This window comes from Mytilus trossulus, chromosome 6 (genome assembly GCF_036588685.1).
Source record: "Mytilus trossulus isolate FHL-02 chromosome 6, PNRI_Mtr1.1.1.hap1, whole genome shotgun sequence".
Lineage (NCBI taxonomy): Eukaryota > Metazoa > Mollusca > Bivalvia > Mytilida > Mytilidae > Mytilus > Mytilus trossulus.
In genome coordinates this window covers 74,815,494-74,887,582 of record NC_086378.1, presented here as the reverse complement: position 1 = coordinate 74,887,582, position 72,089 = coordinate 74,815,494, and the positions used below count along the sequence as shown (strand labels likewise).

At 32.3% G+C, this 72,089-nt stretch overlaps 1 protein-coding gene across 1 annotated transcript; it reads right to left on the bottom strand.

Annotated features, from left to right (window-relative positions):
* Positions 1–50,562: 50,562 nt before the first annotated feature.
* LOC134723008 (zinc finger protein OZF-like) lies at positions 50,563–61,025 on the bottom strand. Its single transcript, XM_063586638.1, has 2 exons — positions 60,955–61,025; positions 50,563–52,229 (listed from the first exon to the last, which is right to left on the bottom strand). The coding sequence occupies exon 2, from the start codon at positions 52,196–52,198 to the stop codon at positions 50,606–50,608; it is 1,593 nt and encodes a 530-aa protein (XP_063442708.1). The 5' UTR covers positions 52,199–52,229; positions 60,955–61,025; the 3' UTR covers positions 50,563–50,605.
* Between the last annotated feature and the right edge of the window lie 11,064 nt (positions 61,026–72,089).

Here is a 72,089-nt window from a genome sequence, read left to right as displayed (position 1 = left end):
TACAAGTACATATATATAAAATGATAAATAAACACAATTTAAAACAACAAAAAATATATATATTTCTTTGTGTCAATGGCTCAATAGAATCAAAATAGAGACCGTAAAAAAAAAAAGTATAACTCAAAATATGAAAATTAAAAATTATTCATCAAATATAATTTTAAAATATAGATAAATTTCAATTTAAAAAATAAAAAAATAAAAAATAAAATCAACAGAAGAGCTTCAATTTCAAGGAAATAAAAATGCAATAAAAAATAAGTCAGTATGAGAAATGACTAAAAATAAAAGAGTAAAGGAAATAAAAATGCAATAAAAAGTAGGGTTGATACATTAAAATATATACTGAGATCAAATAAAAGTCTAAGTACTGTCCGATTATTAATCATGTGGATAAGCCTGTCTAAAAAGATAAGTTTTAATGTTTTTCTTAAATTCATTCACTGTTTCCGTGTTTCGCAGTTCTTTCGGTAAGTCATTCCATAAAACGGCGGCAGCTCTATCAAACCGTCTCTCTCCATTTGTTTTTGTTCTTACTGTTGGTTTGACTAATAGCATATTGTTTTCAGACCGAAGAGTTCTTGTTGGCTTGTAAATGTTTACTAGTTCTTGAAGGTATACGGGTGCCTCTTTTTATAGAGCTTTAAAGGTTATGATCTTAAATATTATGATATATATAGCTGAACTGTACGATCTACAAAGTCAACATGACCAAAATGGTCAATTGACCCCTCGATTGTTCTTCTCCTTTGAAACTACTGAGGAAAATTTAACCAAACTTGGCCACAATCAGCATTATGGTATCTAGTTTTAGAAAGGTGTTTTGTGACCCTGCCATCCAACCAACATGGCAGACATGGCTAAAAATATAACAAAAGGGGGAAATGCAGTTTTTGACCTATAGTTCTGAAACTAAAGCAAAAGAAAGCGGTTGCATTATTTCATGCATCAATTATAAATAAAAATATCAGGAAAGCGACCCAGGCTCCTTGGAGCCTCTAGTTGTGTTTCCTTGTTACATGTTTGTTGTTATAGAGATTATAACACAATGTTGACTATTGTACCTCTATTTTTGACATTTTTACCTATTATGTTTGTTTGAATTTGTTCACATATTGTTACAAGTCAATATAGTGGAATTTTATACGACTGTCATGCAAAGGAGAGGTTCAGAGAATATGTACATTATGTAATGAGGGAATAGGGACGAGTTTCATATATTGTTCATCTGTAAAAATGCTGATGCAACTGCTCTTAAATCATCGTTTATACCAAATTATTATGTTATGAATTCAAGCAAGAACAAATTTACTGGCTTGCTGTCTATATGTAACGTACAAGTTCAAAGGAAATTATCAATTTTCGTGAAGAAAATTATGAAATACTTTAACTAATTATACCAATTGTCCTTTGTAATATACTATGTATTTATGTTTCATCTGTCCTGTCTCGCTATGTATTATCTCATGTTTGTATATATTGTCCTCTTGTACATCTGTATGAGTCTGAGGTTATGAATAAAATCTTGAAAATCTTGAATCTTGAAACTATATATATAAAACCAAAAAAGGAAATGCTTTCACCAGCCCAGTAGTCAGCACTTGAGCTGACATAAATTATCATTGATATGGTTAAATTTATAAATTTACTGTTCACAAAATTTTGAATTTTTGAAATACTAAGGCTTTTCTACCTCAGGCATAGATATCCTTAGCTGTATTTGACAAAACTTTTAGGAATTTTAGATTAGTCCTCAATGCTCTTCAACTTTGTACTTTATTTGGCCTTTTTAACTTTTTTGGATTCGAGCGTCACTGATGAGTCTTTTGTAGACGAAACGCGCGTCTGGCGTATATACAAAATTTAGTCCTGGTATCTGTGATGAGTTTATCTACTAAGTCAGGAATATGGCAGTTGTTATCCATTCATTTGATGAGTTTGTGCTTTTGATTTTTCCAATTGACTAAAGACTTTCCGTTTTCTTCGGAGTTTGGTATTTTCTTATTTTACTTTTTATTATAATATTGTTCAATTATATCCGTGTCGGAATAATGGGGTGTCGGACTATTGGGTTGTCGGACCAATGGGGTGTCGGACAAATGGGGTGTCGGACCAATGGGGTGTCGGACTAATGGGGTGTCGGACCAATGGGGTGTCGGAATAACGGGGCTGCCCCTTGGTTTAGTGGTTGTCGTTTGTTCAGTGGTAGTCGTTGGTTCAGTGGTTGTCGTCATTTCAGGGGTTGAAGTTAGTTAAGTGATTACGTTGGTTCTGTGGTTGTCGTTGTTTCAGTGGTTGTTGTTAGGACATTGATTGTTTTTAGGACATGGGTTGTCGTTATTTCAGGGGTTGTCGTTAGATCAGTGGTTGTCGTTAGTTCAGTGGTTGTCGTTGGTTCAGTGGTTGTCGTTTGGTTCAGTGGTTGTCGTTGGTTCAGTTGTTGCCGTCATTTCAGGGGTTGTCGTTAGTTCAGTGGTTGTCGTTAGTTCAGTGGTTGTCGTAAGGTCCGTGATTGCCGTTTGTTCAGGGATTTTCATTATTTCAGTGATTGTCGTTGGTTCAGTGGTTGTCGTTATTTCAGGGGTTGTCGTCAGTTCAGTGGTAGTTGTTGGGTCATTGGTTGTCGTTTGTTCAGTGGTTGTCGTTAGGTCCGTGATTGCCGTTGGTCCAGTGATTGTCATTAGTTCAGTGGTTGCCGTTGGTTCAGTGGTTGTTGTGAGTTAAGTGGCTGTTGTTGGTTCATTTGTTGTCGTTTGTTTATTAGTTGTTGCTGGTTCATGTCTATCATATGTACTTTTCGTTATTTGTTTTGTTAAAAATTTGGCCATTAGTTTTTGTCGAGCCTGCAACTTTTGTTGCAGAAAGCTCGACATAGGGATAGTGATCTGGCGGCGGCTACGGCGGCGGTGGTGTTAGCTCACTTCTTAAAAGGTTTATATTTTAGAAGTTGAAAGACCTGGATGCTTCATACTTTGTATATAGATGCCTCATGTTACGAAGTTTCCGTCAGTCACATGTCCAATGTCCTTGACCTCATTTTCATGGTTCTGTGACCACTTGAAAAAAAAGTTCAGAATTTTTGTAATGTTGAATTCTCTCTTATTATAAGTAAAAGGATAATTATATTTGGTATGTGGGTACCTTGCAAGGTCCTCATGCCCGTCAGACAGTTTTCATTTGACCTCACCTCATCTCATGGATCAGTGAACAAGGTTAAGTTTTGGTGGTCAAGTCCATATCTCAGATACTTTAAGAAATATGGCTGGGATATTTGGTGTATGGAAGGACTGTATGGTGTACATGTCCAACTGGCAGGTGTCACCTGACCTTGACCTCATTTTCATGGTTCAGTGGTTATAGTTAAGTTTTTGTGTTTTGGTCTGTTTTTCTCATACTTTATGCAATAGGTCTACTATATTTGTTGTATAGAATAATTGTAAGGTGTACATATCTAGCGGAAAGATGTCATCTGACCTTGACCTCATTTTCATGGTTCAGTGGTAAATTTTTTTTTTTTTTAAGTTTTGGTCTTTTTATCTTATATTATATGCCAAAGGTCAACTATATTTGGTGTACTGACATATATTATGATCTTAATGTCAATCCCGCAGGTTTTATTTCACCATGACCTTAATTTCACGGTTCATTGCAGTGTTAAGTTTTTGTGTTTTGGTCTATTTTTCTTAAACTTTAAGTAATAGGTCAACTATATGTGTTGTATGGAAGCATTGTTAGCTGTACATGTCTGCCTGGCATGGTTCATCTGACCTTGACCTCATTTGCATGGTTCATTGGTCTTTGTTTAGCTATATTGGTTAATGTTAAGTTTATGTGACAGTTAACGTTGTAATAAAGCTTTATATTTAGGACTATCAACATAATATCAATGATTAGTAAAGAAGGCGAGACATTTCAGTGTGTGCACTCTTGTCTAAATTTGTTTTATATTATTTTTTTTATGTCGGAGCCTTTTATAACCGTCTAAACGGTTTGGTTTTTCTAATTGTCAATAATCGTACACTTGCCTTTTATTGCTTTAACACATTTTATTGAAGTTTGCTGGATATTTATCTCATGTTCAATCATACCAAATCTACTTTTTTATATTATATCGAAAGCAAGGCATACACTTGCATATCTAATAAAGGACGTAATAATTGCATTCTACTTGAGGTACATCCGTTTTTCAAAGAATGTTTCTTTTACACATATCAGACACATACTTCTTGATTCGTTTAATCACAACTACAACCTTACGAGTAAAGAAGTTGCTTTATCATAACACTAAATCTTTAAAAATTGCTTTTATTATCATAGTTCATATAACAAAGCCAAAATCAAATTTCTACAATTTAAATTTTCAGAAAACTTAGTCTCAAAGAAAATAGACACATCATGGTTAACATGCGATCCATGCTCCACAAAAAATGACTCATCAGAGGCTATTCAATTTTGCTCAGAATGTCAACATAAGCTTTGTCGGCAGTGTATGTTGAACCACAAGTTGAATGCAGAGTTTTCCAAGCATCATTTGACTGACATAGCGACATTATCTTTTGAGAACTTTTGTGTTAAACACGAAGGCAGAATTCTCGACTACTTTTGTGTTGTACATGACTGCTTATGTTGTCTATCTTGCAAGATCGAGTACCATAATTCGTGTCAAAAAATGCTTTCTTTGAAAGATGCATCAAAAGATGTTAAACATTCAATTATGTTTCAAGACGTGTATAATTCTATATTTAACATTACAACGACATTAGATAAAGCAATCACAAGTCAAGATGTAAATAAGGAAAATCTTGATCATGACGAAGCAGCAATTTTAGTTCAGCTTGCAAGTAACAAAGCTAAACTAATTAAACGATTAGACGAACTTGAAGGACTGATTATACTTCAAACTAGTTTGTTAAAGAATGCACAAAATGCTAGAATTGATTCAAATAAAAGCAGTTTATTGCAAATCAAAACATCAATTACAAAGATATCAAGGAAAATAGATCAAGTATGCAAGTATGGTTCACAATATCAGTTGTTTTTCCTGATTAATAAGTATCAACTAGAAATTATTGACATAGAGATTAAGTTTCGGAACATGCTGCCAAATATTATGACAAGAAGCATGAAACTCCAATCGAGAGAGCATATTGAAAATACCATAACATTGGGATCAACCAGACTTAGCATCCTGCAATACAAGGCAAATTATAAGCAACCAAATATTCAACAAGTTCAAGTTCTAAAAGTATCATCAGTTTCTCGAAAGCAAACGAAGGTTTCTGAAATGCCAACAAGGTTTACATTATACCGTAATATAGAAATCAAACAATTAAAAGGTACACTGATCAGATCAATGTGTATTACAAAAAATAACCTTCTACTATTATGTAATACTATGGGTACAAATCTATTGGTGTACAATGAGCAAGGCGATTACTTACAGGATTGTAAATTGTCTGGCACCTCATACGATATAGCTGTTATACCTGGTAAAGACAAAGCTGTCGTTACGTTACCTAAAAGGAGATCAATACAATTTATCGACATTAAAACAATGAAAGCTGGTTCTACACATTCTGTACCTGGGGATTGTTGGAATATTGCTATTGCCAACGATAAGATATATGTCGGTGGTTATCTTACCTTGCACATACTTGACAAACAAGGGAACAGTATAAATCAAGTGAATGTTCCGAATGTTGGTTATATAACAGATCTACACCCAGGTCCTGATGAAAGTGTTTACTATATAGATATAATGTGTAATGCTATATGTTGTGTTACGATTGAAGGAGAACAACGATTTAGATACACTGCATCCGATCTGCAAAAACTAAATACAGTAGCTACCGACAAGAAAGGTAATGTATACGTAGCGTGTGAAAGTTCAAATACTATCCAACGAATTACACCAAAAGGAAAATTCCTTGATAGCATCCTGAACGCAGAAAATGATATAAACAGACCTACAGACATTTCCTTCAGTAATGATTATCGAAAGCTATTTGTGTTGAACCACGTCGAAGATAACACACATGTACTCGTTTTTTCGTGTTCATAAAAAGAATTCTAAAAAATATTCTAAAAAAGGATTCAGAGAATGACATATATCAATTAAAAAACAGAAAATATATTTACTTTATCATTTTTACTTTATATATCTAGTTGTTTGACATCATTTTCAAACTGTAATATAACTTGAATATCACTTTGATATACACTGTCTCTTTTTATGAGCATGCAAGGCAACCACCTTTAAAAGTATATCTTAGGATTTTATCCAACAACAAACATGGCTGCTGCTTTCAATAAAACCTAGGATTATTTGCATTTTGTAGCTTATATCAGTAAAAGCAAATCGAACATATTTTAAGTTTGCAAGCATGTCAATGTCTGTCTCAATTAAGCAAAACATTTTATAAACTCTGACTTCCCATTAATGTGTTATTGCTCCCACAATGATATTTTGTTTTATTCTTTGCAGTTTATAGGTATATGGAAAACTATTATAGATAATAAGAAATTTAATAAAAATTCCAAGAACAAGCAGATCTTTTAAATTGAGTCAAATGAACGAGTTTTCAATTGTCACCTTATTAGATATACCTTGTGGTTGCTATTGGCCATGAATTACTAATTTTTCTATTTGCGCTGTTTTTACAAACACAGTATAATAAAAAAAAAAAAACAGTATAAAGCAAACCTGCACCTGTCCTAAGTCAGGAATCTACGTTTTTTGATTGAGTTAACCCTGCCAATTGATATTTTATCGTGTGTTTTTTCTAAGTTGTAATGTTATGCTATTGTTTCAGAAAAAAGGAGAAGGTTTGGTATCATTAAAACGTTTAATCCCGCTGCAAATTCTGGACCAGTTGATAGGTCTAAATTTCTTTGCTACATGTATAAGTGTGATAAACCCGGCCACATGGCTAGAAATTGTAACGCTCATAGAAATAGGAGAAATAACAACCAATGATCGCCAGGACCTTCGGTTAGGCGAACGAACAATTGTAGTGGTATACGGAAACGTAATTCTTTGTACCTCGGCTCAAATATACTTTACAATGAGGCAGGGCTCTATGTAGAGTGATTTATAAATGGAATCACTGCGAAGTTTCTTATTGATTCCGGAGCTACAGTTTGTTTGGTGAAGGAATGTAGTACTATTTTTGGGAAATTTAAGTCTCATGATAGGCCAAGTCTAATGGAGAGTCTTTAAAAATCATAGGTAAGGCACTGTTTTCTGTTAAGCTTGCTAGTTTTCACATTGTCATTGAAGGTGTTATAGCGGGTTTGTCAGTGGAAGGTATTCGTGAACTAGATTTTCTGCAGTTGTAAAGTTGATTTAGGCAATAGAGTAATGGAAAGTGATAATCAACAGATACCTATGCAACTAAAGGGTTAGGCGTTTATCAGGTGGAAGTGAAAGATGAAGTAAGCATAGCATAAAGGTCTGAGGAACTAATCCAGGGTGAAGTACTGAACTATGATTCAGCTGTTCAAGTGACTTACATTATTGAACACAGTGAAGAACTTCTTGATAGAGGGAAGGCTTTTGTAAGGAAGTTTGTTGTAACGTCTGACAAGACAGTTCCTGTTAGGCTGTTGAATATAAGTGATATTGTCCATGTACTAAATGATGGTACTGTAATGTGGTATGAAATCTCATCGGAGCTAAAGTGGTTAGTCAGGTAGACAATGGAAAGGATTATACACTTAGTAAAAATTGGAAAAGTTATTAGATAGGTTTAGTGAGAATCTTAGGCATTGACAAAGGAACAAGGTCAAAGAGTTATCATTAGAACTTAAGCATCTTTTGCCGCTTCGGATTCGGATCGTAGACAAACAAATATTGTAAAACACAAGCTTAAGATTGACACTGGTGCTGCAAGACCAATAAAGCAACCACACGGCGCACCCGAATAGGTCTTAGGGAAGAGGTAGATCAACATATTACGATATGTTGGAAAGAAAATTATTGAGCCTTCGGTAGGACCATGGTTCTCCGGTATAGTTTTGGTTAGAACGAAAGATGGCACCACTAGGTTTTCCATTATAGACACTTAAACGCATGTACTATCAAAGATGCGTATCCTTTTCTCCGAATTAATGATTCGCTCGAGCAGTTGTCAGGAAACGAGTTGTTTTCTACTTTGGATTTATGTTCTGGATATTGGCAGGTAGAAGTAGAGCCATCAGATCGCCCTTAAACAGCTTTTGCCATTTGTCTGGCAAACGTCCCTGCCACCTTTGAGCGGCTAATGAAGAATGTAATGGCAGGGATCCAAGTGCACATTTGTCTCATATATCTAGATGAAATCATAGTTATGTCTAAGACTATTGACTAAAAGATACATAATTTACGCTAGATTTTTACAAAGTTACAAGGTGCAGGGCTAAAACTCAAACCGAAAAAGGACCATTTGTTTGCTAAAAAGGCAACTTTTCTCAGACATGTTGTTTCAGAATCGGGTGTTGACCCCAACCCCGACAAAATTAAGTACTAGTATATAAAAGAATGACCAGTTTCCCAGAAAGTGACAGAGCTCAGATCCTGCTTGGGTTTGTGAGGTTATTATCGCCGGTACATACTACATTTTTCAGATACGGCTAAGAGCTTACACCGAATGACCGTAAAGGGTCGCGAATTCCTGTAGACATATGATATTTAGGAGGCTTTTGAAAAACTGAAAGGCAAATTAGTCAGTGCCCCAGTCCTCAGTCATCCTGACTTCTCCCAAACATTTCTTCTGTATAAGATGCAATTAACAGAGCGATAGGTAGTGTTTTATCACAGGTTATTCACGGTGAGGAACTGATAGCCGTGGTCCATTTTGTTAAACATTTTCGGTATTTCTTATACGGTAGGCGGTTTATTGAAAGGACAGATCACAGCTCAATACAATAGCGCATTAAATTCCAAAACCCAGAGGGTCAATTATCCTGTTGGCTGGAAGTTATAAGATCTTATGAAAAGGTTATTAAGCATAGACCATGAACTCAACATCGCAATGCCTATGCTTTGAGTCGTATCTCTTGTAAGCAGTGTGGCTTTGTCGAGAACTTGGAAGCAGTTGTCCCAGTAATTACGGTAAAGTGTTTTTTGGGGGGCAGGGATGATGATCTGGAGCTAGATATATGACAATTGCAATACACAGACAAGGAATTGCACTGTCATAGGAGGGTTTACTACTGGCTCAAAATAAACCTGGCAAGCACATGTATGTTGTAAAGTTCCTTTAATCGCCTTTGGTCGCAGAGGAAGGTTCAAGATGGTATATTGTTTAGAGAATACCGGGATTTTTTTTTTAAATAATACCAATGAATTAAAGACGTTAAAATCTTGAGTTTGCTCATGATAATAGGACAGCTTCTCATTTTTGAAATAAAACAACTAAGACTTGGATTAAGGTAACATTTCATTGGCTAGGTGTTAGAAGCGATAGTTGGGGTTACATTGCTGGTTGTTCAATATGTAACAAGAGAAATAAACCAATTCATAAGAGAAAGGCCCAAATGCAAGCTAAAGAGTCAGGTTACCCCATGGAGAGAATTGCTATGAATATCCTTGGGGAACCCCCATAAAGTGACAAAGGCAATACATATTGTAACGCTGCCTCCCTGGTGCTAGAGTCGGCCACCAGAGAACACAGGGTCACAAAGAAAAAGGGATTTAAAGGATCTATAAAGTGTGAGGTTCGACGTTCACTATTAACCGTCGGACCAAAGCACGTTACAAAATGGGAAAACGTATACTTGTATTTATATATAATTCTCAGTTATGAAATAAAATATCTGAATAAAATAAAGTTTCATATTTTATTAATATCAAATAAAGGCAACAGTAGTATACCGCTGTTCAAAACTCATAAATCCATGGACAAAAAACAAAATCGGGGTAACAAACCAAAACCGAGCGAAACGCATTAAATATAAGAGGAGAACAACGACACAACACCGAAACGCAACACACACAGAAACAGACCAATCATCAGACAAAACACCACGAGAATAACAAATATAACATGAAAACCAAATACATGAATTTGGGATAGACAAGTACCGTGCCACGCCGGATAGAATGGGTCTTGCAGGATCCGTCACTGGTCTGGTCAGGTTCCCGGTTAAGGTTGTTCTTACAAAGACACACACAACTAGTACATGTATATACTTCAACAGTCAAGTAAGAAGGTTGTCACTTATTTTGTATCTTTCTATTATCTCAATTAAAGGATAAAAAAAAACCTTCTACATTATAGAACTAAGAAGACAACAGCTTAGTATAACACCTTAAATTGCATATTAATCATGCCAAAACCGCCAACAGAACTCTTAATGTGCACCTTCAATGCCACTGTCACCGTCCCCGATAACCGTATTTAGCACCGTCACCGTCACCCGTATTTAGCACCGCCACCGGTAAGCTGGTTCTCGGCTGACTACTACATTTTGTTCATAGACAGCCGGTGTGAGCCGATCTATTGTAGAATCTGATTAGTCGACCAATCAAATTACGTGTATTACACAGCACTTCATATTGTACACATGAAGTTTTATTTAATGCAACAATCCAAGAATTATTATCGCAAATGGAAGACATTAATCTTTTTTCCTTCTAAAAATCCAATGGAACCTTTTTTTCACATGTTAAAATGTTTTGTCGAAACCACAGCCTTCAGTTCAAAAGTGTCCATTTTGTATGACGTCACGTTGATTTGCCAAAATTGTTCATGAAGTTTAGCAGGACTTTATTTTCATGTCAAATTTATACCCTTTTTCGATTTTTTTTCTTTATGTAATGCCATAGAGTAGGGATGTATTTGACGCATTAATTAATGCTTTTCTATGCAAAAGGAAACAATTTGTTCTGTTTGTTTATGTGTTCTGGTATTGTACGTTGCTACGTAACAAAGTATCGTCCAATATCGTTGAAATCTCCAGGACAAAATTTTGCCCTAAAAATCGGGTCATACCGGTTGTTTGAGTGAAGCGAATACAAGCGGATTCCAGTTTACGTCACCGGCACCCGTATATAGCACCGTCACCGGCACCGACAATCTTAAATTAAAACAAAGGTAACGTTCAATACTTGTCTGCATTTCTCAGACATATTCCAGCTTTTATTAAAGTTTGTCACTACCCATTCTTTGTCAACCCAACACTCCGTCGTTTCATTATTATTATTATTGATGTTTTGGGAGGCGACTTTCCTGCTATGGAACTTGCGCCCTAATTTCACTTATCGTTACTGTTTTTGAAGAATAAAAAAAAAACTTAGTGTTTCGTGTTTTGTTCACTACACGTGAGTTCTTAAGTTGTGAGTTTTTTCTTTTTTGTTCTTTTTTTTTCCAAGTCTTTAATGTATTGTGATTTTACTTTTGTAAAATTCTGTAGATTTTTAAAATATTTATTTTGTCGTTCAAACTTTTGTTTCGTTGCATGGCTAATTACATAGATTGCTTTGATTTGTATGGTAGTAGTAGCTAATTAATATACATGAGTGTATAAAATGAATCTTAATGTCCATCGCTGATGATAGAGATTAGATAATGCTTCCCGATAGCCCGGTGTCAATTATTTAATGAAAAATTGCCAAATATATGTATGCGTCAGGTAAAAAAAAGACTGTCGCATACTTATGTCACCTACATTGGGATTAATAAAAGAATTATTATGTTAAATCCCCTAGATACCAATTAAAGAGACCAGTTTGAGTCATGGTCCCCTTGTTCAGTGAGGATTGTCGTGGTCTGTGTATTGACCCCGACTGCCCTCACTGACCATGAGACCACCGAATAATCAATCTGGTAATTAAATTTTGAACTGTAACCCACTATTGACACCGTGACTACGGGAACTACTACTACCATACTGTTTGGACCCAGAGATTGGCGTCCTGTGGCCAATGAGGCATAGTGAGTGCAACTTTGCAGTATAATGTATAATGAAAGATACATGTGCGACCAGCAGTATTATTTTCATTTGTTATGCAGCATTTTAATTTTAAAATCTAAAATAAGTTTAACAAACATTTTATCCATTAACAAATTTTCTTTGTTGTTTTTTTTTTTTTTTGTGGGGACAGATCTCAATGAGTTCTCCCTAATATAGGTAGACCCCAATTATTTTATGTAAAAGATAAAATCCATTTCCTGTACAAGTATTATAAAAGTAATACTTTTAGAGTAGCATTCTATTCGTGCTCTTTACGTATGTATCAATTGGTAAAAAATTATATCCTGTTAGGATATTTTTTAATTGAAAGTTCTGTATTTGTAACTTTCTTAAACTGTCAAATAAAATAGATCGTTCTGCGTTATATAATTTGCAGTGTAATAAGAAATGTTCTACTGTTTCTTCAACACGACACTCCTCACACAATTTAGTGTCAGATATGCCTATTTTATAAAGATGTTTGTTCAATGGTATATAACCCGTTCTTAATTTAAAAATTAGTCTTTCTCTGTATCTGGACATTTTTGGTATTTTTATGTCAAAATTAATTTTTGGACTTATTTGATACAATGCTCTATCTTTCTCTTTATCCCATTCTTCTTGCCACATTTTTTTCATTAAATTTTTACACAATGTTTTAAAATCATCTTTGAACAACGGTACAAAGATATAAATATTTTGAAAACTTAATGCCTGTTTAACATGAAAATCAGCCAACTCATTGCCTTGTATTCCTACATGACTCGGTATCCATTCAAAAATTATATTTGTACCTGAATGATACAATGATCTTAGTAAAAAATGAATGTCAAGTAAGACTTGGTTTCTTATCTTGTTTAAAGGTATTTTCAGTGCTTGAAGCGCTGATAGAGAATCTACAAAAATCACAACGTTAAAAGGTAGAAAGTCTTGTAACCATGATATACATAAATAAATTGCTGTCAATTCACACATAAAAATAGAAAGGTGATTGTTCAACTTAAATCCTTTATTGATTTTTAACTCTGGAATGACAAAGGCACAACCAGCATTGCTATTTGGATCTTTTGACCCGTCAGTGAATACTTTTAAATGGTGTTTATATTGAGTATCTATCATGATATTGGCTTCACTTTTAATTAAATGTGGTAAATCCTTTTTAGAAATGTAATCTTTTAAATACGTGTTTATTATAGGTACTGAAAAATGCCATGGGGGGATTGGACTTTCTCTATATATAACTACATTATTTTCTGAAAAATTATTTCCTTTTAGAGTATCTTTTGCAATTAATGTAAATGGTTTACGTTTAACAGTTTTACTATAAAATTCAAAAGTAGCAGTATCGTGAATTGATTTTTTGGCTGGATGGTTGTTTTCGAAAGTAGAAATATTTAAATATGATTTTGTTATTAACGCTTTTCTTCTGATTTCGTAAGGAGGGTCTCCCATTTCCACCTGAAGTGCTTTTAATGATGCTGACTTCATGGAACCTGTACATAGACGTAACGATTGTGTTTGTACCTTATCTAAAATTTTCTTAATAGATGCAGAGGCTGTATTGTAAACCTCACAACCATAGTCAATTTTTGATCTTATTAAAGCAATATAAATTTTTCTTAGAGTATAACTTGTTGCTCCCCATTTCGTTCCCGTTAAAAGTTTCATACAGTTTAAAATTTTTGTACATCTTGTATTAATATACTGAACATGACTATTCCAAGTAAGATATCTATCAAAAATAATTCCAAGAAATTTAACTTCTTTAACAACTTCTAAAATGTGATTTCCTATTTTTAATATAATATTATTACAATTTGATTTCCTAGAAAAAATAACTGTGACTGTTTTTGAAGGTGAAAGTAAAAAACCCCAATTTGAGCACCATTTGCTTATACTATTCAAGTCTTCTTGAATTTTTTTCTGTAAAAATTTTAATGATGGTCCAGATTTCCAAATTGCCCCATCATCTGCAAATTGTGACATTTCACAATTTTTTAAACAGTCTGACATGTCATTAACCATAATATTAAAAAGTGTTGGACTTATACAACTTCCCTGGGGGGTACCATTTTCTAAAACAAAAATATCTGAAAAAGTGTTGTTTATCTTAACCTGCAATACTCTATCTGAGAGAAAATTATTAACATAAGCAAGCATGTTGCCTTTAAGACCCATTTTTTTCATTTTTTTTAATAAACCATGTTTCCATAGCATATCGAAAGCTTTTTGGAAATCAATAAATATTCCAACTAATATGTGTTTTTTAGCAAAAGATTTCTGTATTGCATTTTCTAGGCGTATACATTGCTGTATCGTACTTTTATTTTTTCTATAACCGTTTTGATTCGGGTTAAATATATTATAGTTTTCCAGAAACCATGTTAATCTATTGTTAACCATTTTTTCCATAATCTTATTAAAATTAGAAGTTAATGCAATAGGTCTATATGATAATGGATCACTGGGATCTTTACCATGTTTAAAACTAGGAATAATTGTTGAATGTTTCCATTCCTTTGGAAGTTCTTGTAACATCCAAATTTTATTAATAAATAGTAAAAATATGCTTAGGGTTTTATTAGATAAATGTCGAAACATACTATAAGTTGTTCTATCTTTTCCCGGCGAGCTATCATTAGTATCAGCTATTGCATCTTTAAATTCTTGCAATGTAAATTTTTCATTAAAACAATCTGTATTAATTTTGTAATATTCAATAAAATCATTTATCTCTTCTTTTTCTGTTTTAGTCTTAAATTCTTTGAAGTCGTTATTGTAATTTGATGTACTACTGACTTTGCAGTAATTTTCTGCAAATACGTTTGCTTTTTCTTTCGTATCTGTAATAAATCTATTAAAATATTTCAGAATAGGAATGTTTGTCCTAGTACTTATCTTCCCTAACATCTTTTTTACATTATGCCATAGATCTGAAATATTATTATTACAATTGAGACTAGTACAGTAATTTGACCAATGGTTGTCCTGTGTATCTTTTAATACTTTTTTACAAAATCTTTCTTTATCTTTATAAATTTTAAAATCATTGCCATTTCCAGTATGTCTTGCTCTATTTCTAGCTTTGTTTCTAGCTTTTATAGCTGAAGTACATTCCTTTGTCCACCAAGGAACACAAGGTTTGTTTGTTTTATGAAATTTCTTAATAGGAATATGGGTACATGCTATATTAATCAATTCAGTGGTTAAAGTATTGTTAGTTTGCTGTATATCATCTGTAATTAAATTCTCTGTAAATTTAATGTCACATTCTTTCGTGAAGCTTTTCCAATTTGCCCTCTTAAAATTCCATTTAGGGGAGAAATCACTGTTGTAATCACCAATATATATATTAGAATCAATGTACACACAAAAATGATCACTTCCAAAGGTGGAATGTTGATCTACCAACCAATTAATTTTTTGTCCAATATTAGGACTACAAAAAGTCAGATCTAAACATGATGTTTCTAAATTAATCGGATTCAGTCTAGTTCCTGATCCTTCGTTTAAAAGACATATATTATTATCTTGAATACACTTAAAAAGTTCTCTACCTTTAGTATCGATTCTTTTCCCCCATAATGTATGGTGAGCATTAAAGTCACCACATAATATGTATTCTGTTGTAATTTGACTAAGAAGAGTATCATAGTCTTCATATTTAGTGTCTAATTTAGGGTCATATAAATTAAGTATCAGTAATTTCTTACTATTATATATAATATAAATTGCAGAAGTTTCAAATGTACTCTGAAAATCAACTGTACTATAGTTAATATATTGTTTAACATAAATGGCTGTTCCACCTCTGTTAACACCTCGACTTGAGAATGTTGCGAGTGTGTAACCTGGTATTTCAGGGTAATCTTTTTCCAGATTACAAAAAGTTTCTTGAAAACATAAAATATTTGGCGTATCTTTAATATTGTTTAAGTGCCATATAAACTCCGGTATGTGTGACCGAATTCCCTGACAGTTCCAATGTGCCAAACTAAGTTGTAAAGCCGTCGTTTCTGTTGTTGTTTTGGTATTTATACTTTCGACTGACCAATGACAGAGCTTGTTACATATTGTGTACCAATCGGCAACCATGGATCATTTTAGGGAAACTCCCGTAATGTTGATATTGTTTGTAAACATGGATTGATCTTCATCAATAAAGATGGGTGTTGACTTTAAATTTATAAGTAGAGCATAAGAGCAGTTTTATTTGCGTTTATAGTATAATAAGGTAATTACCGCAAAAATACAGAATCAGTACGTGAACTAAAACATACTCAAATCTGTCGTATCATGACAACAACAGCCAAAATTACAAATGACAAGTCTTACACTACCTGCAACATTAGACATTTCCCTAATATCTATCGTTTATCCTCAATAAAATCAAGAAACTATAAAGACATAGGTTTACTATATAAAGGGGGGAATGTCGTCATTACAATATATCTTAGTTTTAAGTGACTATTATACTAAGTGGACATAGAGTCATCTCATGCCCAACATGGAGGCAACTAAAGTTGCAAACATTATTATGACTAAGGTTATTGGGGTATCAGCTATTATCCATTTCGATCAAGGTAGTAAATTCGAGAGCCACTTGTCTGTGCAAGTTTCTTCAGGACCCGGACGACTTCTTATCACCCGAAATCTAACTGGATGGTTGAACGCTTCAATAAAACATTTTACTACCATTATCATGAGGTGTTTAAATGAATATCACTCTCCAATTTGGACATATAACTACCATATGTCATGATGGCTCAACATGAGACCACTGGTTACACCCCAATAGATTAGTATTGGGAAGGGAAGTGTCTAAGTTACCATCCCAAGTTATAGCAATACCTCAGAATCAGTAGGCATGGGATTTCCAAGAACACATGGAAGAGGCACATCAAAGTATTCAGAGACATGTATCTTGCCAGATGATACTGCGATGGTACTGGATCTAGATGATCATAAGGATTTCGATAATGATAAGCCAATGAGATTTATAAAACCTCCATCGTGAATGAAAGACTACGAACCAGAACTATTTTGGAAAAATAAGTTTCCAGTGACAGTTAAACGTGATAAAGCCTTCGGTATTTAAATTGTATATACTAGTAGTAAGGGTAGGGTATTAGGTTAAGTAGTTTTGTTAGGAATCCATTTCCCACTGATAGAAGTATGAGCAGGAGTTGAATTAAATCTGACCGATGGTAGATGTATTTTCTTCGAGTTGATACCGAGCAAACAATATAACGTCATAATTACGTCGTGACAATGTAATTTATTCGTCGCATTGACGTCAGGTTAATATGAGGCAGGAATTACCTGTGAATGGGGACGAAGTCTATGAGTTTTTTTTTAAATCAACAATGTTAAAAAGAGAAACGGAAATATCGTAACGTTTCCGATTTTGGTTCTGTTGTTAGGGATTCTAGTTGTGACGTTATTCAAGTTATGACATCATATTCAATGTAAACAAAGAAACGCTGTCATCAGGTAAAGTTTTTTTAATAACAAACATTTTTTTAAATGAATTAGTATTAGTTCCTTTCTTAAACTGATAAATATACATTTTATTCAAAGTCTCATGTAAACAAGACCGGAAACGGAAATAGATTTCTGCGCTGATCCCGAAATTCAAAAACACGACAAAAAAAGTTTGAATGATTTTGAGATCATTAGTACAATGAAAAATTAGGGAAATTTTCCCGATATTTTTTTTTTTTTATTATTGAATTTTCTACTGTAGTAGGGGACTCCGTCCCCATATTACTTTGTATATACGTTAAAGTGTATTCTTTTTTAGACGTTGTGACAAACGTCATACATCGACGTTGTGATAACGTAAAATTACGTTTCTACAACGTTTTTCTGACATTACAACAACGTTGATATCACGTAAGAGGGTCGTATCTCGGATCAAGAATTAAACACTCTGTTTATGGGGTTCGGATGATTTAATAACAAATATATCTATTGATAGTATCGGAAGCACATGTCTGTGTTTGTTTATGTTCAACACGTGTTGTATACCTGGTTTTTTTATTGTATGATTTGATTGGCTATTTCATGTCGCAATTCAGAATTCCTACCTGTTTGTATCAGGGTCTTTCGTGATTCTCGTACAGAATCTTATTATAAATATTCTTTGTTTTTATAACCAGTTATTCGAAGTTCTGCCTTCCGAGTAATATACCTTTCGTTTCGTTATAATGAACGAAAACCACTCCGACGAGGAGGATATTTTGCTTTTTCACAATCATCAGTACATGCTTCAGGTACCAAGTCTAGTTCTCCACCTACTTTTCAGCAACCACAGATAAGTGATCATACATTTGAACTTTTTTCTCCGTATTATGACAGTTAGATTTCTTCTCTGAAGAACGAGTTAGTCTCCGGAAACGACTCCCTAGCTAAGAAGCTCAAGAAGGAAGTGTCCGTTAAGCTTAAGGGTGAGGGGAATCAGATAAAAAATTCCTTCAACTCAGATATTGTTTCCGAATTGCATAAACTTCAGAAACGTACATCAGCCGAAGACTCCGTCAGCACCAATTTAATCTCGGCGTTATTCTAAAAATCAACAGGAGGAATAAATTGATTCGGTTTGCCGATAAGTCGCCAGCAGGCTGGTCCACAGTCCGAGAATAAGAATGTGATGATTTGGCTTCAGATTCAGAAGATGGAAGACGTTTGCGCAAAGCAGAAAGCAGGGCCCTCAAGACAATCAAAGAAACGAAAACCCGTGGAAAACCGTACTCAAAACCGTCAGCCACCGTTTCGAGACCTTCAATTCTACTGATACTAGTTACAGTTATCAGCCTTACAACGCTATCCAGCAGCCCTTTCCGAGGTACCGTCGCCGCAAGGCGACCCCATACGACACCTTTTACGAGTGTCACCAAACTGGCCACTTCCAGAGGAACTGCATGAAAGCTGAAAACAAACAAACCTTTGGAACCTTGTCAAAATGAAAAGAAACAGGATGAGTATACTACTTTTGTTGACAATTTAATGTTATATGGTCACATTAACTTTCTTTTTCAACATGTTAAGTATTTTGCTATTTATCTTTTTTCAAAAATCCCTAAAGAAGTAAAATCAAGCTTATTTAAGCATATAGAGTATTGGAAACACAATGGGGCTAACAAATTTGTACTTGACACCATTGAAAAGGGTCCTATAATTCCATTTATAAAACAACCCCCTCCAATGAAATTTCGGAATAATAAATCAGCCTTAGATAATACAATATTTGTTTGTAAATGAAGCGGTAACTCAGCTAATTAGCACCATTTAGACCATTCGTCGTTAATCCTCTCAGTATTTAGTATATCATGTACATGTACAATGTGTATTAGCTGAATTGAAATTTAGGCATGAACATTTGTTGGCGCTCAATGAGGAGCGTTTATTAAATGATTCTTTACTGAGAAGTATAGTATATTCAGATGCAAGTAATGTAGCTTTAGGTGCATATTCTGTTGAATCGAATGAAAAGATTTTTCAGTGTATGTTGAATGAAAATGAGAAAAAAAAAGAGTTCCACTTGGCGTGAACTGAGTACAATTAAGTTATCATATATCGTTGATTTCGTTTAAACTTGATCTGAAATGTGAAATAGATGAATAGTATACAGGCAACCAAAATTGTGTAAATATAATCAATAATTATTAAATTATCATTAAATAATTTTTCAGTACAAAATCACATCTACAACATTTAGCTTATGATATCTTTAGAATATGTACATGGTCGAGTATTACGTCGTTTCCTTCTTGGATACCTCAGTGTGAAAATGTAAAAGCTGATTTCATATCTAAAATGGTTGATATTGATGACTGGGAAACCTCGTTTCAGTTTTTAACTTTCATGAATGAAATTTGGGGTCCTTACACAATGGATAGATTTACTAATTTTGATATCCAGGAAGCACTGCTATTGACGCTTTCACTCAAAATTGGACATTGGAAAATGATTGGATGGTTCATCCAATAAGTTTAGTGGTTAAAAGCATTAACCAACTCATTTTCTGTAGATCATTGATCGTTCCGAAATGACAATCATCGGAATTTTGGTCTTTGATTTTTAAGAGAAGATTGGAATTTCAACCTTACGTTATAGAAGTTCTTGATTTTCATCAGGTCAAAAAATATTCAAGGACAGAATAAAAACTCCATTTCTGTTACCAAACATTTCAAGTCTGATATACTGACAATTAAGATGAAAGCGACTTAGTGATGTTCGAATGTGTACATAGACAATAATAGTGCATTGACTTGACATATCAACGATATAAGGATGAGGCTTAGAAACGGGGAAATGCGAGGCTCTGCGACAGTTGGTCTTCAGATACGTGCGTGAAAATATTTCTGTAAAACTACTCGTTACTAAGAATCTTGGCTTGTAATTTTATACATACCCGTTTTTAGCTCACCTGTCCCGAAGGGACAAGTGAGCTTATGCCATCACTTGGCGTCCGTCGTCGTCCGTCGTCCGTCGTCTGTCGTCTGTCGTCTGTCGTCTGTTGTCTGTCGTCTGTCGTCTGTCGTCTGTCGTCTGTCGTCCGTCGTCTGTCGTCGTCTGTCGTCGTAAACTATTTCAAGAATCTTCTCCTCTGAAACTACTGGGCCAAATACTTTCAAACTTTAACTGAATGTTCCTTAGGGTATCTAATTTATAAATTGTATCCGAAGTTTTGATCTATCAACAAACATGGTCGCCATTGCTAAAAATAGAACATAGGGGTCAAATGCAGTTTTTGGCTTATAACTCGAAAACCAAAGCATTTATAGCAAATCTGACCTGGGTTATATTGTTAATCAGGTCAAGATCTATCTGCCCTGAAATTTTCAGATGAATCAGACAACCTGTTGTTGGGTTGCTGCCCCTGAATTGATAATTTTAAGGAAATTTTGCTGTTTTTGTTTATTATCTTGAATATAATTATAGATAGAAATAAACTGTTAACAGCAAAAATGTTCAGCAAAGTAAGATCTTCAATTAAGTCAATTTGACCAAAATTGTCAATTGACCCCTTAAGGAGTTATAGCCCTTTAAAGACTTGTTTTCACAATTTGTTCATCATGTTGACTTACTTTAAAAAATCTTCTCCTTTGAAACTGCTGTATCAATTTCAGCCAAACTTAGGCTAAATGAGTTTCAGAGTATCTAGTATAAATTTTATATTTTATTTCCTTGTATGTCAAGAAACATAGCTACTATGGCTAAAATAGAACATAGGAGAAAATTATTACTTTTTTTGGCTTTTGAAGAAAATAGGACGATCCAAAAAACATTTAAATAAATTGATAAGCCAAAATAATCATTGATGAGAGATTTAACCAAAAGAATTAAGGTGAGCGATTCAGGCTCTTGAGAGCCTCTTGTTTCTTATCTACTTTGTCATTTCGAAATTGTGCTAGTACTCACAAGGAGAGCTCATTCCTATAGTATACTTATGTTGAATGGAGGCTGGCAACACCGGGAATCTGGAATGTAGATGAAATTAAAAAAAAACATTAACAAATATTTCATCTCTGATGGGACAGTGATTCCATATAGAATTTGTCTATAAAATGTCATTGTTTATCCAAACGACTATTGAAATGACTGTCCTAAAAACCAAAATTGAGTTTCAACGTGCTATAAAATCGTGTTCAAGAGATGTCGTTGATTTGTGTGACCTTAATATGGAAACGAAAACTATAGTCAAAGCGGAAGTTGTACTGTCCGCGGAGAAATTTGCAATGCGTAAACATGGTAAGTAGTTATCACCAGTTAAGATATGTTAATTTTTGAAGTGTTTTCCGGGTTTTTTTTAAGTGGTTTATAGAAAGCAAAAGATGAGTAACTTCTCGCCCAATAACAATCATGAGACAATAGTATATCACTATTAAAACTATTAAAGCAAGTCGCAAAATTGCCTAAGCGAAAAACGTCAATAATAAACATTGCACCGAATGAACAAATATTGAGCAACCTTACCTCCGCCAAAGCCCTGAAGTACTCAAGTGATATGGATTAAAAATGTGTAATTATCGTCTTAATTCAATGAATGCCTACCTAGAATGTAGATAACGTGAGTTCATTCCCGATTCTGGCGTATCATTAGATACCAGGATTGAAATCATGTGTTTGCGTCAGACGCTAGTTTCGTCTACAAGACTTATCAGTGTCGCGTGAAACGTTTTAGGGACAATTCCTACAACACTAAACCATTGTGTAGAAAAATCAATTCAGATCTACGACATAACAAGTTTTATTGGGGTTGGCAACTGCGAATGCGGAATTTTACGACCGGGTATCAGTTTTAAAAAGTTTAAGTTTAGGTGGTATGGGAGACTAAAATAATATGATAGAATTTGTTCATACTTTGCCAAAACGTAGTATCTATTGATATAAGTTAAAAATATACTAAAAATGATAGGTCACCGCGCATTTTTTCGAGCTACAGGACGTGACATAATGCCAAATTGTGTATGGATTATACAGGAAAAAACACCATCTTGTGATTAGAAACTAAACAAAATGATAGAATTGTTAAATACTTAAGGAAAAGATAGCTTTCAGACAATGCTTTAAGAATATCAAAAGAAAAGATAGGGTCACCGTGCGTTTTTTTCGGCTAAATTACAAAATAGGAAAATGCCATGGAGAATCCTTCAGAAAATGCACTATTTTAGACTTACCTCCCCTTAAAATGCCAATTTAAGAATAAAATAAAAACAACCAAAAATACTCCATATTTGCAAAAATATCAATATTTCTAAGTTATATTCTTATAAATTGGTTCTTTTAAATGAAAATTCCCATTAAATATCTGCATTTCTGCATCAAATTTTGCTAACTTAATCGAAAATATGGACCTTGGGTTCTCTGTCTTTTACAATCCAAGATGGAGGAAGACACCCATACCACCTTAAGTACCTTGTATTATATTAAGATTTTTATCAACTTTTTTTCTGAGATATGTGCCTGTGGATCAGACCAATTTACTGCTAGTTTGCGTATATACTAGTTTTATCTTTGCTGTTCATCTTATTCTTGACACTAAACATGTTTATAGCACAAACGACGCAAGTGCCTTGTAGTTCACTTATAATTCAGTGTTTTGCATTGGTCGTGGGTTTTGGCGAAATATTTAAAACACCGGTGTTTTTCAAACTCCGAAAAGAAAGAAGGCATTATTAGCTTGAGTTAAAAAAAAATCCAGTTTTAATTGTAATTTAGCGACGGGTAATATTCATATACTCTTAATAAGTAATAAAATATAAAAATACGTCCGTAAAATTTAACCCTTTTCTATTAAATGTTAATAATAACCCGGAGTTTTAACAATATGGTTAAGAAAATAAAGGAAACGTATGCGATGCTGTTTACGTAAGTAGGTGATACATGTACATACTAAATTCTGTTCAGACTAGTTGAATACATTGGTTTCGTGCTAATAAAAGATGTTTATTTGAACTTTTTCATTGTTTTTACACGAAATCGCAATGACATATTACATTTTAAGTCATTTTAAGTCATTGAATTGATTACTCAGGCAAAGCATGGACATGTGAAAAATAATTAATTATTGAAATATTCTTAGAATACAATAACAAGATTTTTTATATAGTATCTATATATCCTAGGATAGTCTATATAAATTCCACATATATGTTTCCTTCGAATAGAAAAATAGCTGAATTCTATATTTTGCCAAAAGCATTTATGTTACGTCTTATAACAAAATAAGAAGATCGTATGACTCGAGAAAACACGATCCGAGCCGGACACTTACCTCAATAGTAACTATGATATTTGTGTTTGTAGCACGAATAATATCAGAATTCACAATTTTTTTAGTTGCGGAACACTCATTTCCAGAGTTGATTACAACATCAAGATATTCTTGCGATCCGTGTTTCAGTAAACATATTTCGGCAGATGCTACTCAGTACTGTTCCAATTGTCAAAATAATCTTTGTCGGCACTGTATAAGAAATCACAAGTCGGAAGCCGCATATGTTCGACACAATTTAAGAGACATTGACACATTAATTGATGAAAATATGTGTTTGAAGCATGAGAACAGCATTCTTGAATTCTTCTGTGTGGACCATGATTCGTTATGTTGTCAATCGTGTGTGACTATGGAACATGCTTCGTGTGATAGATTGGTTCCCTTACCAGATGCAGCAAAAGATGGGAATCAATCTGTAATGTTTCAAGAAATATCTTATTCCCTATCTAACATTACAACTGCAATAGAAAAGGCAGTCAAAAATGAGAATAAAAACATTAAAAATTCACAATATTTAATAAAGTTGCCAGTATTAAATTAGGAATCTTTAAACTATTAGACGAATTTGAAGACGGCATTAGACTTGAAACTCACATGTTAAAAATGAAAGGACACGATCAATCCGAAATAAATAGAAACCAATTATTGCAAATACTAAAATCTATAAAAAAATATATCAAATGACCTTAATCGAGCATTTATGTATGGGTCGCAAGAGCAGATGTTTGTCCTGATACATAAATGTATACCAAATATTTCTGTCCAGGAATTAAAACTTCAGGAAATCGTGCCCACTCTTGAGACAAAAAGATTGGTATTCCAACCACCCGAAAACATCCATAATATGGTTGGATCTCTTGGATCAACCACAGTGCAACCTCTGCCTTACGAAGCTGGTTATAAGACATCAAAAATTCAACAAGTTCAAATTCCGTCATCACCTTCTAAAATGCCAACAATTTTTTCGTTAATCCAAAAAATAGAAATCAAACGTGTTAGTGTTTGCCTCGGTAGTATTGGTATAACAGAAGATAGTCGTCTCTTACTCTGTAACTACAACGGTTCCAACTTACTGGTTTATAATAGTGAGCTTGGTGAATACCTACAGGATTGCAAATTGCTTGGTCAACCGTGGGCTATCGCTGTTATACCAAGCTCAGATAAAGCTGTCGTTACTCTTCTTGATAAGTCTTTTGTACAGTTCATCAATACCGAAACAATGACAGCTGGTTTAAAAACTTCTTTACCAGATGTGTGTTACGGTGTCACTTTTGTTAATGGGAGGATTTGTGTTGGCGGATATGGAAAATACATACATATTGTTGATATACAAGGGAAATATATAACTAAAGTGAAGGCTCCAGATGCTGAATACATATACTTTCTACACCCTGGTCCACTTGATAGTATTTACTTTACACACTTTAATAAAAGTGCAGTAAGCTGTGTGACTTTAGAAGGGGAAAATCGATTCACCTACATTTCAAAAAATCTGAAAGGGCCGCAGGCTGTGATCACCGACAATAAAGGTCAACTGTACGTAGCATGCAAATGTTCGAATAATATCCAACGACTTACACCAAAAGGTGAATTCTTTGACGTTATTCTTAAAAAAGAAAACAATATAGAATGTCCAGTCGGCATAGTCTTCAGTAATGATTATAGTAAGCTTTTCGTATTGAATCAATCACACATCCCGTATATCCTCGTTTTTGCCTGTTCATAAACTCAAGAATGTCAGAATACTATGAGAATCAAAAGGTATTCAATTTATGCAATGCTAAGTTTTGATTTATTTTCTTGGTTGTGTCATGATATTGTTGTACATTGTATCTCATTTCTTTCAATCTCTTTTGTAATAAAGAAAGATATAATTTTCGTTCTGCGGATTTATTATTCAAAATGCATTACATGCATCAAGCTTAAGTTTTAATGTATACTATACAATATTATGGTAATTAGTAGACTTTTAAATGTAGAGCCTGGTCTTATTTAAAGCGACACCAAAACTGTTTTAAGATCCACATTTACTAAATATAAATCAGGAATCTATCAATGAAATGTTTAATAGTGACCAAAGTTACGAGAACGCTTCAGGAAGAAATATGAACATGGAAAACACGTTCAACTTGGCATCTTTCTTGATCAATTGCGTCACAAACAAAAACACAGTTCACATGAATTAGATTGACATAAAAAACTAATTGAAACACCCAATCACTGATATGCAACGGCACAACAAAATGTTCATGTGACATTTGAGGAAAACATTTTTAAAAGATTTTATTTCAAGTTTGCACATAAGCTAAAAACTATAAATCAGATTGTGTTTAATTCTTTTATTCGCTTAAGAGAACATTACTGGTTTTATTTTTATTACAGCGACAGTGGTCTATCGATCTTAAAAAGTTAAGATCGATTGATTGAAAACAAATCCTGGTTACAAATTAAAACTGAGGGGAAAACAACTATAACAGGAAAAAGGAACGACATGAACAACATGAAAACTAAATAAAATAAAAACAAACGCCAACGTACATGGAACGAATTATTTTAAACACTTGCCATATTCCTGACTTGTTACAGGAAATATTAAGTAAAAATAAGAGGTTAAACCTGTTTTTATACTAGCCAAACCTCTCGTTATATGACAATGTTAAAAACAACGACAAAATAACACAGACACGAAAAAAACTCAGCACAGACAAACGCACAAACAAATAATACAACAGTTGTCACAACATACAAACCTCAGGACGACAATGAACAGATTTCATCAACGACAGATACCACAGGATATCACAAACATCGATGCACTGTCGTAACGAATATGTAATCTTGGAATGCAAACAATTATTTTCAAAATACCAATCCAGACAACGACGGTATCAAGGCTATTTTATAGTTATTTGAACCATGAACGATAAGACACAGCACATTATCTAACCGAATCCACAAAATACATGACGTTGGATGTATGAGTTAATGAAACATATTGTTATAACTCCGTCTATAAGAATTGTCACAATGATGAGTCCTTGGTGAATGGTTTTGTAATTAAACTATTCAACTGAACTCTTCTCTTCATATTCTAGTTTGAATGGTTTACCAAATGCATGTGCTGATACATACATATTTATGTCAAGTTAATTGCCTGTTATTAATTGTTTTTCGTTGGATGATTGCTGGTTAATTTATGTCGGACATATTTTTTTATCGACTTGTATGTGTTGTCATAAATCAACCGTTGTTTTTTTGGTGTTTGAACTGTTTCACATTTTATCATCCCGTTAGCTGACTATGTGGTGTAATTGTTGATGTTCCTCGTTGTTGATGGTCTTTCGGTGACATATAGTCGCAGTATTTGGCCAGAAATGACTTTCAAATGCATTTTTATGTATTTTTTCCAACTTTCATATCGTAAACTGTATCAACTCAAAACACATGCACCATGCTTGTTATTTTACCTATTTGTGCAGTGATTGTTTATAAATTATCCCAGAAATCCTCATTTTATGAAGATTTTTACAGTTTTTGACAAAAGTTGACTTTGAAATGCGTTCTTATGTATTTTTACAACTTTGGGATTGTAAACTGTATCAATTTAAAACATATGCACCATATTTGTTATTTTAACTATTTGTGCAGTGATTGTTATTAAATTATCCCAGAAATCATCATTTTATGATGTTTACAGTTGTTTGCCCAAAAATGACTTTAAAATGCATTCTTATGTATTTTTACAATTTTGATATTGTAAACTGTATCAATTCAAAACATATGCACCATACTTGTTGTTTTAACTAATTATTCAGTGTTTGTTATTTAATAATCCAAGAAATCCTCATTTTCTGTATATTTTTAATGTTTTTTGCTCCATAAATGACATTTCACTGCAGTTTAATGTCAATTAAAAACTCGGATATTGTTGTTGGTGTTGTTATATAACATTTGCATTATTTGATACATTTAACTTGTGTTTAATAATTTTGTTACCAGGAAATCCTTCACAGCACTAGTTTTGAGATTGGGCCAAAAATGGTCCTTAATGACCCTTCTCCTTTCTCTTCATTAAGATTCTGTTGGATAGATGTCTTATTGACAATTATACCACATCACTCTATTCTATATATGTATTCTCATGTCGGTATATTATGAAAAATCAGGCCTGATTCAGAGGTCTATATTAAAAAAAGAACCCGAAACCTTCCAAATGTCCCTCAAAAATTATTGGAATATTTAATTTGCATAAAAACGGTTTGCTGACCAGTGAACCATTTAACATGAAATTACATTACATTTATATAGTCATTCGTTGTGTGTGTAATTGGAGTGTTACAAAAATACTAAAAAACCTCAAACACGAATTCCACCTATAGCTATTCCGATAGTCAAATATAAGCAGCAGAAAGATATTCAACAGCAATCATGACTACCCAACAAATAATTATGACTAACTGAATGTTTAACTCGACAATCTTAGTGGTAACAGCACCACGTAGTGGAAACTATCGGTTTTCAGGTCTACGCAATCTTCCGCAGTATTTTCTAACTTCTATATTCACAAGACCGTGAAGATGTAAAGACACCAGGAGACACGAAAGGGTTCTTTTGTCAATTAAACCAAATGCTATAAGTATGGACATGAATAGTTGTTTCTTTGTGCTTACATTACAATGGTGAAGTATTAGATGGGTGACTGTCAATATCCTGGTGCATTCATTGTAATGTTGTCGTATAAGATGGGTGACTGTCAAGGTTCTGTTGTTTACATTACAATGGCGTTGTATAAGATGGGTGACGGTCAAGATCTTAGTAATGCATTACAGTGTTGGTATAAAAAAAAAAAGATGACTGTCACGACCCTGATACTTACACAACAGTGTTGTGGTATGAGATTGATATCATGAATATTTGTATATTGGTGCTTATATTACAATGGTGTGGTATAAGATGGGTGACTGTCAAAGTCCTGTTGTTTACATTACAATGGCGAAGTATAAGATGGGTGATTGTCAAGATGTTTGTGCTTACATTAGAATTGTGTAGTATAAAATGTGTGACTGTCAAGATCTTAGTAATACATTACAGTGTTAGTATAAGATGGATGATGATTGTCAACATCCTGATACTTACATAATAGTATTGTGGTATAAGATTGGTATCTGTCTATGGCCTGGTACTTACATTACAGCATTGGTATAAGATCCTGATACCTCTATTATAAAGTTGTGTTGTAAGATGGATGGCTATCAAGACCCTGAGGCTTTTATTACAATGATACATAAATTAACAAATAAATTCTAGTAGTTAATGGCATGCCAGCTCCAGACCCTGTCATTACTTAAAACATATTGAAAGATTTGGTCTTCATCTTGTCCTCATACCGATGATAAAATTAAGTAATTGTTTTGACAAGTTTGCTATAGGAAAACCTTCTTGTAATAATTTTTCAGTAATACAGAAATTTATTTTATTGAAATCATAAAATTGTGATGCCCACAAGAGATTTAAACAAGTCGAGATATATGAACACCATTAGATTGTGACAAGGGACCGTCTCCATCTTAAAATCATGAAGATTGATAATTAACGATGGGAAATGGATAATTAACAATAGGAATTGAAAAATCATCTTTTTAATATCTTTATTAAATAATTAATGTTAATTGGTAACGGATGTCAAGTTGGTTCAATATTCAACATTCAACATTCAACATTCAATTTTTTTTTTTTTTTTTTCTCGTATCCATTTTCAACATTCAACATTCGATTTCAACATTCAACATTCGATTTCAATATTCAACATTCAACATTCAAATCTTTTTTTTTTTTTTTATATCCTTTTTCAACATTCAACATTCGATTTCAACATTCAACATTCGATTTCAATATTCAACATTCAAATCTTTTTTTTTTTTTTTTCCTTATATCCATTTTCAACATTCAACATTCGATTTCAACATTCAACATTCGATTTCAATATTCAACATTCAACATTCAACATTCAAATTTTTTTTTTTTTTTCTCGTCTCCATTTTCAACATTCAACATTCGATTTCAACATTCAACATTCGATTTCAATATTCAACATTCAACATTCAATTTTTTTTTTTTTTTTTCTCGTCTCCATTTTCAACATTCAACATTCGATTTCAATATTCAACATTCAACATTCAATTTTTTTTATTTTTTTTTTCTCATATCCATTTTCAACATTCAACATTCGATTTCAACATTCAACATTCGATTTCAATATTCAACATTCAACATTCAACATTCAATTTTTTTTTTTTTTCTCGTCTCCATTTTCAACATTCATCATTCGATTTCAACATTCAACATTCGATTTCAATATTCAACATTCAACATTCAAATTTTTTATTTTATTTTTTTTTTCTTTTCTCGTATCCATTTTCAACATTCAACATTCGATTTCAACATTCAACATTCGATTTTAATATTCAACATTCAACATTCAATTTTTTTTTCTCGTATCTATTTTCAACATTCAACATTCGATTTCAACATTCAACATTCAACATTCAATTTCAATATTCAACATTCAACATTCAATTTTTTTTACTTTTTTTTTCTCGTTTCCATTTTCAACATTCAACATTCGTTTTCAACATTCGATTTTCAACTTTCAACATTCGATTTCAACATTCAACATTCGTTTTCAACATTCGTTTTCAACATTCAACATTCGTTTTCAACATTCGATTTTCAACATTCAACATTCGTTTTCAACATTCGATTTTTAACTTTCAACATTTGATTTCAACCTTCAACATTCGATTTCAACATTCAACATTCGTTTTCAACATTCGATTTTCAACTTTCAACATTCGATTTCAACATTCAGCATTTGTATTCAACATTCAACATTCGTTTTCAACATTCGTTTTCAACATTCGTTTTCAACATTCAACATTCGTTTTCAATATTCGATTTTCAACTTTCAACATTCGATTTTCAACATTCAACATTCGTTTTCAACATTCAACATTCGTTTTCAACATTCAACATTCGTTTTCAACATTCGATTTTCAACTTTCAACATTCGATTTCAACATTCAACATTCGATTTCAACATTCAACATTCGTTTTCAACATTCAACATTCGTTTTCAACATTCGATTTTCAACATTCAACATTCGTTTTCAACATTCGATTTTCAACTTTCAACATTCGATTTCAACATTCAACATTCGTTTTCAACATTCAACATTCGTTTTCAACATTCAACATTCGTTTTCAACATTCAACATTCGTTTTCAACATTCAAAATTCGTTTTCAACATTCGATTTTCGATTTCAACCTTCAACATTCGATTTCAACATTCAACATTCGTTTTCAACATTCAACATTCGTTTTCAACATTCGATTTTCAACTTTCAACATTCGTTTACAACATTCAACATTCGTTTTCAACATTCAACATTCGTTTTCAACATTCAACATTCGATTTCAACATTCAACATTTGTATTCAACATTCAACATTCGTTTTCAACATTCAACATTCGATTTCAACATTCAACATTCGATTTCAACATTCAACATTCGATTTTCAACATTTAACATTCCGTTTCAACATTCTACATTCGTTTTCAACATTCAACATTCGTTTTCAACATTCAACATTCGTTTTCAACATTCGATTTTCAACTTTCAACATTCGTTTACAACATTCAACATTCGTTTTCAACATTCAACATTCGTTTTCAACATTCGATTTTCAACTTTCAACATTCGATATCAAAATTCAACATTCGATTTCAACATTCAACATTCGTTTTCAACATTCAGCATTCGTTTTCAACATTCGATTTTCAACTTTCAACATTCGATTTTCAACATTCAACATTCGTTTTCAACATTCAACATTCGTTATAAACATTCGATTTTCAACTTTCAACATTCGATTTCAACATTCAACATTCGTTTTCAACATTCAACATTCGTTTTCAACATTCAACATTCGTTTTCAACATTTGATTTTCAACTTTCAACTTTCGATTTCAACATTCAACATTCGTTTTCAACATTCGATTCTCAACTTTCAACATTCGAGTTCAACATTCAACATTCGATTTCAACATTCAACATTCGATTTCAACATTCAACATTCGATTTTCAACATTCAACATTCCGTTTCAACATTCTAAATTCGTTTTCAACATTCGATTTTCAACTTTCAACATTCGATTTCAACATTCAACATTTGTATTCAACATTCAACATTCGTTTTCAACATTCGATTCTCAACTTTCAACATTCGATTTTCAACATTCAACATTCGTTTTCAACATTCAACATTCGTTATAAACATTCGATTTTCAACATTCAACATTCGTTTTCAACATTCGATTTTCAACTTTCAACATTCGATTTCAACATTCAACATTCGTTTTCAACATTCAACATTCGTTTTCAACATTCAACATTCGTTTTCAACATTTGATTTTCAACTTTCAACTTTCGATTTCAACATTCAACATTCGTTTTCAACATTTGATTCTCAACTTTCAACATTCGAGTTCAACATTCAACATTCGATTTCAACATTCAACATTCGATTTCAACATTCAACATTCGATTTTCAACATTCAACATTCCGTTTCAACATTCTACATTCGTTTTCAACATTCAACATTCGTTTTCAACATTCAACATTCGTTTTCAACATTCGTTTTTTTTCGTATTGATTTACAACATTCAACATTTAACATACGATTTCAACATTCAATTTTCAACTTTCAACATTCGTTTTCAACATACATTCAACATTCGTTTTCAGGATTTGAGCATTTGATTTGAATATTCCATCATTCGTGATTTGTTTTCATTATTAAAAAATTCAATATTGTATTTTCGACTTCACTCTACTTAATATGTTGTTCCACGATCAATTTTAAGATTCATCATTTGTTTTGAACTACGGCGATAAAGTAATCAAAGACTTTCAAATTACATTGTTTATATCTTTGATAAAGATTGAATTGTTACATTTAGATATGAAACAGATCACAAATTTAAATTGTACAATATAATAATACATGAAGATGGTACAAAAAAATAGAGTAATACAACATGACACTAACAAGGGAGGTAATTTCATTTTTTAAACCGACAAGAAATATAGCCCGTTAAACTTAAAGTATAAACTCACAGGTCAGAGATTGATTAATGTTTCTTACACAATTGCAAGAATATGATAAGCACCTTAGAGATTTGACTGCAGTTTATTAATGCATATATAAGCATTTACATATTACTAGATGAAATATACATACATATAGATAGAAAAATGTGCACTTATATTTAATTTTTGAATTTGAAATATATATATGGATAAACTAAAAGAGATTTAGCCAGAATTTGTGGATCTCAATTCAAAACTCTAGATCCATAAGAAAAATACTTAACTTTTTATAATGGGTATAAATGGTCCGGTTCCGCGTATTTATTTTCCCGAAAAAACAATTACAGGGCTACCGGTCCTTGCCGATATTGTCGCAAAACGTTCTTTGAAATATTCTTCCGCATGTTTTAACATACCTAAATCATCCCAATATCTGAAAGCGTTTAGAAAAAAGGCCGTATAATGGTTTATTGCGGAATGACGGGATGACAGAATCACGGACTAGGGTAAAACTATAAAGCACCGACAACTTCGTTGCAGGGCCATACTTATTTCTGCAAGTTCACATTTGAAACCCCGAGTACGTAGCTTTCGATTGTTTTTCCATTCGGGGCCTATTAAATATGAATCTTGCTCATTTGTGAAGGCTATATGGTGACTTAAACTAGAAGGTGTGGATGGCGTTTAAGGAATAGAGAATAGCGGGGTTGAATTAACAAAAATAAATAAAATAGAACAATGAGGTGTTCAAATATAAAGAGAATAAGTTAACTGGCAAAAAGTATAAAGAATAGAGAAAAATGGCTCACAACATTAAAGAGTATATAGAGAAAAAATGCTTAAGGGTTTCGCGGAACCCAGTGTCTAACCTACTTATGCTGTTAATCGCAGGCTCAACGAAAGAGGAAAAAAATCAATAAAAATATTCCTCTTGATACTATCTCATGATTCTAAGAAGCTTCTGTTCACGTTTGGTAAAAATACAGAATGTTCTAAAAACCTTAACTGCAGACTGTCCGTAATATAATAAGGAAGAAAAACTAAGTTCATTTATAAGTAAAATACATATACACAGGTACAAAATTTTAACAAAATATTCTTTTAGATACAATACATTTTGTTCTAGCTTTTGATCATAAACAAGCTTCTGTCCAAGCTTGGTACAGGTCCAAAATAGTTTAAGAAAGTAAATAAAATTTCAAAAATTTAACGACAGAGTGAATGTAATGGTTCCTGGCAGAAAAACTAAGTCCTTTTTAAAAGTAAAATATGAAAAAAATGGAATTTTATTTTTCCAAAATTTACTTCTGGATACTATCTTATGATCATAAACAAACTTCTGTCCAAGTTTGGTACAGTATAGTTTAAGAAATTTATTAAAATTTCAAAAACTTTAACCACAGAGTGAATGTAATGTTTCCTGGCAGAAAAACTAAGTCCATTTAAAAGTAAAATATGAAAAAAATGGAATTTTATTTTTCCAAAATTTACTTCTGGATACTATTTTATGATCAAAAACAAACTTATGTCCAAGTTTGGTACAGTATAGTTTAAGAATTTTTTTAAATTTCAAAAACTTTAACCACAGAGTGAATGTAATGTTTCCTGGCAGAAAAAACTAAGTCCATTTATAAGTAAAATACGGAAAAAATGGAATTTTATTTTTACAAAATTTACTTCTGCATACTATCTTATGAATATAAAAAAGCTTCTGTCCAAGTTTGGTAGAAATCAAGTTTAGTTTAAGAAAGTAATTAAAATTTCAAAAACTTTAACCACAGAGTGAATACTTGTGGACGCCGATGACACCGACGCAGACGCCGACGGAATGTAATATCGTTATGTCTCGCTTTTTCGACTAAAGTCGAAGGCTCGACAAAAATTGCCTGAAGTAAAACTATGGTTTAAGTATTACGGAATACAGAAACGAAAACCCCCACTTTGAGACCATTATACGAGTAGCCTAAAGCAACGCTATTTTGTCCTACATGTATATACCAATCTAAGTTAGTTTATATCTAGTTTTTCGTCTTACTTTACAAAAGGCCAGTAGAACTACTTTGATAGATTAGGTTGACTGATAAGCTGTCTATATAAAGTAATGGGACAATGCATGGAATGAAGACATCACCAAGTCACCGTATGCAATATTTAAAAAAACATCCTGAGCTTACCATATAGTCATCAACTAACAATCAACACGGTGTGAGCTCTGGTTTCCACGAATTTATAGATTATAGATCGGTTACAAGTCCAACACGCAAGTTACGTAAAGGAAAGCTCTCTCGCAACAATACACCGGAATGACTTCACGGTCATCTGCTGTAAAAGGGACAAAAAAGTACAGACCCGAGAGTAATCGCAGTTACTGACAGCTAGTTCAAGGCCAATAAAAACAAATACAAAAATCATAAATTAAATCTAAGACAAAAATGTCAATCAGTGCAAATCCAAATCCAGTGGATTTAGTAAAAAGACGTTATTAACAATAAATGAAAAACACGACCTTATGCAATGCCAAAGCATAGGTAACAACACATTGTAGTATTTTGATGTGTAAAACAATAATATTTAATATGGTTTTAAGTTACAGATAACAAAATTATTATTTTACAGTGTTTGATTGGTATTGAAAGGACTGCTAAGTTTGCTGCCCCATTCTTTTTTAATTGGCATGCATACACTTTCTTTTACATATTTATTGATTAATACTATATTGCAGAAGTAGTGGCAATATATCTTTAAGTGAAACATGTTGTTTGTGACCTTAGGGAAATTTATTTGGATATGCCGATTATGGTCTCATTGAGATTTACCAGACCTTCATTCAATTTCAGCACATTTTTTACGTTCCATTTATGGACTTTTAAATTATGCTGTTCGTTCTGTGCGTCCGTTCGTTCTACCGTTTATCCGTCTGTTTCGCTTCAGGTTAAAGTTTTTTGATAAAGGTAGTTTTTGATGAAGTTACAGTTTAATCAATTGAAACACAGCACACATATTCCAAATTACAAATTGTGACTTGGATGGAGAGTTGTCTCATTGGCACTCATAACACACCTTCTTATATCTATATAATCTTTTGATCGGTTTAATTGGGGTCTTCAGCTGGCATGTCAGTTACTGCTAGTAGTTTAATTTATGAATCAGTATCATTTTGCGTAGTTTTTTTGTTGGTACCTATTCCGACATCGGACTAGAATTTCTTTTAAACTGAGTGTTTCTGTGCAATTGCTGTGTGTTTGTTTATTCTACATTGGCTAGCTATAGTTGTATAGTTGTATAGTAGGAGGATTTAGATCTCACAAAGTATGTTTAACCCCGCCTCAATTTTTGCGCCTGTGCCAAGTCAGGAGACTCTGACCTTTGTTAGTTATTTTATGGTGTTTTCATTCTCAGTTGTATTAATTGAATAATTGATTGATTGATTGATTGATTGATTGATTGATTGATTGATTGATTGATTGATTGATTGATTGATTGATTGATTGATTGATTGATTTGCTCATTGTACTACAAACAAAAGTCCTGATCATTTGACCAATAAAACTCTACATTTACTTTTGCCTTAGAATTAAATTAAAAAAAAACAAAAAAACTCAACCTTTTTTAATGTATGTAACTTCTTTGACATTTGAATTCGACATTGTTTTTACAAACTACCATTATAGATTTCCAGGAAATGTTCTGCATAAAACCCTTTTGGAAAGCCTATTGACCCAATTTTCAAAACATTTATTGTAGCCCAATAATTTTGCAAGGTGTTGCAACATGTAGTGTAAAGACTTTACAGCCGATTCAGTGAGTGTGAAGGCAAATGTGGTATTCTTGGTCAAATTGCTTGCTAGCTGTATGGTGAAGTCAATATTAGGTTAGGTAAACTACCCTCCATTAAGAGTAGACTGGTTCGACATATAACCAATCAAACTGTCTGTAGGACTAGGTTAATTCCACACAAGGGTAGTATACCTTACCTAAAAATGACTTCACGGTTTAACAAGAAAGGTAACAAATGATATTACCTTTGTCTTCACATTCAATGCAATCGGCTGTAATGAAAATGCGGAGTTTGTAAGACTAGGCTCAAGCAGCCCGTCGGCAGCATCCAGCTTTCAAATATATATAAGCATAAATTTTGCATAAGACTCAAACGTACTTCAAAAAAAGACACCATTTAATGATTTTTTTAAAATTTCATTTATGGTTCATTAGTCATATACAGGCAATAGAAACCGCTTTCAATATACTAGTATTATACAACGTGCAGCACGCTTTACATTTTAAAGAGTCAACAATTGTGTGTGTTTATAGAATTGTAAATAGTTATGATTATTTTTAAATGATGACAAATTGCTCTATTCTGTGAAATACAAAGCTTTTGGAAATTCCATATTCTCGGCATCCTGTAAAATAGTTCATGAACAGTAATAATTGTTCTGCATTAGAAGAAAAGAAAGTTGCACTCTTGCTTTTAACTTGTTTAGGCCACACAAAACTGATTTTACAAAACATTCTACCCGGAACTAGTGGATTCGCTTAATTATGACTAGACCAAAGGTTTATATTTTGTATTCAAAGTATGGTGGACAAGAAAATTATTATTTGGATTAAAAAAAATAATCCTAGCTATACCCAAACTTTTAATTCTGATCAAGTAGGCCCTATATCTCTAGCTTACGTTTTCGCCTAGTGCAGATAAAAGTATTGCCGCAGAATTGCTTTTATCAACTATCCGGTAAGGGTTGGGTTGGGTATTCGATCTCAAGTTGAGACCTACTTTAGAAGAAAAAAACTAAGCAGAACAACACCCTGGATTTGTTCTACTGTAAACCTCTGCTGTCAAGCATAGTGCGGACAATTTTTGCAACCTTGATGTTTTTTCATTCGATTTTCATTCGATTTACACATTGTGCGGACAAAAGTATGGCCGTTGAAATGTGTTTGATCATATTTTCGGTAATGGTAAGGTAGGGTGGTTAATTGAAGTCCACTTGAAAAAAAAGTGGCCTCCAATGTGGTTTTATGAAAAACAATTACCCGCAAATTTATGGTAGTTTGCAAAAAAAATTTTTTTTTTTTGTTATAATGTGATATGTAATATGTTGGCAAATAATGAAAGCTCGTATCTTAATTAATAGACATCGAAATACAGAGAAATGGTATGATAACTAATGCAATTCTCCCAGAGACAAACTTACATTGATTAAGGCAACTAGTATGATGGTCTGGATTAAGGGTTCTTAATTTCTGTATTCTTTGATGTTTTAGGCCATTTTTCTCTATTCTCTATACTTTTTGACAATTGTTCTCTTCTCTTTTTATTTCAACACCATTATTCTAGCTTTTTTTTATTGATTTCTTGGTCCATTGTCTCTATTATTTATATTTTTTGTCAACTATTCTCAATTACATAATTCCCCATCAACGCCCTCTAGTTCAGGTCACCATGTATATATAGCTTTCACAAACAAGCAAAACAAAAACCCTATAGGCTCCGAATTCCAAAATAATTGAATGCTTGTCCAGGTTTGAAATTTGTTTTTTAATAAATCTATTAAGAAAAACACATTATCGTCCTCGATGTTCACGGTACTGAAAATACTGGCAGATGGACGTTGGTCATCAATTCTAATAATCTTAGATCGACCTTTCTAAACTTAAAAGTAAAGTTCACGCTCCCGATTCCAGATTGTTAAAGACATTTGATATGACAACCGCTGTGCATGTATACTTTAACGACCAGGCTAGTTTTCTCGTCAGTTTTAAAAAGTAATTACCTCCCTTATAAGTGTCATGTTGTAACAAATCTATCTATTTATTTGTACCATCTTTATGTATCGTAATATTATATTGTACAATTTAAATTTGTGATTCGTTTAATATTCAAAAAATGATAATTTATTATTTATCAAAGGTATAAACAAGGTAATTTGAAAGTCTTTGATTACTTTATCACCGTATTTCAATTCAGAAGTCATGCGGTTTATTTCCTCTACATTATGTTTACATGAACTGGGGTGTTTACATTGCCCTACATTGGGAGAACATCATGCTCTTTAAAATTAAGTTTAGTGAAGTGAAACACAAAAATTGAAAACACTTTCGTTATCCTTTTAGGTTATAGAAAAATAAAAAGAAGAAAAACGAAAACACTTGATTTTCATTTTGGTTTTCAAACCAAAAACGAACAATGAAAACATTCTCGTTTTTTGTTTTATGTTTTTGATAATCGAATGTTGAAAACAAATGTTGAATGTTGAAAACGAATGTTGAATGTTGAAAACGAATGTTGAATGTTGAAAACGAATGTTGAAAAGTGAAAATCGAATGTTGAATACGAATGTTGAAAACGAATATTGAATGTTTAAAATGGAATGTTGAAAGTTGAAAATTTAATGTTGAAAACGAATGTTGAATGTTGAAAACGAATGTTGAATGTTGAACTCGAGTGTTGAAAGTTGAGAGTCGAATGTTGAAAACAAATGTTGAATGTTGAAAACGAATGTTGAATGTTGAAATCTAATGTTGAAAGTTGAAAATCGAATGTTGAAAACGAATGTTGAATGTTGAAAACGTATGTTGAATGTTGAAAACGAATGTTGAAGGTTGAAATCGAATGTTGAAAATTGAAAATCGAATGTTGAAAACGAATGTTGAATGTTGAAAACGAATGTTGAATGTTGAAATCGAATGTTGAAATCGAATGTTGAAAGTTGAAAATCGAATGTTGAAAACGAATGTTGAATGTTGAAAACGAATGTTGAATGTTGAAATCTAATGTTGAAAGTTGAAAATCTAATGTTGAAAGTTGAAAATCGAATGTTGAAAACGAATGTTGAATGTTGAAAACGAATGTTGAATGTTGAAAATCGAATGTTGAAAGTTGAAAATCGAATGTTGAAAACGAATGTTGAATGTTGAAAACGAATGTTGAATGTTGAAATCGAATGTTGAAAGTTGAAAATCGAATGTTGAAAACGAATGTTGAATGTTGAATTCGAATGTTGAATGTTGAAATCGAATGTTGAATGTTGAAATCGAATGTTGAAAGTTTAAAATCGAATGTTGAAAACGAATGTTGAATGTTGAAAACGAATGTTGAATGTTGAAAATCGAATGTTGAAAGTTGAAAATCGAATGTTGAAAACAAATGTTGAATGTTGAAAACGAATGTTGAATGTTGTAAACGAATGTTGAAAGTTGAAATTCGAATGTTGAAAACGAATGTTGAATGTTGAAAACGAATGTTGAATGTTGAAAATCGAATGTTGAAAGTTGAAAATCGAATGTTGAAAACGAATGTTGAATGTTGAAATCGAATGTTGAAAGTTGAAAATCGAATGTTGAAAACGAATGTTGAATGTTGAAATCGAATGTTGAATGTTGAAAATGGATATGAGAAAAAAAAAAATAAAAAAAAATTGAAAGTTGAATGTTAAATGTTGAATATTGAAAACGAATGTTGAATGTTGAAAATCGAATGTTGAAAGTTGAAAATCTAATGTTGAAAACGAATGTTGAATGTTGAAAACGAATGTTGAATGTGGAAATCGAATGTTGAAAGTTGAAAATCGAATGTTGAAAACGAATGTTGAATGTTGAAAACGAATGTTGAATGTTGAAATCGAATGTTGAAGGTTGAAATCGAATGTTGAAAGTTGAAAATCGAATGTTGAATACGAATGTTGAATGTTGAAATCGAATGTTGAATGTTGAAAATAGATATGAGAAAAAAAAAAAAAAAAAAAAAAAAAAAAATTGAAAGTTGAATGTTGAATATTGAAATTGAATGTTGAATGTTGAATATTGAAATCGAATGTTGAATGTTGAAATCGAATGTTGAATGTTGAAAATGGATATGAGAAAAAAAAAAAAAAAAAAAAAAAAAAAAAAAAAAAAATTGAATGTTGAATGTTGAATATTGAAAACGAATGTTGAATGTTGAAAATCGAATGTTGAAAGTTGAAAATGGAATGTTGAAAACGAATGTTGAATGTTGAAAACGAATGTTGAATGTGGAAATCGAATGTTGAAAGTTGAAAATCGAATGTTGAAAACGAATGTTGAATGTTGAAAACGAATGTTGAATGTTGAAATCGAATGTTGAAGGTTGAAATCGAATGTTGAAAGTTGAAAATCGAATGTTGAAAACGAATGTTGAATGTTGGAATCGAATGTTGAATGTTGAAAATGGATATAAGAAAAAGAAAAAAAAGAAAAAAAAAAAAAATTAAAAGTTGAATGTTGAATATTGAAATTGAATGTTGAATGTTGAATATTGAAATCGAATGTTGAATGGTGACAATGGATATGAGAAAAAAAATTTAAAAAAATTTGAATGTTGAATGTTGAATATTGAAAACGAATGTTGAATGTTGAAAATCGAATGTTGAAAGTTGAAAATCGAATGTTGAAAACGAATGTTGAATGTTGAAAACGAATGTTGAATGTGGAAATCGAATGTTGAAAGTTGAAAATCGAATGTTGAAAACGAATGTTGAATGTTGAAAACGAATGTTGAATGTTGAAATCGAATGTTGAAGGTTGAAATCGAATGTTGAAAGTTGAAAATCGAATGTTGAAAACGAATGTTGAATGTTGGAATCGAATGTTGAATGTTGAAAATGGATATAAGAAAAAAAAAAAAGAAAAAAAAAAAAATTAAAAGTTGAATGTTGAATATTGAAATTGAATGTTGAATGTTGAATATTGAAATCGAATGTTGAATGGTGACAATGGATATGAGAAAAAAAAATTAAAAAAATTTGAATGTTGAATGTTGAATATTGAAAACGAATGTTGAATGTTGAAAATCGAATGTTGAAAGTTGAAAATCGAATGTTGAAAACGAATGTTGAATGTTGAAAACGAATGTTGAATGTGGAAATCGAATGTTGAAAGTTGAAAATCGAATGTTGAAAACGAATGTTGAATGTTGAAAACGAATGTTGAATGTTGAAATCGAATGTTGAAGGTTGAAATCGAATGTTGAAAGTTGAAAATCGAATGTTGTAAGTTGAAAATCGAATGTTGAATGTTGAAATCGAATGTTGAATGTTGAAAATGGATATGAGAAAAAAAAAAAAAAAAAAAAAAAAAATGAAAGTTGAATGTTGAATATTGAAATTGAATGTTGAATGTTGAATATTGAAATCGAATGTTGAATGTTGAAATCGAATGTTGAATGTTGAAATCGAATGTTGAAAGTTGAAAATCGAATGTTGAAAACGAATGTTGAATGTTGAAATCGAATGTTGAATGTTGAAAATGGATATGAGAAAAAAAAAAAAAAAAAAAAAATGAAAGTTGAATGTTGAATATTGAAATTGAATGTTGAATGTTGAATATTGAAATCGAATGTTGAATGTTGAAATCGAATGTTGAATGTTGAAAATGGATATGAGAAAAAAATAAGAAAAAAAGATTGAATGTTGAATGTTGAATGTTGAAAACGAATGTTGAATGTTGAAATCGAATGTTGAATGTTGAAAATGGATATGAGAAAAAAAAAAAAAAAAAAAAAAAAAAAAAAATTGAATGTTGAATGTTGAAAACGAATGTTGAATGTTGAAATCGAATGTTGAATGTTGAAAATGGATATGAGAAAAAAAAAAGAAAAAAAAAAAAAAAAAAAATTTGAATGTTGAATGTTGAAATCGAATGTTGAATGTTGAAAATGGATACGAGAGAGAAAAAAAAAAAAAAAATAAAAAATTGATTGTTGAACGTTGAATGTTGAATATTGAACCAACTTGACATCCGTTAATTGGTATCAATATAAAGATAAATCATCTGAGTGTTTCTGAAAGTACGATTTTTAGAATGAACATCCCCTAGTACATACAGTTTCCTTTATAACACAAGAGTAAATACCCTGAATAGTTATCAAAGGTACCAGGATTATAATTAAGTACGCCAGAAGCGCATTTTGTCTACATAAGACTCATCAGTGATGCTCATATCAAAATATTTATAAAGCCAAACAAGTACAAAGTTGAAGAGCATTGAGGATCCAAAAAAGTTGTGCCAAATACGGCTAAGGTAATCTATGCCTGGGATAAGAAAATCCTTAGTTTTTCAAAAATTCAAAGTTTGGTAAACAGGAAATTTATAAAAGTGACCACATTATTGAAATGTGCCACCCGTTTCAACTTATCATTGAATTTAAGTTGCAAGTCTGTAACATGATTTTTTTACCACACGTATCATATAAACTTAACTTTAAATGTTCTGTGATATTGAGGTCATTGTCAGATTAACCTAACAAGAAGACTTTGTCGCTTTTTAATCATTAGATACACCAAATATAGCTGGTCTATGTCAATTGGACATGCTTTGATACTATATCAGCCCATGAATTTTTACTAGATAACATTTTCGTTGGTCTTTGAGATTCTGTATATCGTCAAGTTATCGGAATTACAATGGGGACTAATTGTGCATCACTTATTGAGGACCCATTTTTGCATTGCTATGTGTTACAACTAATGATAAAAATCAGAAAAGACACTTCGAAACAACATCTGATACAAAAATTAATAATATTTTTAAATATTTGGATGATGTATTTGCTCTCAATAATGACGATTTCAATATGTATACTAAAGGAATTTATCCTGTTGAACTTACTTTGAATAAAGATAATACTAATAATGAACACTGCCCTTTCCTCGATCTTGATATTTATATCATTAACGGAAAGCTTAATACTAAATTTATGATAAAAGAGATGATTTTTCATTTCCTATTGCTAGTTATTCATTTTTAGATGGTGACGTTCCCCTTTCACCATCTTACGGTGCGTATATATCTCAACTTGTACGATTAGCTAGTGTATGTAACAACGTTTTAACGAAAATGTATGTATTACTAAAAATTATTACACCAGGGTTTTCGAAATCACAAATTAGTCGAAACATTAACCAAATTTTATCATCGGTACAATGACATCATTCAACCAGATGCTCCGCAGGGTGCAGCTTAATACCACCGCAGAGGTTGGACCCTGAACGGTTGGATACAACATTCAAGCTGGGTTCAGCTCTAAATTTGGATTGTGATTCAATAGCTGACACAGCATAAAATTATTTTTTTGCCTTTGAGCAATTCACTATGCTGTTGAATATTAATCCTCTCAAAAAAATGTTTGAAAAAAATTTCTTTTTATTTGTGAAATCTGAAATTAGAAAAATTTACAAAATCAATCCCAACCTTTCTTTTATGGTCATTAACCTTGTGTTTGAATTTTATAGATTTCTATTTACTTAAACTAAAGTTAAAGTGCGAAAACCAAAAGTATTCGGACGACGACAACGACGACGCAGACAACGACGCCAACGTACTTGATACCAATATACGACCAAAAACTTTAAAATGTTTGTGGTCGTATAACAATATAGACTTATTATACGTTCAGGTATTTCACAACCAACTACTTATGGTAATATTCTTTCTAAAGCACAAAAATGTCAGTATTCACCCTCAGAAACCTGTAAATAGACTTAATAAGAAGGGATATAGTTACGATACTGTTGTCAGGTCATTAAACACTGCATAGTTTGCCTTAATATTAATTCACTTATAGAGTTTTTGCATCGAAACTAAACCACTGTGTCTAAACCACACCGGCAAAATTTGCTCGGACTCGATGGTATCTAACATCCGGCACAATGACGGAACACCGATAGATAAAAGAAAGGTAGGTTTCTCCTTATTTTTTTATTTTTTTTATGATATCGAAGAATATATAAACATATACAACTATTTTCTATTGTGAGATGCAATATTTTCTACAACCGTTCTATATTAACGGAGAAATAAGTCAAATGCATGTCAAAATGAAGAATTGAGTGAATCTTGCCTCGAAATTGTTTAATTTCTCGTTAAATTGTTCACAATGTACGAAAAGAAAGGTACGGGAAGATAGATATTGACACGGAGATTGCAAATTTAGTTATTATGAGCATCTCAATAGTTTCAACTCTGTGTATGGAACGAAAGAAATGGGTCATGTCAAAATGGAACTGGCCGGTTTCGTCAATGTATACAACCCGGTTTCGTCATAGATTTCAAAATGCATAACCCGGTTTGGTCAAAGAAAAAAAATCATAATCGCATTACATTATAATTGATTATTTAACTTCAGCGTTCAAAAGGAGTTTTGTGGGTCGTTCGAACACAAGTTTGTTCACCGAACAGCGGCTTATTATTTATATGATTTTCAGTACTGCTCTATTTAAAGATATTAAACATGTATTGCATAGTATTAACATTATTTTTACTGTTTTATGTTATACCTCAGTCTTAAAGAGGAGGATACTTGTTTAATTCTGTCCTTTTATCGATTCGTCCGTCCATGATTTGTCGTACCGTGCCATACAACACATCTATCCACATGTTGATGTTCAAATTCACTTTCCAAAAACCTAAAAACATGTGGTAAAAGTTGCTTGATCGGTTTAAAGCGATAAATGAAGTCCCCAATGGAGAAGGACTGTTGTAACCATGGTTATCATTTAAGGGAAAGGCGTACTTGTTGTCGTTAGGGTATAAAAAACATCTTTTATATCTGCTTGATGAAATCATGAGTTCAAATGTCCAATCAATTTTATTACAATCTTCCAATAGAGTTAACGAACAGTTATAACCAATAATAAAAAAATGGTAAAAATTACAATTGTAGAAAAAAAAGGGTTTCTCGTAGTAACATTTGTAGAAAAAAACATTTGTAGAAAAAATAAAGTACATGGTTAACAATATAAGGAAGCTACCATTTGATTTTTGTGGCTACAATTTGCTTAAAAGGCAAGCCAAAAGTTTAGATTGAAAATGGCAGGATAACAAGTTATGTAAAAAGGGAATAAGCTACTACTTAAGAAAGGACCGAATAAAGTTTAAAAAAAAGCAGGACAGAGATGAAAACTGAAAACAAATGCAGGACAATCCCCTCCACCCCCCCCCCCCCCCCCCCCCCTTAGCCCCCTTTTTCATTCTTAAAATAAATTAGTAGCTTCCTAAGAGTTATCTATAAATATATATAACTGAGGCATAAAAAATAACAATAACAGATCGTTCATCCTCAATGATGTTTTTTCTAGTATGCTTAGACCTGCTAGATCTGTATCGAAAGCCTTTGTTGCATACTTGGCAATGATATTGGGCTACACCTTTCCTGTGCTTTCCTGTCACATGGTCAGTTAGTAGATCTTTCCTGTCAAATCTCTTAGGGCACATTGAACACTGGAAACGTTTAGCATTAAGAGTGTTACACACTTTCAAGTGCCTCTTGTATGAACCTTGGTATGTGTACTGTTTATTACATTTTCCACACTTGAAAGGTTTATGTCCAATATGCGTGTTCATATGGCCAAGATAGTGGGCGTTGTCTGCAAACGTTTTGTGACAGATCTTGCATTCATGTGTCCTTTTCTCAGTGTCAGAGTGACTTATTTCATGACGTCTGTGGCCACTTTTTGTTTTTAATTTTTTCCCACAAAAACAGCAAACAAACACATATTGATCATCGGTCCTGTTGACTGCAGTTGAAACAGCTGATGAGTTTTCATTGATAAGTTCATGAAATGACTCATCTAATGCCTCAATTGTAACGTTTGCTGTCATTTGATATAATAAAAAAACAACAGATTATTTAAAAATGTCTATCAGCATGAAAAGTTCATACAAATTCCAAGCGACAACAACCCGACCATAGAGCAGAAAACAGCCGAAGGCCACAATGGGTCTTCAATGAAGCGAGAAACTCCCCCATCCGGTGGCGTCCATTAGCTGGCCCCTTAATAAATATGTATACTAGTTCAGTGATAGTGGACTTCATAGTAAACTGCGAATACATGTATATTGGCACTCACACCACATCTTCCTATACTAGTATCTATATTTATTATATTTAAGGGATAATTTTAACAATGATACAAGTTTTGGCACAAATCGCGAATTTACTATACAAGCTCTGTCATGACATAAGACGAGTTAAGGTCTATTCATCATTTTTTATTATTTGTACTTTTGTTGTACTGTTTGTGTCAGCGACAACACTTTGACTTAGTCCATTCCCGAGTCACACGCTTGTAATTCAATGGTTGTCTTTGGTTACTTTATACCATATGCGTTTTGAACATAAAATTGGCAGTTTCTCGTTTTGTTTATATAGATTAGACCATTGGTTTTCCCGTTTGAATGGTTTTAGACTAGTAATTTTGGGGCCCTTTATAGCTTGTTGTTCGGTGTGAGCCAAGGCTCCGTGTTGTAGGCCGTACTTTAACCTATAATGGTTTACTTTTTAAATTGTTAATTGGATGGGGAGTTGTCTCATTGGCACTCACACCACATCTTCCTATATCTAGGTAGTTTTCTTGTTTATATTGTTTTATACTTATAATTTATGGCACTGTTATAGCTTGCTTTCATGCAGTTTGTGTGTTTTTCTCATTATTTAAGGCATACGCTGACCTAAACTTGATTAATGCAATATAATTTTAGTGTCTAAAAGAAAGTTGTCTCATTGTCAATATGTATGGGATAAGTGGTTACCGTCACTTCTTCTAAATAAGACCTAGATATAAATGACGGTCATGTAAATGCAAACCAACTTTTATGTACATTGAAAATACAAAACTGTCAGATATTGTTTTCGAAAGTTATTTTGAAGTTTCAATTGAATTCGAACTGTAAAAAAAATGAATTGGAACTGTAAAAATAATGTGAAAAACATGCCTAGGAAAATAAATGTGCTTACCAGAAATGGGGAGAAAATTACAAATCTCACTGCTATGTTATGGATGCTTAAGTGTGAAAACTCGCTTTTGTGCGCAAGTTACACAGTATATATAGTACCAGAAAATCTGGCAGGACTGCATGCATGATTAATTTGTGCAGAACAGTATAGACTATAGTCGGTTTGGGACTGTTCGTCAATGATTGAATGCATAGTGTATGTTATATAGTATAGTAAATTAAAATATGGCACAATCAAAACACCACCTTTTATTTTTCATCTTTACATACTACTATTATAAACAAAGAAAATATAATAATGTTACAAAATATTTAGATACCATTGTTTGCTATTGAGTATTTATATTCCATTTAAAATTAGTTTGAAGTTAAGTGAAATAAGGGATACGCCTTTCATTAGGAAAATGTGTATTATCATAATTAACTATGTCCAAAAATGCCCGTTTAAAATAGATTTTAACACGCCAAGTTTACTTAACAATAAATATATATTTAAATTCTCGAAAGACAATGTTCAGATTCGTGCCAAAGTTGCTTTTCATTAAATGTTTGTTAATTTTTTTTTTTTTTAAACCGGGTTATATATATAGACGAAACCGGGTGATTGTGTAGTAACAACATTGACGAAACCGGTGTATTTTAATTTAACATGACCCTTTTCTTTCGTTCCATACACAGACTTAAAATTATTGAGATGCTCATAATAACTAAATTTGCAATCTCCGTGTCAATATCTATCTTCTCGTACCTTGCTTTCCGTACAATGTGAACAATTTAACGAGAAATTAAACAATTTCGAGGCAAGGTTCACTCAATTCGTCATTTTGACATGCATTTTGACTTATTTCTCCGTTAATATAGAACGGTTGTAGAAAATATTGCATCTCACAATAGAAAATAGTTGTATGTGTATATATATTCTTCGATATCATTAAAAAAATAAAAAAATAAGGAAAAACCTACCTTTCTTTTGTCTATTGGTGTTCCGTCATCGTGCCGGATGTTAGATACCATCGAGTCCGAGCAAATTTTGCCGGTGTGGTTAAGACACAGTGTAAACACATTTATTTAAAAACCAGTTGTTGGCATGACACGGGCCTTAATATTAATTCACTTATAGAGTTTTTGCATCGAAACTAAACACATTTATTTAAAAACCAGTTGTTGGCATGACACGGGTTATGTTCTTCTCATATGTCATGATGGTATGATACTTTACCTCTTACGGGCGGGATTGTATCTAATATTCATATACTATAGACATAATCTTTTAACCAGTTTAATTAAAGTATGGGGCTGGCTTGTCAGTAAACTGCTAGTATTCTGTTGTTATTTATGTATTACTGTTATTATGTTTATTTATTTTTTTTGTTACATCATCTGACATCACACTCGGACTTGGCTGTTGAACTGAATTTGAATGTGCTTATTGTAATGCGTTTAATTTTATACATTGGCTAGAATATAGAAGGAGGGTTGAGATCTCATAAACATGTCAACCCCGTCGCATTTTCGCGCCTGTTCCAAGTCGGGAGCATCTGGCCTTTCTTAGTCTTGTATTTTTTTTAATTTTAGTTTCTTGTGTATAATTTGGAGTTAAGTATGGCGTTCATTATCACTGAACTAATATATATATTTGTTTAGGGGCCAGTTGAAGGAGGACTTCTGGTGCGGGAATTTCTCGCTGCACTGAAGACCTATTGGTGACCTTTTGCTGTTGTCTGTTCTATGGTCGGGTTGTCTCTTTGAAACATTCCCCATTTCTATTCTCAATGTTATTGATTTGTTCCTTATAGTATCTGATTGACTTACAAAATAACGAAAATATATCAATGACCATAAAATGAGGCCAAGGTCGGATACGACATGCCAGACAGACATGTACACATTTGATACAGATATTTGATTCACAAAATAATGATGACCTATTACTTAAAGAATTTGAAAAAAACAGACTGTAACACAAAAACTTAACATTGACCAATGAACCATGAAAATAAGGTCAAGCCAAGATGAAACCTGTCAGACTGACATGAACCCATTACTAGCATACTATACACAACAAACAGTTATTATACTGCTTATAGTATTTGGGAATGAACTCAGTCATCATAGATACCAGGATTAAATTTTGTCTTTACGCCAGTCCCGCGTTTTGTCTACAACAAAGTTCTCATTGACGCTCGAATCCAATCTTATTTTAAAAAGGCCCAAATAAAGTAAAGAGATGAAGTGCATTGTGGACCAAAACTTCTAAAAGAATTGCCAAATACAGCTATGGTTATCTATTCCTAAAGTAGAAAGGCCTTATCAAAAGTTTTGTAAACAGTTAATGAACGGACCTAATCACGTGTTTGTACCTTTACCCTTGATCACTGATCCGTAAAATGATATCAAGGTCAGTTGAATCCTCTCTAGCAAACATTTAGAAATTGCAATTATTCTATATACCAAATATAGCTATCCTATTACTAACAATAAGTCTGAAATTCACAATATAAAAATTTTGTTCAAGCAGTTACTGAACCATGAAAATGAGGTCAAGGATATCCATATATAGAAATACAATCGACGGAAACTTCTTAACTGTTTTCAGATAGTCTGCATACACGATTTGAAGCATCCAGATCTACTTCCTTCTGAAATATAATAAAGCTTCATATAAGAAGTTTACTCGCTGTTGCTGCTATCGCCATGATTGCCACAGGCAAGACAAAGGTCTTCTAATACATCAGACTGATCTGATTATAATAATAATAATTTTTACCAGTATGTGTTCTCATTTGAGTCTTTAAGACATTTCTTCTGAAGACAACTTTAAACACTTACATCATATATTTATTATGTTTGTCAAAAGTTCTCTACAAGTCTTAAAAAAGTGTTCTTCCTAAATACTATTTTGTACAACATTATATGTTGCATTTGTCTGATTTCCATAGATTTGACCAGTATGTGTTCTCCTGTGTCTATGTACATTTATCACTCACTGTCATGACTGTGACTCTGAATCTCAACCACAAACATATCATTTTGATCTTTACCTTCAGTATGTATTCTATTGTGTCCCTTACTGTCACAATGCTGACTAAACTCATTACCACATACATCACAGTCAAATGGTTTATCATCTGCATGAACTCTCATGTGTCTTTGTAAACTACCAGGATAAATAAATTCTTTACCACATACATCACAAATATGTGGTTTATCATCTCTGTGTATTCTCATATGTCTTTGTAAACTACCAGGATGGCTATACACTTTACCACATACATCACAGTCATAAGTTTTATAACCTGTGTGTGATCTCATGTGTTTTTTTAATTCACTACCTTGCCTTACAATTTTACCACATATTTCACAATTAAAAGATTGATCACCTGTATGTATTCTAGTGTGTACCTGTAAATTACGGAGATGAACAAACTTTCTACCACATACATCACAGTCATGTGGTTTATCACCTGAATGTATTATCATGTGTCTCTTTAAACTAGCAATCTGGGTAAACCCCTTACCACATTCACCACAGTCGTAAGGTTTTTCACCTGTATGTGTTCTTATATGTATCTTTAAAAGATGCAACCTACTAAACCTTTTACCACATTCATTACAGACATGAGGTTTTTCGCCCGTATGTGTTCTCATGTGCCTCTGTAAATTACTTAAATGGTTGAACTCTTTACCACATACATCACAGTCTAGAGATTTAGCTGTATGTGTTCTAATGTGGAACTGTAAATTAATAGGCCTACTAAACCCTTTACCACATACATCACAGTAATGAGGTTTATCGGCTATATGTGTTCTCCTGTGCTTCAGAAAATTACTAGAATGACTAAACTGTTTACCACACAATTCACACGTGTGAGGTTTTTCTCCGGTATGTACACTCATGTGCGTCCTTAGGTTGCACCTTTTAGAAAATCCTTTTCCACACACATCACATTTGTGTGGTTTTTCATCAGTATGTGGTATCAACTGTCTCGTTAAGTCACTACCATGACTTTCATCAGTTTCATGAGTATGTGTTATCGAGTGTCTCGTTAAGTCACTACCATAACTTTCACCAGTATAATGAGTATGTGTTATCGAGTGTTTCGTTAAGTCACTACCATGACTTTCATCAGTTTCATGAGTATGTGTTATCGAGTGTCTCGTAAAGTCACCACCGTAACTTTCACCAGTATCATGAGTATGTGTTATCGAGTGTTTCGTTAAGTCACTACCATAACTTTCACCAGTATAATGAGTATGTGTTATCGAGTGTTTCGTTAAGTCACTACCATGACTTTCATCAGTTTCATGAGTATGTGTTATCGAGTGTCTCGTAAAGTCACCACCGTAACTTTCACCAGTATCATGAGTATGTGTTATCGAGTGTTTCGTTAAGTCACTACCATAACTTTCATCAGTATCATGAGTATGTGTTATAGAGTGTCTTGTTAAGTCACTACCATGAATTAATTCTCTAGCATAAGCATCCCACTCATGCAGTTTAAAACTAGAATCTGTGCTAACGTGGCTGTGTAGAGTACCATTGAGTGTGACTAAATCCTCTACTAAATTCATCCTGATATTCAGATAGATAATAAGATTTTCTCTGCAAGAAACAAAACAAAAAAAGTTAAGACTGAAAACATTTTTAAATTGAGAATGGAAATGGGGAATGTGTCAAAGAGACAACAACCCGACCAAATAAAAAAACAACAGCAGAAGGTCACTCTGGTAAATTAGCTTTAAAACATCTATGTTGTATATATATACACTGTTTTCATAAATATGTTAAGTACTACATATTAAGATAGTTCTACTCCATACAAACAATTGACAAACAAAAATATTTCTGGAAAAGTTTCCTATGTACATGAGGTATGATATAACCAAATAAAGATCTAAAACATTTGCAATTGTGTTTGACCCATCAGGGAAAATGAAAATGAATCTCACGAAAATTACGGCCAAATAAACAATATAAGTTAACTTCAGCATGTTCATGATGTACAGACATTTATATATCTGAAAGTGTTTTTTTATTAATATCCCTCATTAAATTACCTAATATTTTTTGGAAAAAAAAATATTTGCTTGAAATGATAGGATATTTTTAGTGGGAATTTGTCCAATGACTACATAAACATGATAAACAAAACTACCAAGGTCGAATCAACAACAGCCGAACATTCTCCATGGCCAAAACGTCTTCCTTCCAAAAATAATCCACAGATGATATTTTCTCAGAATAACTATATAAATAACCCTAGAGAGTTAAAATGTAGGCACTGGCTACGGTTACATGGAAATGTAACAATAATAAAAATATTATTGTTACATTGGAGAGTAAATGCCGGAATGAATGGTTGGGTAAGGACCTGTTTAATTACGAATGTAACAATAATTATTGAGGCTACGGTTACATTGCATTATTTTTACATGAAAAACACCAATATACGATGGGACTAGTAATATGTTCTAAAAGATAAAAGTTGAAGACATTTATTTTATATTTACGATACATACATTTATAACATACAATTTATTTACTGTATTTTTTTATTTACAATGACAATTTCTACAAATCCAGAAGTCCGACACATTTTTGATGAACAAAATTAAGTCCTCCAGTCCATGGATACGTGTACATACAGAAGTTCTTAGTATTTAAGTTACAGTTAGCAAACTTTGCTTTTGATGTATCAATTTGCGTCAAGTTGTATACATGTAGCTGTATGAAATTTATGTCTTGATATTGTTTCAGTTTCGTTTAAAACGCATCTTTTCACCCTAAACAAAATCGGTTCAAATCATAATGACAGTTATAAGAGTAGGTGTGCAGTTATATATAAATACTTTAAAAAAGTGAAACCATTGAACTATATTTTTCGCGTTTGACACTTCTAATCTTGAGTAGTATCTTTAAGAACATCTAAACCATTAATACGTAAAACTATTCTAGTTATACACCATTTGTTGAATTATATATTTATTATTTATCAGTATTACAAGTATTGTTCAGTACATGTATATGAAAGAATTAAGCAATAAAACTATAGAAGATTAAGTTTAATACATCATGTACATCTAGCGTACATTGCTGTTTTTCATGTAACAATAAAGTTATGTAACCGTAGCCTCAGTAATTATTGTTACATTCGTAATTCATCGGTTCCTCGCCCAACTTTGCATTCCGGCAATTAGTCTCCAATGTAACAATAATATTTTAATTATTGTTACATTTCCATGTAACCGTAGCCAGTGCCTAAAATGTATTATATACCCTGACAGCACACAGGATGTTGATCTTTAATTCAATCATTAATCTATATTTTTTATTCAGGCGTTTGATTCTAGTAAAATGTATCATGTTTATTTTAATGTTGGTTCATTTTTAAAATTGCACTGGCTATGGTTAGATTGAAAGAAGTAAAATCACAAAAATACTGAGCTGAGGAAATTTACCAACAAAAAAATCCCTAATCAAATGGCAAAAACAGAAGCTCAGCACATCAAACAAATAGATGACAACTATCAAAACTAGAGGCTCTTAAGAGCATGTGTCGCTCACCTTGGTCTATGTGCATATTAAACAAAGGACACAGATAGATTCATGACAAAATTGTGTTTTGGTGATGGTGATGTGTTTGTAGATCTTACTGCACTGATCATTCTTGCTTCTAACAATTATCTCAATTTATAATGAACTTGGCCCATTAGTTACAGAGGAATATATTTTGTTGAAATTTACAAAAATTTACAAAATTAATATTAAAAATTGATTATAAAGGACAATAACTCCTTTAGGGGTCAACTGACCTTTTTGGTCATGATGACTTATTTGTGGATCTTACTTTGCTGAACATATGTGCTGTTTACAGTTTATCTACAATAACATTCAAGATAATAATTAATACATGTATAACCAAAAACAACAAAATTTCCTTAAAAATTACCAATTCACGGGCAGCAACCCATCAACCAGTTGTTGGATTCATCTGAAAATTTCAGGGCAGATAGATCATGACCTGATAAACAATTTTACCCATTGTCAGATTTGCTCTAAATGCTTTGGTTTTTTGAGTTATAAACCAAAAACTGCATTTTACCCCTTTGTTCTATTTTTAGCCATGGTGGCCATCTTGGATGGTTGGCTGGGTAAAGGGACACATTTTTTCAACAAGATACCGCAATGATGACTGTGGTCAAGTTTGGTTTAATTTGGCCCAGCAGTTTCAGATGAGACGATTTTTGTAAAAGTTTAATAGAACGGACAATGATGCCGGACAACACCGGATGCAAACTGATGATATTTTTGTTTGGTTTAGATTAATTTGGGCCAGGTGAGCTAAAAAGCAAACAAGAGGCTCTCAAGAGCCTGAATCGCTCACCTGAATTTTTTTGATTTAATCTCTCATCAATGATTATTTTGGCTTTTCAATTTATTTAAATGTTCTTTGAATCGTCCTATTTTCTTCAAAAGCAAAAAAAAAATCATTTTCTCCTATGTTCTATTTTAGCCATAGGAGCTATGTTTCTTAACATACAGGGAAATGAAATATAAAATTTATACTAGATACTCTGAAACTCTGAAACTCATTTAGCCTAAGTTTGGCTGAAATTGATACAGCAGTTTCAAAGGAGAAGATTTTTTAAAGTAAGTCAACATGATGAACAAATTGTGAAAAAAGTCTTTAAAGGGCAATAACTCCTTAAGAGGTCAATTGACAATTTTGGTCAAATTGACTTATTTGTAGATCTTACTTTGCTTAACATTTTTGCTATTAACAGTTTATCTGTATCTATAATAATATTCAAGATAATGACCAAAAACTGCAAAATTTCCTTAAAATTACCAATTAAGTGGCAGCAACCCAACAATGGATTGTTTTGATTCATCTGAAAATTTCAGGGCTGATAGATATTGACCTAATGAACCATTTTTACCCCATCTCAGATTTGCTCTAAATGCTTTGGTTTTTGAGATATAAGCCAAAAACTGCATTTGACCCTTATGTTCTATTTTAAGTAACGGCGGCCATGTTTTTTGATGAATCAAAAATCAAAGCACACACTTTGTGCAGGATAATCTAAGGAACAATCATGCTAAGTTTCATCCAAATCCATTCAGTAGTTTCAGAACAGAAGATTTTTTAAAGTTAGCAAATATGATGAACAAATTGTGAAAAATTGTCATTTAAGGACAATAACCCCTTAAGGGGTCAGTTGACAATTTTGGTCAAATTAACTTATTTGTAGATCTTACTTTGCTGATCATTTTTGCTGTTTACAGTTTATCTGTATCTATAATAATATTCAAGATAATGACCAAAAACTGCAAATTTTCCTTGAAATTACCAATTAAGTGGCAGCAACCCAACAATGGATTGTTTTGATTCATCTGAAAATTTCAGGGCTTATAGATCTTGACCTAATGAACATTTTTACCCCTTGTCAGATTTGCTCTAAATGCTTTGGTTTTTGAGATATAAGCCAAAAACTGCATTTGACCCCTATGTTCTATTTTAAGTAAGGGCGGCCATGTTTTTTGACAGATCAAAAATCGAAGCACACATTTTGTGCAGGATAATCTAAGGAACAATCATGCTAAGTTTCATCCAAATCCATTCAGCAGTTTCAGAGGAGAAGATTTTTTAAAGTCAGCAAATATGATGAACAAATAGTAAAAATTGTCATTAAAGGACAACAACCCCTTTAGGGGTCAATTGACAATTTTGGTCATATTATCTTATTTGTAGATCTTACTTTGTTGATCATTTTTGCTGTTTACAGTTTATCTTTATCTATAATAATATTCAAGATAATGACCAAAAACTGCAAAATTTCCTTAAAATTACCAATTAAGTGACAGCAACCCAACAATGGTTTGTTTGATTCATCTGAAAATTTCAGGGCTGATAGATCTTGAGCTAATGAATATTTTTATCCCTTGTCAGATTTGCTCTAAATGCTTTCGTTTTTGAGATATAAGCCAAAAACTGCATTTGACCCCTATGTTCTATTTTAAGTAACGGCGGCCATGTTTTTTGACGGATCAAAAATCGAAGCACACACTTTGTGCAGGATACTCTAAGGAACAATCATGCTAAGTTTCATCCAAATCCATTCAGTAGTTTCAGAGGAGAAGATGTTTTAAAAAATGTTAACGACGACAGACGACGACAACGACGACGGACGCCAAGTGATGAGCTAAAAAGTACATGTTTTCCAATTTTATTGATGAAAAGATATTATTAAAACCTATGTGTTTAAAATTTTGGTAAAACTACAAAATCACTATTTGTGACAAAACTTCAAATTTGCTACTCAAATAAGTGATATAAAAATCACTTGTTTCAGTATGTAAGTCCCCTGACTGTTTACTTTCTGTAGGAAATATTATATTGCTTTAATTGTAATAATAATAATAATAAAAATAATAATAATATTAATAAAAATATAATTATCATAGTTATTAGGTCTTTCCACCTTTCTGGTGGAAAGATCTATTGTATTTGTTCTGATTATTATTATTTTTTTTATTTTTTTTCTTCCGCCTAATTTTTTTTCTTGCGTAGTATAATTGATGTTTCAAAAGATGTCGCTTAGACATTTGGAATATGATATCGTATAGTTTATACGCTTTAAAAATTGACAAGACGTAACAAAATACTTTACGTTGTAAGAGTGATCTTCCAGACACTGTTTTTCTTGTGGCCACTACTCCTTCGCAACCGTAAAAGATTACGACAAATTTATTTTACCAAATTGCTCGTTACATATTAAAGATTAGGATATTCATTTGGACCGAAGCTTTACGGAGACTCCATATGAGAGTTATTCCCCCTTTTTCATTTGATTCAAGTGATATGCATTTCTAACTAGTAAACCATAAGTGATAGAGACCTAGGATCTTCAGATTTGAGGTCCTTGGTCCAAAAAAATGAAAATGAGGTCAAGGTCAAAGGTCAAGGTCATATTCTAAATTTTGATTTTGGCTTATTTTCACTATTTTCAAATACCTTATGACATACCGACAAATTATTTTTCATAAATTGCTAGTTGCAACATGTCCTTACTTGTATATTTTGGTTGAACGGGTACGCAGACAATAAATGGGAGTTTTTACCCATCTTACATTAAGAATTACGCGTAAAGTGATATTACTCATTAACCAAACATATTAAAGACCTAGGGTCTTTTGATTTAAGGTCCTTGGTTTGTGACCTTGAAATTGAGGTCAAGGTCATAGGTTAATAGGACGTTCGAAAATTTGACCTTTGCTTTAAATTCATATTAATTCATCAAAAACTTATTGGAACTAACATTTTATATTTCAATATCAAAATAAATCTATACTAGTGGAAAGACCTTCAATTGTTCTCTGAACAATTGGTTTTTAATTATTTATACTTCTATTATTATCAACTAAACATGTACAATGTACATATCAATGAATTAAGCAACAAAACTTTTATATATAGTCTATAGAAGGTTAAAGTTTACAAAATTTTACATAATTATAACATGTATAACAACTAGGATTCACAGATGAGTCTATTCTTCAACTAAAAATCTCACTAGACACTTCTGATTCAAGTAACAAAATGTACAGATTGTCTATTAAAAAAGCTAGAAGTCACTAGCTAGTAAACACTGAATAAGGTAGTTCGAACCTTGCTTGTGTGGTTGCAGTTGACTCCAATCTTAATTGACACTATTATATATTGGGTTGTCAGTTTTTCTTTCAAAGATCTATAAAGTAGTGTTTTTTCAAAGCACTCTTCTAACAATAAAAACTAAAATCTTGCCGCCACCAAATAGCTCAATGTATGTACATGTAGCCACTTTAAAGTGGCATAAAAAACAAACGATCAATCAATATATTCGTAATTAATCAGTTCCATACCCAACCTAGTCCAAATAATTATGACCTCTTGAAGTAAAAAGGCTGTAAATTTTTTTTTACTTTGAAGCCACAGCAATAAGTCAAATATAACAATAACTTTTTATTATTGTTAAATTTCAATGTAACCGAAGCCAGGGACTAGAAAGTCCTGATACCCGATCCTGCGCCTGACAGCCTAAACTAATTTTCTTTGAACTCACAAAAAATTACCAAGAGAAATTGTGCACTGTATGAGGAATATTCAGTACAAGAGAGACAAGTCCTGTTAATTATTGACCTTACGATCAGGATCAGCCAGGGTCTAATAAATAAGAATGTGATCACAGAAATGTTTGAGAACAAAATATGTCATATGATGTTATTTTAAAATTTTTAAATAATATTACTCAAAAGATAAATTCAAGATTAAAGTTCCTATACAGACAGGCAAAATGTTCATCAGAACAATCAAGAAAGACTTTAGCAACAGCTTTAATTCAATATATGTCATTTTGACTATGCCTGTTCTGCATGGTATGCTGGTGTCAGCAAAAAATATAAAGATAAGTCACAAGTATTACAAAACAAATGTGTTAGATTTATAAAAAAAAACTCTGGATATAGATTAAAAGTTGACCATAATGTATTGAATAGTATTGTTTATGTTAATATTGAAAATCGTGTTAAACAATTGAGATTAAACCGGGATGTACATGTACATCATATTTATTACCACCATTGTCCTAATTATATGTATTCAAATTTTACAAAGGTGAGACATTTTAAATTACATCATCATTTCACACAAAATAGTGAATATAACTTCTTGGTTCCTCCAGTATAGGGTAAAAAAAAAAGACGCATTTTATTTTAATGGCATACATGTACAAGATTGGAATATGTTGCCAATTAAGGTTAAAAAAATAAAGAAAATAAAGAAATTCAAAATTAGCGTCAAAGAGCACTCAACCAAAAGTTAGATAGTGTGGCTTCATCAGACTCCTTTTCATATTATTAATCATATTTTTATATAATTTACTTTTTATATGAATTTTTATGTCATATTAATTTGTGTGTTATCTTTTAATTTTTTGTATGCTAACACTATAAGCGGTTTACATGCAGGGACCAAGCTTTAGAGCTTTCATGAGTTATCCCTGATAAAATATCAGCAAATTGTTTCATATACTTAAGGATACTGCACTCATAAAATGCCAATATAATTTACCATATAAGTGTTAGTATTGTCTTTATGTATAGTCTTTATTGCATATACTTTGTCATAATTATAAATATGCTTGATATTTTATTGAATAAAATAGTATTATTATTGTTATTTGTTTGTAATAAATTACAAACAAATAAGTTAGGATCCTTCTTGAAAAAGTCATTAGAACTGAGGGCAGGGGACTCTTAACAACTTGTTTGTTGTTATAAATTTTAATGCTGTTGATATTTTGTATGTTTAATATGTATGTATATATGTTTATTGTGTTTACTGTATTAATATATGTTGGTCACAAACTGTAAAGTTTATATGACAATAAAATATATGATTGATTGATTGATTGTTATTACCAAGGATTTGTATAGTTCTAACTATGCAACAGGTCAGGAATAACCACCAATTGGTGGATTATACCTCAATTGACGTATAATCCACCAATTGACATATAGTGGTAGAGACCAATTGGTGTATATTTTTTTGTTTTTCAAAACAAATTATTCCACCAAAATGGAGCATTGTTTTCTTAAAACCATATTATGGTATGAAAACTTGTCAAACATTTCTAGTTTAGTTTAGTGACATAACATATTGCATTTAGTCAATAATTGTATTTGAAGTTTCTTCTGTTGTTATCTGGTCAATTCTTGATTGGCAAAACCTGTAATCACTTGTCAATGGACATCAGTACTGTCTGCAGTCATGTGATCATGAGTACAACTCCACAGGTGAATGAAGCTCTTTGTTAATACTTGACTTTCATTATCAAAAGTCAATCATGGTCAATAGTACAAATGTTTCAACAAAAGAATTGTTGTACCCATGCATTCTCAAGAGATGCAGCAGGCTTTGAAAAAACTGAAACTTTCGGAGGACTCAATAAGGGTCATGAAATAGGTTGTCAGTTGCAAAATCATGCTCCTATCTTACACTTGCGTTTAATTACAAAAAATTTGCATTATACATCAATTGGTCTATACCATTATATGTCAATTGGTGGATTATACGTCAATTGAGGTATAATCCACCAATTGGTGGTTATTCCTGACCTGTACAAATCCTTGTTATTACAGTCTCTGATTGGCAAATATAAGTCTGAACAAGTGGTAACTAGCTTATTGGTTTCAATGACATAATCAGCATTGAAGTTTCCGATATCAATCATTTAAGTGTGTACAAATACATTACAGTGGTTAAATCGTAGTCTACTGATAAACTTACTTTGCCTTTGTTTATTCTACGAGGATAAAATAAGTCGAGGGAATGAAACCAGCATTATCATCTGCAATCTGTTAAATAACTTCTACCAGTCAAGACACACCTCCATAACTAGCTGGAGTGATATCCACCACCACCATGATTGTAAATAATAATCACATTATAAAAAGTTAGATATTATATACCAGTATACACAAACTCTGAGTTGATAAAGTACGCGACAGGTTCATTTAAATAAGTATTGATGTCTGAAGTCAGAGACATATAACAAAAAAAACATATATTACATGGATCTGTCTTTTCTTCGCGGCACTCTATCTTGTAACTTGTATTCCATAACTTCTTCCAATAAAAGAGCACCCAAATCAATGAGTATTCCACCACCAGTTCAAAAGTACATATATCTAAATGTTTTAAATATACAATTCGCACAGGTAGGCATCTCTCATCATTAAAAAGAATATTTAAAGTGTTTTGTATATACATATGTACCTGCAAAAATATATGAGCTAATTTAATGTCATGAAATTTAAAATTTAAAACAATTTTCAGTTGGATGGACATAACATAGGTTCTAAAAGTTGATATAGATGAAGATGGGTCTAGTCTATTTTCTCCATGCGAACCACTCTCATTAAGCTATGTATATGCACAAAGCTCGTCTTGCATTCTTGATATTTTCCTCTGCTGTTTTTAAAAAAGAGAGGCATAAGATACCAAAGGGACATTCAAACTCATAAGCCGAAATTTAACTGACCAGAACATGGCTAAAGAAAGAAAAAGACATATAGACAAACAATAGTACATTGACTCGAAAGAACCAGTTCTACCAACAAATATGTCAAGAGGTTCAATCTTTATTCATCGAAATGGTTGCGACTCAACTTACATTGATTTTTCGTGTAAAGCAAACATTTCTGCAGGAGTATTGTTAAGATCACCAAGCTTGAAAATATACATGGAAACATATCAGACAAGTACCCCAACGTAGCAAGGATTAAATATGAATACTTTATGCACACAAAACTTACACAAGTATGTGTCCGACCTCAAAAACTGGGACAGAAAAGATACTGGTCAATATATTTCAACCAGGAGTTGCCCGCGAAATCAGGGTACCTTTGGGAAAGTGTTGAAACAAAGAGTGCGGACACAATAATAAGATGGACATATTAAGGGTTTGGATACTGTTAATGTATTTAATTCGATTCCTTTATAGAGATGAAACTAAGGATTTTCATTAGTTTCATACCCTTTTAACTCAATAACCGTATAATCTATGTAGAATCTGTTCAATAACATAACCGAATGGGGTCAAATTAGGTAACATAATGCTAAATAAAACCAATTTAAATAGTACGAACAATAAAATAAAAGTCGACTGAGTATGTTCGAAATCGTAGAGGACACGGATCGATAACGGTCTCAAAATTTGGATACTTTCTTAAAAAAATAGACGTTTTCTATGGATATGACACTAAAATTCGTAAAGCCTTAACTGACAAGAAGAAGGCAAATCGTGAACAGAAGCAGAACAAATGTCCTTATGACCCAAATAATCTATGATTACAGAAAAAAAGTAACAACATGTTATCTTAATAAAAAAAAGACTTAGCAAAATAACACTTAGAAATGAAAACTGAAACAATAAATTCCACAGGTAAAAACACAAATCATTTAATGTATTATTCAGACCTATCCGACGTCAAGGAGGAGTAATTAGTATGCATATTGATGAGCTGAATGTAAATGAACAAAAAAATAGGGGGAATCTTGGATTGTTTTGGGGGCATTTCACAAATCTTGCTATATATAAAAAGTAATAATAGCAAATTTGGCCTGGCATGTTATATAAAACAGGTAGACAATGAGTATCCAGTAAAGAAGCAAGAGGTCAAGGATGTCATCAAAATCATTAATGGAAATAAATACCCAGATACCGTAATTAGGCGTCACAGCTAAAAATTTAACTCCAGATGGTGAAGCACCTCCCTTAAATATAGAATTTTTACTCAATAGCTCATTTGAATTTTGCTTTATATTTGACATTAACACCCTTCGTTAGAAATAAAGCCAGCAAGACTTAAACCGCAAGCAATAATATCGGTTACTGGTCTATTCAAAAATGCAAGATCCTGCATTAAACTGCATTGCTTTACACGAAAAATCAATGCAAGTTGAGTCGCAACCATTTCGATGAATAAAGATTGAACCTAGGTCTTTAGATAAGAGTTTATGCTCTTTCGTAAATTTGTGCTCTCCCAATGCTCTTCATTTTTGTACTTGTTTGGGTTTATAAATATTTTTGATTTGAGCGTCACTGAGGAGTCTTATGTAGACGAAACGCGCGTCTGGCGTACTAAATTATAATCCTGGTACCTTTGATAACTATCTCAATATACTTTGATCTTTTACTATTGCTGAATTGGTTTGCGTTAAATTTTAAGTTCTTTCAAGCAGTTTTTTGTCCACTGAAAACAATGCATTGTAAATGTTTTTCCAATCTGGAAGTTGCGGGACGTAACTATCAACTACTCTCGAGTTGTGTTTCCATGATTATAATGGCCTCTTGACATATTTGTTGGTAGAACTGGTTCTTTCGAGTCAATGGCATTACTCGTTCCATTATTATCTTAATTTGATTCATTTAACATATGCATTTAACAACTTAAAAGCCATACTTCTTGTAGCAAACATATAACGGCAGTTTTATTAACTTCATCAAATAGAAGCTTAAAGTCCACAAGTATATTTTTACAGTTTACATCTGGATTTACTTCTGCGCTACTTTGTATCTTAATGACGGCTGTATGGGACTCTCTTTTGTAAAAGAAATGATCCGATTTTATTTTTTTATTTATACTTTGATCTTTTTAATGTACAGTTTGTCCTCCGAAAAGTATAGTGCTACCCTTGTTCAAATCTGTATAGCTATGCTTGTACTGGGATTTTTTCTGAACCAGGGGCTGTTTGTATGTATTGACCAAGTGGCCAGAATTTAGATGTTTTCAGTTTGTCCTCATTAGTTCTTTCGTTCTCTGTAAGTAACTGATAGCTTCCTCTATCGATATTTTCTGTTTCCTGTTCTACTTGTACTATTATGAGGTTGTTATTATTACTATATTCTCAATAATCTTTAGAGTCTCACTCGTAATAAAAGTAATACGACCAGTTCTACTGGAAGAAGAAGAATTCACATCATGTAATGACGAATTCACATCATGTAAAGAAGAATTCACATCATGTAAGCAACATTTGCATCATGTCATAGTATTTTCTTATTATAAGGCAGTGATGGCGTTCCATACTGGTTCGACGCTGAAGTGCGATGGTGGCATTGTGATGCTACCTTATTGTGAGCTACGCCGAAGTAGGTTGATGGTACCGCTGAAGTGCAATGAATTTTCAATTTCGTGTTAACATGTCGACATTGACGTCAATTTGTTTGTTAGAAACATACAGACTCTCGGGTATTTCAGTAAATTATCTACAGATGTCAGCAAACCTTAAAAGCAAGATTTGTATTTTTTTTAAATTAATGAGGCTTAATAATATGAAATACACCTTTTTGATTATAAATATTGCAAACACCGTTAAAAGGATGGAAGGTAAACATGTTATGGTTGTATTAAGGAGGATTCTTTCATATGATATTCAACCAGTTTACGATTATCATATAATTATAAATTTGCTTATTGGAGGATTATAATCAATTACTGATTCTTTTCTTGCGATTGTACACAAAGATTATTTTTCATCGATACCAAATTAAAATGCAATGTATTCCATCAAGTGGCAATTTCTAGCGCATTTTTACCAGGTTATATCTCGAATTGTCAGAACCGGAAAAAGAAACAAATGTAATACTTTTTGGCACCATAATACATTTTAAACGTTAATGGATGTCTGAGCTGGAAGCTAGGGTTCTTTTACCAGTGAGGGGAGACCAAACATTAAAATGTTGCTTACGCAAATTTGTAGGTCTTTTACAGTTGGGCATTTGATAAGGAATATATGAATAAATATATATATAGAAGTGTATGTGTGTGTGTGTGTGTGTGTGTGTGTGTGTGTGTGTGTGTGTGTGTGTGTGTGTGTGTGTGTGTGTTGGTGTGTGTGTGTGTGTGTTGGTGTGTGTGTGTGTGTGTGTGTAATAATATTATGGTTGCGTGCTAAAAGAATGTAAGGTGTAACGATAACGAATTCAACTCTTTGTTATCAATTCAGGAACCAGGTAAATATTTAAATCAGGTATAAATGAAAAATTGATAAACTATTCAAATATAATATCAACGTTCAAGATCACCAAGTAGAAACCTTGCGTTGTTTTTGTTATGTTTTGGTTTTTTTATATTACAAGCGACTGATATATATTGGAATAAGTACTCGAGAAAATCATAATGAAATGATTTTTTGAAAGTTAACTTCTACAAGATTGGATTATATTTGAGAGATATATACCGATACCTCACCCACGAAATAACGAGTTATCAAGACGATAGGGTAAGATATTCAATATTTACCTTTTGGTGTATTAGAAATATAATCTCCATAAACTTGCAATGAGAAATCAGAGTTTGTTTTGGAATCATCTTTCCTGTTTCGAAGAAAAACAGGTGCTTCTCTTAGAATTATATTTATTTTAATGTGCTCATCCTTAACACCATGAACACGGTAACGATATGGGTAAAAAGGTTCTTTTTATTCTGCCATAGGCGACTACACTAACATTTTCAAAATTTACCACTTTTATAATGAAAAAAAACTATATAAAACAGTTGTGTGTGGTGTTAGTACTTTATTATTCTGTTTTAAAAATTGAAGCCAAATATTAACATGTGACAAGCAGGTTCAACTGATTATGTTGTTTATAAAGAAGGGGTGAAAGATGCCAAAGAGATAATGACAAACCGACAAAAAAAAGTACCCAAGACACAACATAGAAAACTAAATACTAAGCAGCACAAACCCCACTGAAAACTGTGGATGATATCAGGTACCCTAAAAGGGTTAGCATATCCTGCTAAAATTAGCTAAACATGAACACGTATATATATTTGTTTAGGGGCAAGCTGAAAGATACCTCCGGGTGTGGGAGTTTCTTGCTGCATTGAAGACCAATTGATGAACTTCGGCTGTTATCTGCTCTATGGTCGGGTTGTTGTCTCTTTGACATATTCCCCAATAACCTTTTTCAATTTGATTGGAACGGGGATTCTGTCGTTTATAAAAAAAAAATGAAAACATTACGTGTTCAATTTCATTGGTCCGAAACATTGTTTTTATTTATCTCCATCAGGAACGCTCAATGTCGAATATATGATAGCCAAGGATGTAAACAAAAAGGATAAATATTTAAAGAACTATATGACACAAAAAAAACACACGAAAAATAGCAAAATTTATCTACGGTCAGCTTGAGGGACTTGAATCTATAGTTTCCTTATAAACGAACATTTTTAGAAAGGATTATTGTGTGTATTACATTTTAACGTTGTGTTTCGTTTGTATGGTTTGTTTCCTCTTGTATAGTTGAGTGAGAATTCAAATTATTATAAGACATGTCACTGTGATTTTCTATCCCAAATTCATGTATTAAGTTTTAATGTTATATTTGTTATTCTAATCGTTTTTTCTAATGCTTTGTTCGTTTCTGTGTGTGTTACATTTTAATGTTGTGTCGCCATTCTCCTCTTATATTTAATTCGTTTGCCTCGGTTTTGGTTTGTGACTCGGATTTGTTTTTTTCTATCGATTATTAGTTTTGAACATCGTTATACTACTGTTGTCTTTATCAAATCATAATTATATCAAAGTACTGACTATTTAGCTAATGAGACCCTCACAGAATTATAACCATTCAGGAGAGATATCGACCAAATGCTGCAAAAGTTGAAAACAACACATATATTTCCTGGTACCTTTGATAACTAATAACATTGGCTAAGCAGGTCATTTAAGGGGGGTCTACTAATAGACCTTTTCAACATCTCTCGTCACCTACAGTTGAGAACGACTACGACAGGTAAAATGTGAAGGGTCGTCTCAAAAATAAAAATAAATGAGATCATTATTGATTTTATTGCTTCCAATCATTGACAACGATAAAACTTTCCTTTAAGGATATAAATCAACCAAATGAATAAATAAATGTATGTATGGTGGCCAGGTGCGGTCATTAATTTGCCGTTTCGCGTTAACGCGAAATTGGGTATTTGAGCAATCCAGAAATCGGGAAAGCGAAATCTAGAAATAGGGAAATCGGAAAATAGATAAGATCTGGAAATCGAGAAATCAAGAAAGTAAAAACACATCAACACTCGATTTTGCATTTTTACTTTCTCTATGTCGCGATTTCCGAATTTCTTGATTTATCTATTTCCCGATTTCTCAATTTCTCGATTTCTGGATTTCTCAAATTCCCAATTTCGCGTTAACGCGAAACGGCAAAATTAATGGCCGCATCTGGCCACCATACATATATTTATTTATTTATTTGGTTGATATATATCCTTAAAGTCATAAGAAACCTCAAATCAAAAAAAAAAATAATGCATATGATTTTTATAACTCAATGGATAGTGTTCATTATAAAACTTATGTACATATACTTTTTTCTGAAGAAAATTCTTTAATTTATTCATATTTAGAAGAAGTTTACTTTATTTGAATAGCTTCATTCCAGCAAGCAATTCCCCCGACATATTTTCTGTATGCAAGGTGACCTCAGTGTGACCCATCTCGTAAAAATCCGGTGACCACAATACGCATGGATGTCCTTAAATAAACTATTATCTGAATTTACATGTTAAACACGTGCTCAATTTCCATGCTGTTTTGTTTATTTTTCGTCAATTGTTGACAAACAGATGACAATCGTTAAACTTCGGCTTCAAAATACGAACTTTAATTACCTGCCATATTTTCACAACAACACTGACCGATTAAAAAAAAAATTGACAATTATACGAAATTTACACGAAATAAATGATAAATTCGAGCAGAGAAGACTAAGTTTATGATGTTTATATGCATTGGTTCAAGAATTGGAAGAATATTATTTTTCACCGGTCACTCGTTTCTTAATTATGACTTTAAACTATATAGTCAAAACAGTATAAAACCACCGATCGAATATGTTAAGTACTGATAATCATAATGGTTTTTGTCTTTGAGACGACCCATTCATTTTACCTGTAAACTGTAGGTGTCATTAGTCGGTGTCGAGAGATGTTGAAAAGGTCTAATTATAATACTATCTCAACAGACCATGTCATAGTGTTTCTACTGATTACTAGTATAACACTGGCAAAGACGATCATGTGAGGGAGATTCTACTGGTTATAACACTTGCTAAGTATGTCATGTGAGAGTGTTTTTACTGATTATGAAACTGACTTAGTAGATTATGTAGGGGGGAAATCTTCTGATTTTAATACTGTCTCAACAGACCATGTCATGGTGTTTCTACTGATGACTAGTATAACACTGGCAAAGACGATCATGTGAGGGAGATTCTACTGGTTATAACACTTGCTAAGTAGGTCATGTGAGAGGGATTCTACTGATTGATTATGAATAAATAGTTTACAAGTAAATAAATAACACATTACTGAGATGGTGATAAAGGAAATTTTTATCCCGAGAAAACATTGTCAAATGAGGCGAAACCTCTCAGAAATATGTTACTTAATTTATCATACTGAATGCTCTGTCATTATTGTCTATTAAATTTCAAATTAAAAAAAAATCTTATTGTTAAAACAGACTCTTGATCAAGGGTCTCCGTGAAGGGTTATAGTATATTTGTCGTATTTTTCATAGGGTAGAGTTAATTATCTCCCTCGTTTTAACAAATAAAAATAATGTATTTTGACATAAAGTATTATAATAATGATTCCACTCCGTTCGTCTTAAAGCCATTGTGTACTAAACTTTCATCATACTTTTCTTGACTTTTATGGAAGGAAATAATATCATAATTGGTCCAGAGCTTGATAATGATGAGTTATGAAGAATTTTAATTTCAGCCGTGCAGTACGTCTTGCGTGTCAAACATTGAACACTCATCGCAAAAGGCAAATATGTTTTCAAACTATTATTGGCTTCTACATGTTCTATGGTATGTCTCAGGATACATCCAATATAAAATAATTACATACAGCGACACAAGTTCACATCTGGTATCGACCTCATTGATAAGATTTCTACAGGTACAGATTAAATTTCAAACCTCTATATTACTGAAAGAATTACACATTTAAGTTAACGTGTGGTCACGATAAATTTAATTTATCAATTAACGTGTTATTATACATTACGTCAAAAACATGTTAAGTAGGGCATAGCAAACAAGTTATGAAATATGTATACACATTGTCAGAAAGGGACATCGCTTTCCAAAAAATTCAAAAAGCACCCTCATATCTTTTGTCGTAAGTTTACAATGTAAAACTGAACTACTCAAATCTTGGAGAGAAAAAAAGTGTTGCTGTTTTTAATTATTTTTTTCTTGGTTCATTTCTACAGTATAATTAGATAAATCTTGATTAATATACATATATATATCAGAAGGTAAATGTTAGTGTTATAAAATTGTCCATTTAAATGTTATTTAGATAAGTCTTTGTTCAGTTAGGGCATACAATGTTATTCAAAATAAAACAAACCGAGATGAATATTTGTAAGATTTTTGTGTAGTTTTGGGAGCCAACAAATAGTAAGAACCCACAAATATTAGAGGAGGATTTCTTCTACGTTGTGAAAATAATATGGTTATTTACTACTAGTAGTTGACACTATCAGTCTATGGAAGAAGCGATTCGATAGAAACGTTTCTTATATCACATAGCGATATTGTCTAATGTCAATTGTAAAATGCAAACTTTCCATGCGGAAAATGTTGTTTTCGGCAACGAAAAATTAAAGAAGTGCTAACTTTAAAACGTATTGTTCAACATTGAGTCTAAGTATACATTCAGAAGTAAGTTAAAAGCAAAAGTTTATGTCCGTGTAAAATTTGAAGTGCTGTGTTTTTCTTATATGCATAAATAAACAAATGCTATTAATTCTAATATCAATGCGATACTTTTAAAATAACATAGCAGTGTTTTTTTTATATCAAAATTAGAACTTCTTAGTACTAATATTCGACTGCTGTACCCATATTTTGAGAATTTTGCCCACATGCCTGAGAGGTTTAGCGCTATAAAAACAGGTTCCATTCACCATTTGAAAATGCCTGTCCCGAGTCAGAAATATGACAGTTGTTGTCTATTCGCCAGTTAGTGTGTTTTATCATTTGATTTTGCCATTTGATAAGGGACTTTCTGTTTTGAATTTTCCTCGGAGTACAGTATTTTTGTGATTTCACTTCTTAGTAGTATTGTATGTAAATAAGCAGTTTTTAAAAGACCATTGCTTAAATTCAAATTGTTTTTGGTAACATCATTCACATTTCTTTATTGGTTTTGGAAGCAAAACTAATCAAATACAGGGTTTAATAAACAATGTCGTAATTAAATAGCTAAGTATCAAAATTATTGTTCACACAAATAACATTTAGCAAATTTTATAATGAACGCGTCGAAATAATATATATCCGATATTCTCCCAATGCACGCTTGGAAGACTTTCTTTATTGGTAACAACTTGTGCCAATGGTGAAGCTACTGTCCTCGTTCAAATTGATTTGACAACGTCTGACCTGTACTTTTGAATCTCGTTTTTATACAAATTAGACCGTTGGTTTTCCTGTTTAAATGGTTGTCCACTAGTAATGTTTTGGGTCCTATATAGCGTGGTGTTCGCTGTGGACCAAGGCTCCGTGTGTAAGACCCTACTTTGATCTATAATGGTTTACTTTAAGCAAACTTTACTTTAATGGAAAGTTGTCACATTCGAAATCATGCACCATCTTCTTATATCTATAAATCTTTAAAAATTCCCCTTATAAATAACTGCTCTACAGTCCTCCAAAAACGTCATTTGGGTGCTGAACCTTTATATTAAGTAGTGATTTGGTCCAGTCAAAAAAGGTGAATTTTATTACGTCTGAAGCTACAACTGAATTTTATTACGTCTGAAGCTACAACTGAATTTTACACCCCTTTAAAACAGAATTGTCAATATTGTGAGTTAGAGCTGGTAGAAGTTTTTATAATTTTGATAGTATTTGTTTCACCAGTAGTACACTACACTGTACAAATCTTTTTTGAGATAAGGCATTTGCGATGTTTTTAATTTGAATTCATTGTTCGAAAGAAATGCACTACGAAATAACCATGTTCTCGGGCAAGTTTATTCGCTAGGCCTCTGAGTTATGATTGTACAAGAACGATTACGTCAATAACAATACCAAATTAACAGCACTGAACGATCTAAACTTATAAATATAGAAATATACACATTTCTAACGACAAAAGACATTTACATTTTATTTATTTGTATTCTAAAAATATTTTTTATCATTGAAGAAATGAATTTGGTGTAAATGTCTTTTGCGAGTCCTTGATTACTCCTTGGTTTTGATTGTTATAGTCATAGATAACAAGCGATACGGATTGTTATTTTGCACTTAGAAAGTCCGCGTATTTATACGATCGGTTACCAGTCAAAAACGAAAGTGATTTTTTCTAGGCAACAATACATCGGAATGTCCTCACGGTCATCGCGGGGTAAGAGTGTCCAAGCGGCGAGCTGATTAAATGTTCATAGAAATAACGATTTACCAATGGGAAAAGTCTTTGATCCAACAAGAACTGTTTTCCTTCTGAATACTTTTTTTTCTATGTTAATTATAAATACATTTTCTGTTTGACAAGATTTTCTTATTTTCGTGGTATCTGAAGTTGTCTGATTTTTAATCTGAGGCTACTCAGTTGGTATCTTCAAAGTTCGGGACATCAGCATTTGTACATTTTAATTTGTTTGGAATATTTATTTTACCATTTGAATATTTATTGTCAAGTGTAATTGGGAACTGTATTGAATTGGATTGTTTGAATGAATGTTTTTTTTCTTTTAAGTAATGATATTTTTGTCTATTTCGATATTACCCATGTAAATAGGATAAAGCAGTGTGACCTATATTAGAATCTAATATGTCGTAGACTATTTACAACAGCATTTAAATTCCG

Excerpts from the sequence above, each read along its gene's own strand:
- LOC134723008 (XM_063586638.1), bottom strand. The coding sequence starts at position 52,198 with ATGAATTTAGTAGAGGATTTAGTCACACTCAATGGTACTCTACACAGC.